This window comes from Mercenaria mercenaria, chromosome 5 (genome assembly GCF_021730395.1).
Source record: "Mercenaria mercenaria strain notata chromosome 5, MADL_Memer_1, whole genome shotgun sequence".
NCBI lineage: Eukaryota > Metazoa > Mollusca > Bivalvia > Venerida > Veneridae > Mercenaria > Mercenaria mercenaria.
In genome coordinates, this window is record NC_069365.1 from 44,627,906 (window position 1) to 44,699,994 (window position 72,089).

Consider the following 72,089-nt stretch of genomic DNA (forward strand, 5'->3'; position numbering starts at 1 on the left):
GATTTACTCATTTTCTTTCAACAAAGTTAGTAAATGTCAAATAAGTCAGCCCGATATAGGACCGTTGCTGGCGTTTTCTGCCAACGCACAATTAAAACCAAACCCTGAATACTATAAATTAAAACTTGCAATAAATTTTACGGTTCCCAAACACTCATCATTGATATCGTGTGTTCTTTTTGTGAAGAAATAAAAATAATCTATTATTTCAATAAACTGAAGTGGTCAGGGGACAAACACAAGTAGCCATAAATACTGAAACCTACAATTTATCGCATGACCCACCCTTTATTCTGTCTTTATTGAAAACATTTCGGCAAGTTGCTCGTTTCTTTTGTTTTTGCTCAAAAATGTCTTTCATTTTTAGTTGTATTTTCTCATTTATTTGTCTAGTTTTTGGATTTCATTTCGCCGGTGGAGCAAAAGGTATTTTGTTAGAATTTGTAGCCCAATGCAAAATAGTTTAATCTTAAATTAAAAGCGATTCCCAAAGCATATTTGAATGAAGACAATTAGGTAAAAAACAAAAACGTGCACGTTCAACTTAACGCGGATATGTCCGTGTAAGTCACATATTCCTGTATAACCTATGATAAATTTTGACATTTTTGTTTATAATAAATATTATACTACAAATATTATAAAACTAGTACTACTAGACGACTACGGAAGCCTGGAGACGACGTATGAACACATAATAGTCACTCATGCGCAATGCATACCTGCTCGTGCGCACGGTATATTTAAACACTGATTATTCTTTAGATATCATTTTGAACTTTGGTTCTTAAACATTACTCATATCAGATAGAATGACGTGCGCAGGAGATATTCTAATCATGAAAATAAGATCGTATGTTCTTCTCATTGAATGAAAAAAAGTATTTTCACTTGTCAGTTCCTGGTTTTCTGTTAAGACCATCTTTGAAACATTAATATTTAGTCAGTTTGTGGTAGGTTTTGATTTTTTTAAGTTCACCAATTAATACTAGTCTTCGATATTTTATTTTTAAATTTGCCTTTCCTAGGAATGACTTTAATTAACACCTAATGTGAAACTATGCATTATTCTATGTCAGAAATTAACATTGCGCTGAATAAGCCAGCTACTCAACTTGGGGCGTACTGGCCAGCTGATAAGGCAGTGGATGGCTGTATCCTCAGAGATAACCCAGAGTTACAGCAGTGTTGCGCTGCTTCAGATGGTGGATTACTAGGTGGCAGTGATAATTTTTGGCAAGTAGATCTGCAACAAGCTTACATCATTGGTTTAATTGTGGTGTATGGTCGGGCAAGTACATGTAAGTAATTTAAAAGTCGATTAAGCAACATAAAACTATGCACTGATTATCAAATTGTATTTAAATAACTTCCGCATTACTAATTGAAATAGAAATACTTCAAAAGATGATAAGCGTATATTTACGTTACATTTCCGAAAACGAAAGTGAATGATTTCAACCGGCGTAATTAGTAATAAAAACAGCAAGATTTCTTTTGGGTCTGTCCTAACAATATGTTGATACAATTTATGAAACCACATAAAATAAGTGTGAGCAAATACGGCAAATTGTGAAACCCTAGAATTTGTGTAAACGTGTCAAAAGCTATTTTCATATTTCTGCTTTGCAGCTTAAAAAATTGTCGCGTAACTTTGTAAAAATGCAGTTAAAAAGATTGATGGCATAATACTGCTTTCCATGTGTGGGAACGAGTCGTCTTTTGTCTAAATAGCAATGCGATTTGAAATTGCTATATGCGATACGTGTTTGAGACCAAACAGTGGGCTAAAGTAGCGTACGCGTGACAAGTGTCATAATGTTCAAGTTCAAACTTATGAAAATAAGAAACCCGGATCTTTGTGTTGTAAGATGGGTAGTGGCTGTATTCTATCTTTACAGTTATCAGCTACAGATCCCGAAATTTAATTGATATTTTCGATTTTATGGAACCCATCTTGCGAGATCTTCGTACCCCGGACTACCATAGAAATGAAGCCAAAACTTAATCCAAGCCGGCAGCCTGCGTGGAAACAGTGTACGCCACAGAATTGAAAAGAATAGACCTAGTATTTGCATTTTATTCCTCGAAATTTTAATTTTTCTTAATATGTATGGACAAAACAGTACGAAAATTTATTGTCTCTTTTACAGCGCAAGGCTCAGAGCAGTTGTCGGATTTTATAATTTATGGTCAGTTAGCAAATGGCGGCACAAAAGAATTGATCTATAACAACACGGGTATTCTGTATGAGGACGGCATTTTTCGGATAAATGTGAACCCGGAAAAGAACGTGTCTCTTATTCGGATCGAGCGGCCAACAGCAAACACTATTATAGCTGTCTGCGAAGTGCAGATTTATGAAGGTAATGCACTTTTTTATTTGTATTTCACCTTTTAGATAAAAGGAACTGCATGAATTCGAAAATTTTAAGGTTTCAAATGGTAACATTGTGCAATTTATTACAACTTGTTATGCTACATTACGCCTCCACCTCAGATAATTCATATGGGGAAGTTGGCAGTTACTTGCGGAGAACAGGTTTGTACTGGTACAGAATCCAGGAATACTGGTTAGGTTAATTGCCTGCCGTTACATGACTGAACGGTGTTAAACCCAAAACAAACAAACAAACAAACACTTCAGACATGTTTTAATCCAGTGAGGGATTTAAAAAGAGACCAACATATTTTCATATAATTTCATTACGGAGAGCATCGATTCACTTAATCATGAAGTGGTATAAATTCAATAGACATAATAAGTGCCACTTACTACGGACTACAATGACTTTCCATTTGAAAAGTAAACAAATCATGTTTCTATGTAATAAACGGTCTAAAGTTAGTTATAAACGACATGGATAGCAAATCGTGTTCTTCCTTAATGCAAACTGAAAGTTCAGGTTTTACTTTTTTCGCTTCTTTAATTACTTTTGTCCGGCACAATAGCTTTCCATGTCAGCTGCTGTTGTTTATTTCTAACTGCTAGGCATCGATAGTCAAAAGTAGGGATAGTGTCGATTCATCCAGTTCATCCATTTTATCAAAATGATGAAAATATTAGCCTCTAGGAATTGAATCACCCGCCACTGTGCATTTTGGACTCGGTAATCACATTGCAGCACTGATAAAACATGTGTACATCCAGGGAACATGAGTGGTGAAAATAAGAGGCAAAGAAAGGGGAAGTAAACAAGGTGCACTTCATTTTACGTGAGAGAGGGGTGTTGTCCCTTTAATCTGTCAATTTAAGGAAACGGGGCGTTTTTCACTACGCTACGTTCCATTTTCATTTAAATGTCAATAGATGATCTAAAACCGAAATGTATAGCCCGGTCACTTGACCGCAGATTTTTTTGCTTTATTGCGCTAAGTGTATTAAGACATAGTTGCAGTAATGTATGTATACAAAGCTGTGTCGTGATATATCGTAAAATAAACACTGATCCGTTTACAAAAGTAAACACTTCATAGGGCCATGAATGTAATATAATTTACATTCAACAACACTTGACAATGGTACACCTGATTTATTATACAGTTCAATAGGTTAACGTTAATATTTTATAAAAAAAAGAAAGACTGAAGATAGCAGCAGACTTGAAAAAAGTAATGTTCTTATAAAACAAAAAAATATTAATATACGTTCAGGCACCGTGTTCACAAAACATTTTCAGTCTCAACTGAGTTTGATAATGATTTATTTGTCACTTATCTCTAAATAGCATGTCCAAAACTAAATTTCAAGTTAATAACTATTTTCAAGTGGCTATTCAATATTGATGGTCACTCTCAGTTTAAATATAACCTTGAAGTTTTAGTAAAATTGATATTAAATTTCAAACTCAAGCTCAGCTGATACCGAAAAAATGTTTCGTGAACACGGGGCCAGGCCATTGTAATTATAATACAGAAAGATGATAGTTGTCCTTCAATGTTTACTGTGGCATTAGAGTTCTATGGCAGCAGAAATTCCCAACGTTCAGTTTATGGCTCGTTAGTGTATTATACTTGAATAAAATACTAAATGCTGTCGGATCGCTATTTTATTTCGAAGTAATGTATCATCGTGTTATTTTGTTTAAGCGCGATGTTTTGAAAATTGCAATTGTATTTACAGCATGTGATGATGGGTTTTACGGGACAAATTGCACGTCAAAATGCGGAAGGTGTATGAGCAACATGCCTTGTGATAAGGTGTCGGGAAACTGCCCTTCTGACTGCCAGGCAGGATGGATGGGTGTCAAATGTGATCAGAGTAAGGTTTTAAGGACATTGTAACCAACTGTACACCGAGCACAAAAATATGTCAACATCTTTTTTAAAATTTTAACAGTGATTTACAACATTTGAAAGTGTCCGATGTAATGGTCGTATTTTAGACAAATACAATTAAAATAGAGAAATAAAGTTGTTATAGATAGGTCAACATTTTCAGTATCAAATATTATGATACGAGGACACATACAGTAAGTTTAAGAATATGCTAAGCAACAGCGGGGTGTCTTGCTTTTGCAATACATATTCAAAGAAAACTCATGCTATATAGCACACCAGAATTGTTGTTTTTGTAAATTTATGTGTTATTGCAATCATAATCTTACATGTATACACGCATACAATAAAGCGGATATGACTCGCAGTTCCTCTAAAACAAGTAACAAAAAATGCTTGAATGATCCATTATAGAAAATTGTTTTGTTAGGTTTATTATGAACGGGTTATTCAGACCATTTCAGTACTTTGTTATTGTACCGACTTTGCGATGCAGCTAGAAGAACCAGTGGTTTATAACTATACAAAGTTTAATTTGCCTGTTTACTTTCTCTGCTTTCGAATGATCTTCTTATAGATATGGTTCTTTTTAAATCATAAATAATTTTACAAGAGAAAGTAAGGTATATTTTATGCAGGTTGTTCTGATCTTTAAACCCCAAATAAATTAATCCTATATAGTTATGGGTTTCGGAAACGTTTTCAATTACAAAGTATTAACATATTTCATAAAAAGTGCGATATTATTATATTATTTATCCCACCGCCAAAGGCGAAGGGGATATTAGAAATGCTCTCCGTCCGTGCGTGCGTCCGTCCGTCCGTGCGTCCGCATCGATCTTTGTCCGGATCATAACTCCAAAAGTACTGGAGGGATTTTCTTCAAACTTCATACACTGATAGAACACATTGGGAGGAAGTGCAGTGTGCAAGAACAATAACTCTACCTTGCTTATTTTTTGAGTTGCTCCCCTTTATCATATTTTCTTAAAAAATTTTGTCCGGAACATAACTCCGAAAGTTCTGGAGGGATTTTCTTCAAACTTCATACACTGACAGAACACATTGAGAGGAAGTGCAGTGTGCAAGAACAATAACTCTATCTTGCCTATTTTTTTAGTTGCTCCCCTTTATCATATGTTCTTAAAAAAAATTGTCCGGAGCATATCTTCTTTATGCATGAAGGGATTTTGATATATCTTGGCACAAATGTTTACCACCACGAGGCAGAGTGTCGTGCGCAAGAACCAGGTCCCTAGGTCTAAGGTCAAGGTCACACTTAGAGGTCAAAGGATACAAGAATGAAAACCTTATCCGGAGCATTTCTTCTTCATGCATAGAGGGATTTTGATATAACTTGGCACAAATGTTCACCACCACGAGACGGAGTGTCATGCGCAAGATCCATGTCACTAGGTATAAGGTCAAGGTCACACTTAGAGGCCAAAGGTCAGATTCAAGAATGACTTTGTCCGAAGCATTTCTTCTTCATGCATGGAGGGATTTTGATGTAACTTGGCACAATTATACACCATCATGAGACAAAGGTTGCATGCGCAGTTCCCTTCTTTAGAATTACTTCCCTTTGTTGATACTTTAAATAGCTTTTATTTAACTTTTTCATTACTAGTCGTAGGGAAAAATCGAGACCACTTTTCTGTAGTACAACATGCATGCTATATCCAATTTTGAGCTGTATTTTGACCAATCTCTACCTGATAAAGATTTTTGTGTGGACTTGCAATTTTTTTTTTTTTTTTTTTTTTTTTTAAGATTAACTTCTCTTAGTTGTTACTATAAATAACTTATATTGTAACATTTTTATAATTGACCGTAGGGAAAAGACCACTTTTCTGTGGTACAACAAAGATGTTACTCTCCAGTTTTAGGTGTATTTTATAATATATAAGGTATCTCTACCTGGTAAGGAGTTTTTTGTGGACATAAAAAAAAACAAAAGACTTACAGTGATTACTAAAAATGACATTCCATTTGCAAATACAGGTGCTAGAGTAAAGAAATTTGCTGTGACGGGTATATATGACCACAACTAAACGGTTCTTCAAAGTGTTCCCCAAATCAATACTTTCAGACACTAACTTGCCAGGAATTTTAGCCGTCAGTTATGATATGCCCGGCGGGGGGATTAGCCATGTGTAACATGGCTCTTGTTACTAGTTATTTTTAATTTTGGGGACAGTTCGCAGTTCGTCAAATTTTGACCTAAATGTAACATTTATAGGAGAAAACATTGCTCTCAATAAACCTGCGTCACAGTCAAGCACAGAAGCAGATTGGGTGGCTGAGCGGTCAGTGGATGGATGCACCAATCAGACTGCAGAATCTCAATGTTGTAGCAAAACTCTTGCGCAACCGCAGAATTTCCTTGAGATTAACTTAGGAGACACGCATACAGTTGGAAGTGTCATTGTTCATGGTCCGGAAGACGAAGGCCAGTACCGTTGTTTTATTTCCTTGTATTTGTTTATCTTTACGAGCTAAAACTTCAAAGTCGATTGTGAATATAATGCTATAATGCGGCATGTGGAAGAAAAGTACAATCCTGATCTGTTCCTACTTGTATATACAAAAATTTAGTGATAATTCAGCAATTGTATATGCTCGGAATGTCTAATTAAATGCAATGTGAAAAATACAGTAGGAAATTGTAAATAATGGTTCTTTTGAAAAAAAGCCTCTTCTCGATGCCTATCCACGTCCGTTTCTTGGCTATTCGTTAGCGCAGTTTCTCAAAACTTACCAAATAACATTATAGGCTAGAAGGGCTAGTTCTCTGAGAGTAAAGTCCATATTCTGATGTCATGTTTTGTTTTCAAATAAAGCATAGAGGCTTATAAAGACTGAAAACAAATTATCCAGTCCGTTATCTTATATGTGACATAGCAACTGTACAGTATTGTATAGTGTCAAGAATGTCCTTCATTGCATCTTCTGACGTTTCAGATGAGTTGTCTGGGTTTACAGTTTATTACGGAAATGTCTTGAGGCAGTTGTTGTACAGTAATATTGGCAAGCCGTACGGTGACGGTGTATTTGAAATAATGGTACAACCACCGCTTAATATTTCAAAACTGACGATCCAGCGTGACAATAGCACAGATAATGTATCCCTTACCATTTGTGAAGTTGAGGTCTATGAAGGTAATATACATGTTTAAAATATAAATATGTTACCCTAGGAACATAGAAACAAAGAGTAGAGCGGATACACTGTGAAAATAAAATAAAAGGTTTGGGTAGATTTCCCGGAAGCACAAATAACCAAAACGCAGCCAGAGAGCCATAGATTGCAAAGTAGGTCCGCAACAGAAAGAAGCTGTAGTGGAAGATATACAGGCTTCACCAATGTTAGCAAAAGTGCAACGTTTGAACCGGATTTCATAGGCTAATTGTTTTCACTAAATACGCACTATTCTTGTCAATTCTCAGTATAGCTTTTTGCATATTGGCTTGATTAACCCCACTGTTTTGCCAGATTTAACAACAAAGTGCAGGATTAAGTTATTAACTTTCTATATTTTTGTGGCATATTTTTGTTTCGTACAATACAAAGTGTTCTCTTCAAATACAGATTTTCAATGAAACTGTTACATTTGGCTTCTGCTTCAATCGTTGTTGTTTTTTTTATTTCACAGTGTGTCCATCTGGTTTCTATGGTGACCTTTGTGAGCAATCCTGTGGTCACTGTCTGGATGATGATATTTGTTATGGCAACACCGGAAAATGTCCTCGCGACTGCGCAGCTGGTTGGCATGGAGACACGTGCGATATCGGTAAAATATATTGTTTGTAGTTTTCATTCTTGTGTCTTTGAAAAGGTGTTTTTTATAACCCAGAAGGAATTCATTTCCACTCATAAGTGTGTGTACTTTCTATAACAAGGGTTAGGATCACTAAAGTCCATAACTTTCATCTAAAGTTCTTTCTCAAATACGACTTGTTGCAACATTAGTCTATGCTATACAAATTAAAGAAAACATCATTCATTAACTTAAACTCAAGTTATGTCTTTGAAGGAACTACTTTTGTTCGGCACATGTCCTTGGAATGAGGCAAAGATCTCACTCGCCTATATATAAATAAATAAACCTAGCTTATTTACAGTCGTCCTTAACAATTCAATATCATGCGCGTTTTCTAGTTTGCACAGCTGGTACCTTTGGCGAGAACTGTGACCAAGCCTGTGGTTACTGTCTCAATAACGCTTCTTGTAATATCATAAACGGAAGTTGTCCGGATGGATGTGATCCAGGTTACAAGGGCGATGGTTGCGATATGGGTAAAGATCTATCTTTGTATACTTTTAACATGTTGAGCTTTAAGGTTTTACGATCTATGCAATTATGATAATCACAGATGTATTTGGTAATTTGCACATAGTTTTATGAACCTATTCAAGATAATTATATTTTATAGATTAGTGAAAAGGAGGCCTATAAAAGGAAGTTTACATATTTAGAATGTTTATTTTCTTTTTTACGTAAGCCTTTAAAATAGACGTTTGTGTTAATGGAATACAAACTCTTGAGGCAAAAGTTCTGGACTTACTGGATAAATGTTTTAGAAAATTGTTTTATATAGAATATATAATAATGCTACGTTTCACAGGCTTACATTTCTGGTTCATTGCGTTTTCTGTATTTGAAACGATGAATTGATATTTATCCTACCCTCATACAAGATATAGCACAAAATCGGCCTGCCTAATAAACTTTGCTTTATCTAGTCAGTGTCAAGATATCACTTTTGCGGGAACTTTTGAAATCACATATTTTATCAAAATTTTGCATTGAAACCGTCACCATTGTATTGGAAATGGTTAAACTTAATGAATAGTCAAATTATAGGTTTTTATCAAGAAACAAAAATGTTATTGCTATTTTTCACTTTTACAGCACTTTAGCCGGAAATTTTAAAACATTTTGAAACCGAATTTTTCATAGAAACCGTTATCACTGTATTGGAAATGTTCTAACTAAGAAAACAAGTAATATCAAAAGTTTTTATCCAGAAACATAAAAGTTATTGCAATTTTTCGATTTTATCCACAAATAGAATTGCACTTGCAAACGTCATACATGACGCCAAGTCTGCACGCTGATGCTCTATCCAACGACTTTTCCCCCTTTTTTCTGAACAGGTAGGATAAATATAATATTAGATTACTGTCTGAAAATTTTTAATTTATTAGGCTCGTCTACGAAAAAATATAAGGCTCGGTACAGCCTCGCCTAATATATTTTCTTCAACTCGCCTAATAAATTTAAATTTATCAGACAGTAACCTAATATTCTCTATAACCATTTTGTTTTGAAGAATGTACGAACGGTACTTACGGGTCCAGCTGCAGTGAAACATGCGGATATTGTTTCAATGGTACAGATTGTGACGTCACATCCGGTAACTGTTCTTCGTGTGCGGCAGGATATCAAGGAGCCATGTGCAAAACAGGTTGTGTTTCATATTATTTGCAGTTGCGATGAAATCCCTTGACAGAAATATGCATTGGTCTGAAGTTGCATTACATTAATTCTTGTACGTGAATGTACAAGGTATTTTTAATTTATATTTATATTGGGTTTCGTTTTGATACTGGTAGATTACTATTTAATCCTTATCATGCTGGACATAATTGATTCTCCTTTTACGACCAGTGTATATCATTTTCATTCTGCACATCCGTCAGTCTGATTAAGATCAGCTCTGTTCGCCATTCAGGTAAGCACCCCTTTTAACAGTTAATGGTACTGTTTAAATTGAAAGATGGAAAAGATCATTAAAGAATCTTAGTATGGTAAGGGTAGATATCCGGTATACAAACCTAACAGATACATAAATTATTACATAGTTTATTCCCGAAAGAAAACATACAAGCCACGCCATGAGAAAACCAACATAGTGTGTTTGCGCCCAGCATGGATCTAGACCAGCCTGTGTATCCACTCAGTCTGGTCAGGATCCATGCTGTTCGCTTTCAAGGCCTATTGCAACTACAGAAACTGTTATCGAACATAGACATAGTGGCTTTGCAACCAGCATGGATCCAGACCAGCCTGCGCATCCGCGCAGTCTGGTCAGGATCCATGCTGGTCACTTACGGTTTCTCTAATTGCAATAGGCTTTGTAAGTGAACAGCATGGATCCTGACCAGACTGCGCTGATGCGCAGGCTGGTCTGGATTCATGCTGGTAGCAAACGCACTATTTTGGTTTTCTTATGGTGCTGCTCAAATATGTTTCAGATTGTGAGCCACCGAATTTTGGTCCAGACTGTCTACACGTATGTAACTGCCTTAACAACGACACATGTGACAAAACTACGGGAGAATGTCCGAATGGTTGTGCAGCCGGATGGGAAGGATTAAGCTGCAGTTCTGGTTTGTATTTTTGATTCAAATGTTATCCGTGGATCTTAATCTTAATCAACGAAGGTTAACTAATTTCCTACTTCACCCAGATACCTACGTTTTTCAACTTTTTATCTCTCCGAAATGAGGAACGCCATACATCGTTATATCATATCTTATTTGAGATTTGATTAAATAGTTACATTGAACTACAATTAATTTCCAGACATCCCACCGGTGCAAAAAAAAAAACAGCCACGTGCAAAAATTCAAGATATTTTCCCCGCCCAAAGCTTTGTTAAAAACTAATTTATTTATCGACTAGTTTGGGCAAAGTGATTCACTAAAGTTACAATAGTATTTCATTGTTGCCATAATTTTATACATATTTTAGGTTCCTTATATTACTATCACCAAGTCTATTAATTCTTTTACTGGTTCGTATATGTCTAAACATTTCCAGAATGTCAGAATTTTACGTTCGGACTAAACTGCTCGGGAATGTGCGGAAAGTGTTTGAACAATGAGATTTGTGACATAATTTCCGGAATATGCGCATCTGGATGTGCACCTGGATGGTTAAATGACACATGTGATGTCTGTAAGTTACAGCTGCTAAAATATGTTTTAAAAATGCATATTGGTGTCTTACTTCGTTGAAACTTTGTCAAGCAACTTACTTAATGAAAATTAGAAAAAAAGTGTTTGAATAAGGTAGTGGACCCGTAACTGCAATCGGCAATTTCCGGGCGATTACGTTATCTCCGTATGTGATTTCGGCATCCTTCGGACAAAGACAGAAAATTCCATATTCATAACAATGGGAGAATGCCAATAACAATAATCGAACGAAAAATGGCCTTTACAGTTCCACTACCTTAATATAATACTCGTTAACACTATACATTAAACTGAATATTAAGTGGAAAAAAAATCTGACTGAAAAGTAAAACCGATGTTATAAAAAAGGATTTGGGTCAGAGAGCTTGTAAATCCATTTGCTAGTCCTTGTATATCATATTCTTCTAATCTACATTTAAAAAGAGACCGGGAGGTCTATGTAGCTGGGTGGTTAATGTCGTTGACTTCAAATCTCTTGATACCCATCGATGTGGGTTCGAGCCTCACTCGGGGCGTTGAAGTCTTCATGTGAGGAAACCATCCAGCTGGCTTACGAAAGGTCGGTGGTTCTTCCCAGGTGCCCGCTCGTGACGAAATAATGCACGGAGGGGCACCTAGGGTCTTCCTTCACAATCAAAGCTGGAAAGTCGCCATATGACCTATAATTGTGTCGGTGCGACGTTAAATCCAACAAAAAATAAATTAATTAAAAAGAGTAGTAGTGGCGCCAGCGGTACACGAGCCCCCGCACTATTTGGACACTATTCCAATTTGCGCTATCTATTTCAGCTTGTGATGACGGATTTTATGGCGAAAATTGTACACAGACCTGCGGTAATTGCCTCAACAACGTCACGTGTCATTTTGAGACAGGAGAGTGTCAGGGTGGGTGCAAGGCAGGATGGCACGGAAATTACTGCAAAATGGGTAATGACACAGACCTATGTCTCGAAAACTCCATTCTAAAAGACCTGATTTCAATATATTAGAAAACGAGTTTTCTCTAATAACCTGGATTGAATTAATTGTGTTTTCTGTACTTACCTGTTAAACTTAATCCACGAATCAAAAATCAAATGTTCTTTAAACTATACATAAATATCATTCAATCATGCGTACAGTTCCATTGTCATATGAACATTCTAAACAAACAAGTGGATTATACTTACATAGTTTCTTTTTCTTCTTTAGGGGACTAAGATAATTATATACAAATAATTTAAGTGTCATTTACGTTACAATTTTAGAATGCAGCAATGGTACATTCGGAGAGAACTGTAAAGGTCGCTGCTACTGTGCTAGCATGGAGGCTTGCGATAAAGAAACGGGAATTTGTCCTGCTGATTGTGATATTGGATTTTCTGGAGACTTCTGCCATATTGGTAAACAAATTGTTCGAGTTCTACCATATTTGACGAGTATCTTGCATATAACATGATACATATTTGAATGTTTTACACATGCAGTAGATCTGGTTTGTGAATAAATGCAATGTAACGTGTTTTATAACTATTCTGCTAAAATGGTGAATGTGGGTACCGTCACAGTCTTGTTTCCAAAAACATATTCTCCTTATTCTCCTTTTTGCTTCAGAAAATAATGCTTTTAAAATCTAGGTAAAGGTCATTTAGGAAAATAGATCTTTTAGACTTATGTTTTCTCCAAAAGAGTCTAGACCAAACGGCAGTCAATTAAAAGTATGTAAAACTAAAGGTCCTTCGCAGCCCATGATCTATGTAACAGAGGGGTCGAACCCAAAGATGTAAGTCACAAGTGATTTTAGGTAAGCAGTCCGCTGAGGAGGTCCCTACCTCTTATTTGATCCAGTGTCACTTAAAGATCACTGAAACATGATAAAACGCCTTAACCCTTGTCATGCTGGACACGATTGATTCTGCCTTAAATTTCGACTAGTGTAGATTATGATCAGCCTGCACATTCGTGCAGTCTGATCATGATCTGCACTGTTCGCCATTCAGTCAGTATCTTTTAGGTAAACACCCCTTTTAACAGTTAATGGTACTGTCTAAATCGAAAGATGTACAAGTTCATTATAGAAATTTAGCAGCACCAAGGGTTAATGAGTTAATAGTCTATATATAATTACTGATATCGTTAACGGTTTCTGACGTCTAAACAATTACACGCAATAAGCTACATTTTAAATACCGTAAGTTTTAGCAGAACTGTCAGTCTTAACTTTGAATGTACATATACATTGGTATTAGAACTATTTTTGAGAAATGACAAAGCTTACTGTTTCAATGAAATATGCTCGAATCAGTTGATTCTCTGACATCATCATATCATAAAGTTGCACAGCATTTTTGTTGCTTTAAACAGACATGAATAGAGCTATAAATAAAAAGGCTAGACAATCAACAACTCTCTTCAGCGGAGGATTTGACTGGACGGCCGACCGTGCTGTGGACGGTAACTTTGAACAATCAGATCCTGGTAGGACCTGCAGTGCAACCATGACCTCGCCTCCTACAACTATTATACCGTGGTGGTATGTTGATATGGGTACTGTAACGAGGATTGATTCTGTAGCAGTCTATGGCAAAGCAGGTAGTCCGAAGAAATTGACCTGTCTGTCTGTCTGTCTGTCTTTCCAGTTCATTAAACCATCCCTCAGTTTACCTCATAACCAATTTTTCCATCAATTCATCCACATACCCCGTTCCATCCGTCTATTCATTTGTATGATAGACATGTAAAATCTTAAGTATGAACATTTTGTAATTCCAGAGTGGAGTTGTTCAACAATGCTCTAGTTGTTTGTTCAGAGACTATATCTGTCATTTTAGTAAGCGCAATGTTTAAAGTACGGAGCACCTTAAGTGACATACTCAATATATTGTTACGTTGCTAATGCGATACCTTAATGCGTTAAATGGGAATATAATGTATTGATTCGTTAAATATCGTAATTTTCTTATGATCTGCCATAACGAGAACTAAGTCATTTTAAAAAAAAAGTATATCACTTTAGTATGGAAGCATACATGGAAGCCTGTTAGATATAATTTTACAGGGGGTCCATAAACGCTTCCATACTACATGAAGTCCGAAAAGATATATCTAATATTGACTCAAACATTTTTTTCAATCATTTGATTGCATTTCCATAACATGTTAGAATTTTTGCACGTTTAACTGCCTTCTTTCCAGTTAAATACATTACTTTCTGACATGGCATAATTGAGAAGCGCCATGAGAAAACCAACATAGTGCGTGGATCCAGACCAGCCTGCGCACCCGCGCAGTCTAGTCAGGATCCATGTTGTTCGCTTTCAAAGACTATTGCAATCAGAGAAACTGTTAGCGAACAGGATGGATCCTGACCAGACTACGCGGATGTGCATGCTGTTCTGGATCCATGCTGGTCGCAAACTCACAATGTTGGTTTTCTTATTGCGCGGCTCATTTCCTATTCCGTAACAAAATATAGTACTTTGGAGAATTTTCAGAAATGTGCGTCTTTCGTCTAGATATTTTTGCATATTGATCAATTTTTAATTACTGCGTGAACTTATGTCTAATATCCTGCTTTACGTGTAAAATGTTTTATGCCTGAACCGAAAACAAAACTGGCTTTTTAGACTTTATCTACTAATCATTACTACTCTATGATGGCAGCTTTTTCTTGATTTTTTTTTCAGAGACATCAGCCGAGCTTGAAGGGTTTAGTTTGTATTTGAGTAACTCTACTAACATCACTGACATTGCTCCGTCATATAACAGCACTGACGTACCATACGGTGATGGTGTATTCAACATCAGCTTTGGAGAGAGCGTTATGGCACGATTCATTTACATCACTTTAGAGGATCTTCGCATCCTTAGTCTTTGTGAAGTCCGGGTGTTTGGAGGTAGGACTTTATAAATGATATAGGGCTTGATAGCACATTTGTATCAAATTAAATCTGGTGGTAAGAGTCTTTATAGGGAGAAGAGAAATTTATCTCAATAAAGATGTTCTGTTCAAGTAAGTTTATTATATACGAATATGGGCCGTTCCATACAAAACCTGGATAATTTGCAAAACGATCAAAATTGATCTGGAAATTTGAAAACACGTTTTCCTAAATATTTTAAGAGTTACATGGCTTAAAATGTCAAAGAACGAGTTTAAAGTCGTGACGTAAGGAAATATCGTCACAGCATTTTTACATCAATCTGATTAAAATCATCTCCTCAATAGATCTGACAGTTACCCGTTGGAGGTTTTAGTTCTTTTGTCTTAACTTTTTCCAAAACAGATTAGCACCAGTGGGCAGCGCCATTTTGACGGTCGAGCCTACGTAAATTCTGTAATGAGCGATTTCATTGGCTGAACTATAAATGCGATTTTCTAATACGGTGCGAAAGCAGTAGAGGAGAAGATCGAGATTTTAATTAGATTGCACTTTAGATAGCCGTACATGGCATGTATATTTTACGTCCGCAAAGCTTACACCATACATTTGAAGATTGGGCGAATGTGTAAAATTATTTTGCTGAAAAACGATTAAGTTCACAGAGAGCCTTTTGGTTTTCATTTAATTCTGATAGTGCGTGTGTCATTCCTACAGGTGTTCACACGGAGTTGTACAAAATGTTGCCATCGTATTTAGGGGCATAGCATATTCGATTTACAAGATTTCAAATGTTACTCATATAGATAGAGGGTGTTTGGAAGTTAACATAATGTCAAACTGAACGTGCAAAGCCAAATCAAGAGAAAAGAATTTGGATTCCTGAACCTACGTTGTTTCCACGTTACAGTACATGTATATCCATATGTATGTAACTGTGGACATCAGATTAATATGCTTACTGACAAGCAGCATAAAGATCAAATGTTTAAACACTTAGGTTACATACATGTCTTTTTTCAGAATGCCAAGATGGAAGTTTTGGATCTCAGTGTGAGAGTATGTGTTATTGCGCAGACAACAAACCATGTGACAAAATGTCAGGTATTTGTCCAGATGGTGGTTGTTTACCGGGATGGATTGGAGACCAGTGTAATGAAAGTATGTTACATGTACAATATGCAAATTATTCACTGATATGATACGGTGTTTACTCTTTACATTCTGAGGCCCACATGGAAGATTAAGAAACAAAATATGTAGCCTCATTAAATAAAGTATTTACTAACTTATGAAGATGTATACAGTCTTTAGCTAATGATTTAACATTAATCTTAAAATGCAATGGATCATACAAGATTTACTATTGTTATTGTTATTGCAAATGCTTTTGACATCATATACACATGTCCCTCTTTCCTCTCTGAATAATAATCAAGCAAAATATCCTTAACTATATATATATATATGAACTGCACTGTGAGTTATACTGCAAACTCCAAATTACATACAAAAGGTTTATTATAATAGTAGCTCGATCTGAGATGCTGTATTCGGCTGGAGTGGATTTTTGCCAGATTGGTTGCGCGCCTCGTGAGATCCGACCTTACAAAATCCACGAGAGCCGAATACAAAATTCTGGATCTAGCTAATGTTATAATGACCCCTTTATCATATACCTCTACCTTTTTGTTTGTTGTTTTGTTATTGAACGAAATCTTCAATGTTTATCAATATTAAATGGAACTAAGTGAAATTTTTATTTGCGCTATTTATAGAACTGTGTCAGGTTATGCATATTAATGAAAGTAGTCCCGCAGCATACAATACGGAAAGTACAATAAAGAATTTAATAGGTGCAATACGGTTTTTTTTTCTCTGTTTATATCTAATTGTGAAATACCGGTCGATTTCTTTACATAATTTATATAGCTATATAATAAAAGAGTTTATCCAAAAGTATATGCAAGATGCAAAAGTATATGCAAAGAGGCAAGAGAACATGTAAGGTGCAAAAGTACACGCAAGTGTAATACAAAAAAGATGTGCAAGATGCAAGAGTATATGCAAGATGCATGAGCGCTATATGTGTTATGGTGAAATTCAATTTGCTTCTTTAGAATTTATCGAAATAAAAACTGATATATTGTTCAGCATGTCAACATGGCACATATGGTGCAGCTTGTATGGAAATGTGTGGCGCATGCGCAGACAACATGACCTGCAATTACATGACTGGTGTTTGTGAAAATGGTTGTTCAGATGGCTGGTTAGGCACGATGTGCAACATTTGTAAGTATTTTCTCAGAATGCCTTATGCAGAATATTAAAGTTGTGTCCATATATTCAAGAAGTAGAAACAGTATTTGTCTTTGCCGTGGAAGTATTTGATAATAAAGGCTTTGTCCATAATGCAATCATACCAAAACTATGGAAGGCCGTTGCGGGCGAATGCAATTAATTTGATCCAAATAAACTATAGTTCAACAAATAATTTAACATTTATATATAATGCCAAGAAAGCTGTTAAATACATACAATGGACCTGTTGACAATGTAACGGGGAAATGTCACAAACCAAATTGCGAGTACAACTGTAAATCATAGTATTTATTATTATACATAACATGCGGCATGATCTTTGGCGTTCATGTTAATAATAGCGACGTATTTAAATATGACTGTAACATTGGTCAACAACCTATGCTAAATATCTAAAAATAGTCATGTAACTGAAAATGTTCATATAAATCTCCTTTTTGGGTAATGGATTTAATCCTTGTCTAGTTTTGTATTACATATTATTTAATCTGGCATATATCGTTGGCTTTGTATTGACTTTGAATCCTTGGCATCATGATCATTTAATGGCCTACTTTCGATGCATGCTCTATGTTAGTGTTTGGGTGCTTGGGTCGAAATTCCTTTATCACAATTGTTGATATAAGGACATTTGAAATGTTTTATTGAATCTGCTAATCATGGTAAAGGAGTATTAATTTTGTTTAAGCAGTTTGACCTTTGATGCAAGCAATTATTAAAAGTTGGAATTTGATACAAGAGACTGTTTTGGAATACAAATATGTATAGATGACGTAACTAATATAATAGTAATTAACGTTATTACATTCACATATACATATTGAAATGTGTCGTTTACAGCTTGTGAGCCTGGAAAATTTGGAACGGATTGTAATAATACATGTGGGCAATGTAAGAATGGTGCCCCATGTGACCACGTGACAGGAACATGCAGTGGATGTGCCGCTGGTTACCATGGCAGTATGTGCGATACAGGTAAGAGGAATTAAACTTTGCTTAATAAATGCACTACACATTATATTTTAACACAGTTTGTCTTAGGTAAATGAATTATATACTGTAGACAGGGACGCTTATTTACTTGAGCAATTTACCACAAACCATCATAAACAATATAGTAGAAGAGTTCTTAGTCTGTACAGACGGAGAAAAAAGTTAGTGTAAGATTTCCAACGCTGGACTGTTAACATCGTAATAGTCACATTTTTCTTCTGTTTTTATACCCCCTCCCTTTCAATCTTTTGACGACTCTAGATAAATTCAACACAATTTTTTTAAGTAATACATTTAGAGAAATGGCAGTCACTTCACTGACTCTGGACAAAAGATAAACGTATCACTAGATTTCTTAGTTAGACCAATTCCTGTACCCTTGTCTTGAACAAAAACTTGAGAAAATATTGTTTCCATTTTTACTGACAGTCAAGACATTGGACCTCATTAGTGCTTCTGTTGAAATTGTGAGGCTTCGTTTCTGAATTTTCTCGTTTTTATCTACGATGTGACGTGCACTTATTTGCACGTAATTTTGCAAATATTAATGTACAAACATGAAACACAGAAAAAAAGGCAAATAGTCCTATAACATATCTGCAACATATTTATGCTCATAAACAGGTACATTTAGCAGGTATATATTTAGCCATTTACTGGAAATGTGAAGGATTCTACAAAAATTTGATAATACGAATAGTTATATAGCTAGTGTATCAAATTGTCCTAATTAACTGATTTTACATTGTATCTGTTATACTAGGGTGTACTAATGGAACTTTTGGGGAAGATTGTGCAGGGACATGTGGAAACTGCGTCAATAACACAGAATGTGACGTCATAACCGGAAACTGTGACAGCGGCTGCGCAGACGGTTATCTGGAGCCATTATGTGCAAGTGGTAGGTATTGATGGTGTTATATTGGATACGTTATCATGACATATATTATAATAATTTATGAAAAAATAACATAAACAATTACATTTCTAAATGTAAATGACTGTCAAGTTTTAAACGCCAATGGACGTCTTGCACCTTTGGGAGTCAGGTGAGCAGGCACGTAAAAAGTACAACATAATATTTGTCTATTTAAATAGACAGTAAAAATCGCATATGGGAAATACATAATTTGCCAATTGGCATTACGGATTCACTACCTTAATTTTAGTTTTCAGTGGCAACCACTGACAAATTGAAATACTTTTCGAATCTCGAACAACTTGACATAAGTGTAGAGGCGGGCCCCTGAAAAAATATATAGACAAGTTTACATGTGGTCGTATACAACTTGCACAATGGTTAGGTAATGAAAAGTCCTTCCAAACTGTAACAATGCCAACATTTAAGGTTGAGACGCGTTCACATGTTTATGTACTTTGATTTGTATATTTGCACATCGAACTTCGTAAAATTTCTTAAAAAGCAGCATTTACCGTTTTATGATAAAACAGCATTAAAATAAAATTTCATGGATTTACAACAAGTTATACCACGACCGACCTTTTTTCAATGGTTTTATCTTTACAATGACAATATTTAGATTGAGGTTAATATTTACGATATTAAATACAATATCTTTAGGAAAACGAAATATTGTAAGCAACGTAAGTTTTTTGTTGTTGTTGTTGTTGTTGTTTAATGTATTGGAAACGTAATGACAGACGGACATTCACGTAGTCACCGTATGATATTTCGACATTTTCCGTCTTCTATGGAAAGGCTTGACTGTTAGAATTAAGTTTCATCCGAAGAAAGCCGAATGGCCTAACAAGAATACGTAATCACGCGGAAATTGCCGAGTGTCATTATAGGTCCACTACAATATCCCTTACCCTGCTAAATTTCTATAATGAACTTGTCCATCTTTCAATTTTGACAGTACCATTACAAGTCAATTAAAAGGGTGCATACCAAAAGGATACTGACTGAATGGCGAACACTGTAGATCATAATCAGACTGCACTGATGTGCAGGCTGATCATGATCTACACTGGTCGCAATGACAGAACCAGTCGTGCCCAGCATGATAAGGGTTAAGTTTACACAAGTATCGTCGCTTATATTGTAGTGGAAGCTCAAGTTGGAGACGACTCTGAAAGCGATACAAACGTTGGTGCTATCGTAGGAGGGGTGATTGGCGGAGTGGCAGCTGTCATTCTTATTGCAGTAGTGTACAAACTCTGTACTAAACGCGGGTTTGTTCTTTATGTTTATTTTAAAATGTTCCGTAACACTCTTAAAGTCAGTACGGCCCAGTACCTGCTACCTTTGCTACAGTTCTGCAAAAGGTCATGCCTGAGCTGGTTTATAGTCTAGTTCTATAGGTTCAGTTTTAGTACTCCCTGCTGGAGGTAAAAATAACTACAACATGCGTGCAAGGTAACCAGCACTGTATAATAATAATGATACACACAAGTTTAAACGAATTGAAAACAGGTAATTAAATTGCTTACATGCAGTAGTACTCCTTCGTTGCAAAAATGGCCTTTTAGAGACAATAAAGAACTGTTTTGATTCGATTTTACAGAAAGTTGTCGCGCCAAGACAAAGCTATGGCATATTACCCGTCAATGGTAAATGCAGAAGCTAAAACAGCAGCCTCGGCAACAAACCAAGGATTTGGTTCAACAGGTATGTTAATTTATATCATTTTTATCGAGAGTTCTCCGCCCCGCGTTGCACTAAACTTCCTAGATAATGAAAAGTTCGCAGAAGCAGATGAACATATAAAGTAGTCCGTGATGCTAGTTCGAAAGCAGTCATCTGAACAAATTATAATATTACTTATCATATACCTTACTATAAATAGTATCAAAGTTGCACAAAACGAAATTAGCACTCCTAAGACAGTATTGGCACTCGTGACACGTCCTCGTGCACGTGTAAGCTTAGTCGTGCTAGTAACCACTCCTGCCATTGCCGTTTAATGTAGGGATAATACACGTTTTTTGTGTATTAAAGTCTGCAGAAGCCCGTGGGAATGTTTTTGACCGAGACCGAAGGTCGAGGTCACATATTCCAAGGGCTTCTGCAGACGTTAATACACAAAACAAACGTGTATTGTCGCTATTCTTGCATAAAAACACTACACTACGACTAAATGTATTGTTTTTATATGTGATGACTCTACAATTCCGGTATATTTTTTAATTCTTGGAAACGGTAAACATGTTTTAAATATCCATAACCAGGGCCAGGAAATCAACAACACTACCAAAACCAGATACAGAAGGTTTTTAAACGAATTTTTTATCTGTCGTTATTACAAACATGAAATTACCAATGATTGTTCATATAACTTAAAAATTTGGTAAACAGGAGTACAATTTCAAGAATAATAACTTTACGTTCGAGTTATTTTTAGTACGGACACATTTCGAGTACGGATGAGTACGAATGTAGTGACAAGCTTTCAAACTTTTTATATATTAAATTCTTCGAGATTTTAAACAAAAACATACCGACTGATACTTACCAAAATCATAAATATGATTCCTAAAAACAAAGAATCGCACAAGTTGACACGCGATTCTTAAACATTCACGGTTATCTACAAAAACTGAAACGACGCTGAGTTCTAAAGGGAAGAAGCGAGTATGAACATTGTTTGGGGCAGTGCATTTGGCGTTGATAACTGAACAAAATATTCTATGGTTTAGTTTGCATCTTTTATGCTACTAAACAAAGGTTATTATGGAAGAAACAAGACGCAGATACCAGATGTCAGTCTGCGGAGAAATACACATGCGTCCCTGGAAAAGCATATTAAAAAATAAAAATCGTGAATTAACAGCACGTGAATTGCCTTATTTGCACACGATTTTCCTCCCGTTAATACATGGGCGGATCCAATGAAAAAAGTAGTTTTATGCAAGAATAGATACATATTAACTCGCAGTACAGTGAAAAGTGGTTGATGTAATTTTTGAAAAAAAAATGGACTTTAATTTTTTCAGGTTCCGTGACGTATTACAACTTTGACAGCAGCACTAGATTATAAAAGAAAGGTTTACGCATGCGCAGTATGAGGCAAATGGACACATTATTATTTATATGGAAAACGAACATTGAACGAACACAATATAAATGGAACAAAAACTTTTGAATGTACGAACGATTTTCTGTTTATGTTCAACATTGATGTTACCTTCTTTTTCAGGGACAGTGTGAGCCGTTTTAAGGAATTATGCGTGAATTGGCTTGTATCATGTTTCCTGTCTCCGAACAACCAAGCCGTTTTAAATATACAGTCGAACTTCGTTGGCTCGACCTCGACAGGACCAGCAAAATTTGTTCGAGTTATTGGTAGTTCGAGCCATCGGACAAAATTCATTAAACATGAATATTGCCGGGGCCTGACATTGAGTACGAGCGAAGGGAGATGTACGAATTATCCGAGTTCGAGCGAACGAAGTTTGACTATATTGGGAAAGTCGGAAATATTATCTGGTATTTTCCAAAATGACGAATGAATTTTGTAAAGGTGTAATGCATTCGGATATATGAATGTTTTAACGTTTAGTCAAATATTATGCAATAATATAAGTATACCCTCATGAAAAAAAATGTACCGTAAAACACATTGAATTCTCTCGAACTTTATTTCGAGAATTTGCCATGAATTGTTGCATCTAAACTGTTCGTAAAATGTTAAATTCGCGAGTTCTGGAATGAGAAACCGAAAATATATATATATGTTATTTGGATACCGTACTGATACGACGATTTAAATATTCGCGCAAACTTCCACTTTGCCAGAAGTGAAACTCGCGAATATTAACTAAATAAAGTTATCGCGAAAAAAAACAGCTTAGCAGCGGCTGCATTCCTTTACCTCATAATGTGAAGTACATTTTTATTAAAGGTCGTTAAGTTAGTGTTTATACATGAAAATAATAAATTTGTAAAACAGGAAACCACAGACAAGAAATGTTATTTAATCAGTATATGTTTGAATTTATTTACTACGTATGTTCATGTTTAACTGTATAAATGACAGCGATTTTATTTACCAAGTATTTTTTCCATTCTTTTCGGTTAGGTTTATATTTTGAGAGAAAAAAAAACAGCTAAAACAAACACCGAATCATAGTGGGATAGGGTTTTTATATTGTACGGAACAGTACGGTACATCATGTATTGGACAGGTAGATTGTTGGTAAAAATGTTGTTCATTTACCAAATATTTCTGTGGTTAAGTAATGTACTGCTTAACCATATTTTTTTAAAAAATATGACACTGCTATGCCTGCGGCTTCAAGTGAGTACATATTGCCAATAATGAAACGTGTTATTTAATGCAAAAATACAAATGGTTATACGAATATCATGCCATGAATTCCCAGTCCAATATTACCACTTTAGATTTTCGCAGTAGCGAACTATGGCAAGTCTATATCTGCATGTAGTTCTCGTGTGGCTATCGGTGTGTAACATTATCGTATTCGCATTAACCGTTAATTATAGGCTATAGCATTTATTTTTATCCATCGGTATTCAAGAAATTAGAAGTATTAAAGACCTACCAATACCTAGTGGTCTAAGGGCTATATTCATAGTCGTTACTCAAACGCACACTTGACTCAAACTTGGGTAAGTATCACTCAAGTGGACCTCGAGTAGACCTTGCGGGAGTGTGAGTGGAGTTCTAAAGTCATATTCATAAATTCCACTCAATCTTAACTTTCGGAAGGACAGCTCGAGTAATGGTTTCATTGTACACAACGGATTTCGAGGATTATAACGGTTTAAATGACAATAACATCAAAGATATGCAAAAGTGCTGATAGTTTCGTAGTTGGAAGTTGTCATTTTATTGCTCGTCTGTATGTTTATCCGTCCGTCCTTTCGTCTATTTGTTTTATAATACGTCCTTCCGTCCGTTCATCAGCAAGTCTACTCATCTGCATTAGTAGAATTTAATTTATACTTAGAAATATAGAGTTTAATTTTCGCTGAAATTGAAGTTTATTTAAACAAAACAAACTGAATTCTTAACTGTGTCATTATTTGTTGGTGTTTCCAGAATGCCAGCCCGCGTATTTTTCAATTACTAAAAACATAATTTAGCCGCACCATACGAAAACCAACACAGTGCGTTTGCGACCAGCATGGATCCAGACCAACCTGCGTTTCGGCGCAGTCTGGTCATGATCCATACTGTTCGCTAATAGTTTCTAATAGTTTCTCTAACTACAATAAGCTTTGAAAGCGAACAGCATGGATCTTGACCAGATTGCAAACGCACTATGTTGGTTTTCTCATGGCGCGGCTCATATCTTTTTATTAAATAAATGTTTCCGTTATCATTTAAACAATGAGATTTAATAATGATAGGTTCTTCATGACGTTTAATTTGACGGATTGTTTATATTTTTTCAGTATGAATTAACAGATATCTAGGCTTGTGAAATGTAAATATTTGTTACTATGACGTGTGTTTGTGGGAGTGACTGATTAGCCCGGTTAGTCTAGGTTTCGTAGCTGTAGATTTGATTTCCTATATCCATTTTTATTAATAAAACAGTCTTTTAATTTGTTTGGTCTTTTTGCGTTTTTGTCGTCCTCAACACCATGTATTAAAAAAGAACATAATATATATTTCCAAAATACCTTGCACAAATATGAACTTCCACTTTAACATGACACTGTTATCTTACCTTCAAATTAATTAAATATTGTAAATTAATCATCTAAACTTACATTATGAGACCTTGAGAAACACTCAAGGGTCCCCAGGACCTCCCTCAACAGTCACTCACTCTTGGGAGTTGACTCGACTGTCACTCACCTCTATGAATACAAATGGAATCTTTCCTGAGTAAAGACGTGACCGTTAGGCAATTTATTTGAGTGTACTCAATGAGTGGTGTTGGAGTATTGTCTATGAATATAGCCCTAACTTTTCCTCCCATTGCAAGTGAACATGGTGCAATAATTCTGGTAATACTGGTATAATTCAACTATTCCACAAGATAATAGGTGGGTAATCTATGCCCTGTTTACACAACTTCATCTGCAAACTTATTCAGCCATTCTCTTCTCAGAATAGTATTATAACTATCTTACACTATAGAAACAAAGTGTGGTCTAAACTCATCTTAATAAATGAAGTATCGGACATACTACTACATTAATTGAATGATATATTTAGGCATTAAATACATTGTCTTAGCCTTATATCTGTTACTGTCAAATTGTAACTAGGTACTTGTTATTTCTCATTTCTCTATACAAAATGTGATAGTTACCATCTGACATGGAATTACAACAATCTGACTAAAGTACTTGATTTTCTGAACGAAGATCTGAGAATGACCCATGCACATTCGTCTTCTGTATATTTTTGATTTCCAATATTGCAATTTTATATTTTCGCAAAACTATTTTTATTTGAACCAATCAGAGGACTTGTTTCAACAAGCATTCGGCTGAACCATCGAAACAGCGTCAAAGAGTAAGAAAGATATGAAGTTAGTCCGGGGCTCGAACCCGGAACCCCTCGCTTACAGGGCAAGTGCCCTACCGACTGAGCTAACTGGCTAACTGACCTTTTAAGTGACCAAGTCCGTACCATGACCATGCTTTCTTTCAAAACACAAGGGAGTAGTCGCGATGTGGTCGTCATGAGAATTGTAAATATGAATATAGATTTTTAAAACTTACAAAATGTTGTAAGTAAGCCTTCTGATTGGCTAGTGGAAAGGTCGACAGAATGAGACTATCAATAGCACGTCTTCAGATCCTAAGCGTAGCGTAATAGGAGATGTACTTAAGCCAGATTGGTAAACACAAATGATTACAGTTATTTTGTGACGTGTCTTTAAGTTAACTTGACAATAGCCACTACTGACCTTGACATTCTATAGGGAAAAAATACATGTATATATAACTCTCAAAATATACTAAGCATTTAGAATTGAAGCTCAAAAGGGAACTGGCACTATTAGTGACAAAATCCCCCGAAGTGTGCCCAAGAATGCGACAGTTGTCTGCGCAAAATATGCCAGAATAGTGTAGGTATGACTCATTTTGGGGACCAGATAAGAAGGCTCTCTAAAGGTAACCTTGACCTTGGGGCTAGCGTCTGGGTCTTGAGCATGACACACCAACTCATCGTAGGGAAAAATTGTGACAGGTATTTTTTTTGATGAATTGCAGAGTAATTGACTGGACAAGAAACATACAATGTTAACATTTGTCTTCTAATTGTGACTTTGACTTTAAAGCTAGGGGTCTTGGGCTTGTGTCTGACACGTCATTTCAATATAGGGAGCATTTATGCCATGTAATTTTAAATCTCTTCATGGATGGAAGACAAGAAACAAACCAGGTAAACCGTTGAACTCTAAATATGACCCTGACCTCAGAGCTAGTGGTCTGGTTGTTATGCGTGACACGTTATGAGGAATATTTATGCCAAGTAATTTCGGAATTCTTTGATGAATGATAGAGTTACGAACAGAACATGAAACAGACCCTATTAACCTTTGACTTGACTTCTAAGTGTAAACTTGATCTTTGAGCTAGAGGCCTAGGTCTTGCACGTAACACATTGCCTCATTATGGAACACATTTATGCCAAGTTGTTACACAATCCCTTCATGGATAACAGAGTTATACACCGGACACGAAAAAGATCCTATTAACTTATTACTTCTAAGTATGACTTTGGAGAAAGGGATCTGGATCTTGTACATGACACTGTCTGATTATGATTAATATTTATGCCAGTATAATAGGGTTATTATAACAGTAGCTTGATCTGGGATGCAGTATTCGGCTCGAGTGGATTTTGCCAGATCGGATCTCACGAAGCGCGCAAGCGCCGAGTGTGATCCGACCTTGCAAAATCCACTCGAGCCGAATACAAAGTCACAGATCTAACTACTGTTATAATGACCTTTTTGTTATATACCTTTACCATTTTGATTCTTGTTTTGTTCTTGAATGAAATCTTCAATGTTTATCGATATTAAATTGAACTTAGTGAAGTTTTTATGTGCTTTATTTATAGGAATGTGTCGGATCATGCATATTAATGAAAATAGTCTGGCAGCATACAATACGGAAGGTACAATACGAAATTTTTGTCTGTCTATTCATATTTAATTGTGAAATACAAGCCGATCTTTTACAGAATTTATATAGGTATATAACAAATTTCAAAATCCCTTCATGGACCGGACACATAAACAGACCCTGTTCATATTTGAACTCAAAGTCTGACCTTGACCTTGGAGCTAGGGGTATATAGATCTTGCCCATGACACGTCGTCTGATTATGATAAACATTAATGCTAAGTAATTTCAAAACCTCTTGATGAATGGCAAAGTTACGAACAGGACACGAAACAGACCGAATTAACGTTTGACTTCTGTGACATTGACCTTGTAGCTAGGGGTTTGAGTATTACACGTGAAACATCAACTCATTAAGGGTAATATTCATGCCAAATTATTTCAAAATTCCTTCATGGATGACAGAGTTACAGCCCGGACAAGATTTTAGCAAGTTACGGCTGGATGGCAGGCCGGACGGACGGACAAAGCGATCTTAATAGTCAAAGAAAATAGTGTAGTGTAAATAAAAAAAGTTATTTGCTGAAACATCGTTAAAAGATGTAAAGATGCTATTGATAAATAAAAACCTAAAATTATCAACTGCTTTTGTAAAATTCTTGAAGCAGATATCTACTTAATAACTTAATAATAACATAATATATTAACAAAACCTCGGAAGCACCGCGGACAAGGCAAATTGCAGACTCGATTTGATTGAGACCGCATTAGCTCTAGTTGGTTTAATTTGCACAATAGTCAGCAGTGTACATGTATTTAGATAATTTACAACCATGCTTTGCACGGAATGTCACGGATCAGAGTGATAGACTGGCTATATTCATCACTACAACCCGGTAAACTGTAGGGAATCTAAAGTGGTAGTATATTCATGACATGATGTAAAAATAATATTTCCAAGTCTGTTAATTGTATTTTGGTTAATATTTTTAATACGGATTTTGCATTCAGTATCATCAATATTCAGAAATACAAGTCAATGAAATAAATACTGTTACAAAATATACACTTTTCATTGACCTAACGCTTAAATCGGATGCAAAGGACGAATGACCGATATGTAAAATAACAACATTACTAACATTACTCAAATAAGGTAGTTAGTCCTGCACGTTTGAAACACCGGAAGTTATTGTGTAACGTCCTTTATCCGTAAAACATAGAATAAAGCATGGACCCGGCATACGGAAACAAAAATCATTTTATGAATAATTGGCATCCCGTGAGATCATTTACTAAAACACGGCAACATTGGTATCTTTCATAATGTAAAAGTTTATCATGTTATATAATTCTAAATAATGTCTTAAAATCAGCTAGAAATGTGCGAATGTCTCTGATCATGGGAAAATATCTCAAAAAGAAGCAATCGACCCTATACATTCAATTGTACTTCACCAAATTATAGACCATGCATTTATCTACAACTGTGAGAATGTTCATTAAAATCTACATCGCAGAATAAGTTCTTTTCGTGAAAATGTCATCAAAATTGTAATTTTACTATAATCACTTATTATAAAAACTTGTTTGAGATCAAAATGTTCTAATCAGTGTAGCAAAAGTCAAACTCACGACCCTATCTTTTTTTATTTTGACGATTTTTTTAAGTATGCTTTTAAGTTTTAAAAAATCTGGTTTTAATAAAATTCTACATTGTAGAAAAAAAATTCACAACATGCAGGACTACCTTTACCTGGATAAACACGCCCTGAAGAAGTAGGGTGCGAATGGTCCAACAACGGAACCATAATGTATATAAAGACAAAGCAGGAATTGTACAAAATGTACAGATTCATGACTATAATTAATGGTTGTAAATGAGAGCTTTGCTTTAACCTTTTCCCTGCTAAATTTCTAAAATGGACTGGTCCATAATTCAATTTGAGCAGTACCACTTATCATTCAAACAGGTCTTCATTGAAAATTTACTGACTGAATAGCGACCAGTGCAGACCAAGATCAGCCTGCACGGAAATGCAGGCTGGTCTTGGTCTGCACTGGTCGTAAAGGCAAAATCACCAGCAGGTAAAATATGTAATGTCAATAATTCGTAGGGGTTTATTTTGCAGTACAAAGAAGGGCAGCAGTACTGGCAGCCTTTTCGCCGGGTACTCGTGAGGTTACAAGCATGTTAAAACATCTCTTAGCCAAAACATTTCTCTTCTGTACCTAAACTACAATTTGAACTTCATGCACATGTAACTATCATGACATAATCTCCTTTCATGAACATTTTAATCTTTATGTATAATAAGGAGCTAGATTTATGATCGAATGGTTGACGTAGTGGAAGAGCCGTGAAGCCGTTACATAAATTTGATATTATACTATTGTAACGAATATGATACTAGTATATAGTAGGTACAAAAATGAAGTAGCTAGCATGCGTTTAATATTTCTATTCGACTCTTTTCATAAATTCAGTATTACAAAACACTCATATCATATTCTCATTTATGCCGTGACACGCATCTCCTTATATAAAATCATCGGGGCATAGTTTGAACTTATTGACTGGTCTATATAAAACAATAAATTTAGCTTATATTGGTATTGAATGGTTTGTGGACTATGACTTTTGACTATTGTCCGAAAATTTGGACTTCGGCCAAATAGGACGTTGATCCATTCAATGATTGTTTTTTTTACATGACATCAGAAATAAGGTTTTGATTTAGCCTAGTAAAAATTAGTGCTTAACTATAGACCGCTGAATAGCACAGACTATGGACCGGCAATTTGACCACTACAGATCAAGTTTAAGCAACCTTAACCTAGATATAATAAAACTTCAGACAGTAAATACCAGCTTGTACTCTACTGTTTGTTTAACCTTTTCTGTAATAAGATTTTACATAACTTCTCTAAATACGAGGCAAAACCACTGATCAAAAGAATTCTAAGGCTGGTAAATGAACTTTTAGATTATGAAAAGACCTTGATTAGCATTCAATATGTCGTCAAAAAAAACACAAATAAACAACGATTTCGGTTGGGATATTCTGTTGTTCCCAGCCGGATTTGCTTTTTTTCTTTGGCATAAAAAGTTTTTAAATTCAATTTTGACTCCTTTTTAAAACATCCAGGATACCTAGTTGCTAGAGGGCATGAGGAATGTTGAGGGCACATTTTTTACCTATCATTAACAGACTAAGTGGACCTGATTCTGGCACAGTTTTGAATGGTTGCGTTCTTTGCTACTAAAGAATCTTCCGGAACGCCACAGACAGCAGACAAATAAAGGACGCTATGGGTGTAAGGTGGATTAGGGACGGCACAGACAACTGACAAATAAAGGACGCTACTGACAACAGACAAATTACACATGCAAGGGACGATGCTGCTGTCAAGCTGATAAGGGACGCAACAGACAACAGACAGATGAAAAAAAAATACTAAGGGTCTGAGAAATCACTCTTAGGTCTTATCTAAAAAATAAGAAAAGAAGCTAATACATAAGGAACATTTCTATTTATTTTTAAATTAGCTCATTTTTAATATTCATATTCGACAATTTTATTACCATACAATATGATATAGCAGCACTTAGATACCATCAACGAAACAACATGAAATTGGTCAAAGTCCTTAACGAAACAGCAGAACAACGAGGAGACGTTCGTTCAATCAGTAACCAGAAACATTGTTGTGAAACCAGTTTATATCTTGATTACATTTTTCCAATCTAGAACAAGCCTTTTCTACAATTCAAGAAAAAGTCTCGTAACGTTTTTTCCCCATTCTTGAACAAACCTCGTGGCCGCATGTTTTTTGATTCTGGCATTGTTGAATAAATCTCGTCGCGTTTTTTCATCATCTGGAATAAATTGCGTGGCATTTTCCCCACTCTGTAATAAGTCTAGTGTCATTATATTCCCTTTTTGGTACAAGTCTCGGTGCATTTTCTTTCATTCTAGAACAAGTCTCATAGCACTTTTTATGGTGAAGCACAGTTCAAGCACTTTAATTAATCAAGGGCTGACTAATTATTTCAAAAAGTCAACGTCATCAATGCTACAACAACCAATGGAAAGTTGATTCTGGCCACGTCACTTGCAGCTGAAGGTATCAAAGAGGCGGATAACGTATGTGACGTACTAACGTTGTATGGTACAGCGACGTTGCAATAGGATACCGTACAGCAAGATACACATTCCTGTAATAGTAAAAATATACACATTAATTGTATTCATCAAGTTGGATAAAGTTTAACATTTAAGCATTTGTCTGCAACCCATTATCTAAAAACTATGTACTTAATGTTCGATAAAAGTCGACTGTAGTTTGGTGTACTATTCCTTCTAGTAAACTAGTTATACTTCGAGCCTCGTATCAAAATTATGCATTTTCCCGTTCCTTTTAATGATTTTCTAAAAGTCTTAATTATGGTATTAGTATACTAGTAACATTTTGTTATTGGTACAAAGTGTTACCTTCTCATAGATGCAATGTATGATAGATATGTGAAATGTATATGCATTTTTTCACTGTTTACTGTTCGTCATACATGTATTGCACTGTTGTCCTCAATGGGTTACTGGCTGACCGGTTTATATTGTACCGATTATGATATAATCATATTAGATGTGATAAAAGCATGTCATAAAATAATAGATTAAAAAGTATTTGATTTACAGGTTTATGTATGTATTGTACATATGAACAAATGCTGGATTTGTGAAAAAGACTGTATGGAATTTGTAAGTTTATATTTGTTTATAAGAATGCGATTAGGAATCAACTGAAGGTTGTCTATTGATTACCCCTTTTTGTGCCTTTTATTTCGTTTCGACAAGGCATGAATAGAAGGGTGATATCCATACATATGTTGTTAATACCAAATTTTAACAAGATTGTGCCATATTGTCTATATATAGTTAAGTATATGTGCCCATAATACTTGAAATTGATAATGATTGCACAGAAACAAATTCTAGGTCATTAAATATCGGTTTGCTGAAATTCTCGCTTATCTTATCTTTAAAACTAAGTTTACTTGTCTGTATCTTGTCATGTTAATGCTCTTGTATATATTATATTTGGTATTGAATTTACTTATTTGTATTGATTATAATAATTGTTTGAATACTTTTGCCACGATGCTCTCCTATCTGTGGAGGTAATAAAGAATCTATCTATCTATCTATCTATCTTTGCAGTTATGATTCATTTTAACGTAACCGCTTTCCTATGAAATAGAACTATTCCGGAATGACACAATGTGTGATACGTTAGGGCTACAAAAAGCGGTTCATTGTTCAACACCTTGTCAATTATCTGACTAATCCGTAGCACGAGTTGCCATGCTTTTTCTGACGGTATATTATGAAACTTAAAACTTACAATTTCTCCTTCATTGGAGGTACCCTTGCAGCCTACGTGATCGTTGCTACATTGTTCTGGCAAGGCGCAGAACTTGTCAACCTGTAGACTTTCTCCGGTTCTGTCGTTTATACGGTGTACTGTCTTACATACAGTGTGTCCTGAAGAAAATATGAAAAATATAAGACATTTTAATTTATAGTGCATATTTCTTGCAAAGATATCATTCGAGGTTTTTTACTGCAAAATTAAATTGCTAAAATAACTAAAACAATGTTATGTTAATGTCTTATACATTTTGAACGCTTGTAAACATTTTGTTGTTGTTTTTTCAGTTTTATATGACTTTATTCTAGAAAGTTGAGAAAATTATTATTATCTTGAATAAAAATCATTCAAGATTTCTCCTTAATCCTGAGAAGATATTTACTACAATAGTATATTATTACTTAATGCGTTTTATGAGTTATGAGAAATTATGGACGGGCAAGAGACACTTACTGAGTGGACAGGGGATGTCGGGCGCCCAGTTATTGCATTCTTCGTTGTCCTTTTTCAGAGGGCACGTGTAACATGTCAGCGCTGAAAAATAATAAAACATTTCTATATCATATCTATTATATAATTTATGTTGCTGTTTAAGCTTTAAAAGGTACCTACATTTGTAATTTATCGCGAGTGTCCTCTTTAAATGCATTTTATATTTTATTTCCGTGTACTGGGTATATAGACGGAAATCGTATTCCTATTCAATGTTTCTGTGGTGCCAAGATGGGTCCCTCTTCATTAATTCCAAAGTTTACACCATACTGAAGAGCATTATCTTCTGTACTTAATAAATAGTCTTGTGAAATACTGCCAAATGAAGCTATTTGGATGTAAAATTACACACTGGACGTATGTTATTGTGCATTATGAATTCTGGATTGAGTAAAAGAAACGTACCTTCAAAATTACCATACTCTATCTGGATGTGCATGCTGGAAGATTTTGCTGTCATGGAAACGAAAAACACCAACACAACACCCGGTACGAAGTATTCCATTGTATCCGACCTTAAATATGAAACAACACTGTTTTAAGATATACGTACAGTCTTTAAAAATAAAGTACATGATATTTAATTTCTTCGTATTTGAATTCATGTACAGAACTGGAAAACAATATTCAACCGAAGTTATAAATTAATATAAAAATATACATGTGTCACCATATATACCAACTACCCGAAATAGGATACCAAATAACGGCATTTCACAGCCAGTCACGTGGGCACATGCACGTGCAAATGTCTTACCAAACGTGTTATATGTTATATTGGAAGTACGCTTTCTTTTAGAAAAAAAAAATCGTCGCAGAACTAGAAATAATCAAATTGGCAATGATAGCAGAAAATCTGTTTGATAATTATTAATGACTTGAATTAATTGCAAAACAAATAAATAATAAGACACTGCTCTAAATTAGGACACGAGATGAGAGCACAACATGCTGTCGTGTATTTTAAGGGTGAACATCTTTTTTTTTTTAAAAACTTACCTTAGATAGAAGTATATCCAAATATGATTAAAATCCAGTCACAAATGTATAAGTTAATGTGTAGATGTCGGCGTAAACAATATGTCGCGATTCGAAAGCTGCTCAGAAACAATGTGGCTTTTTATTTATTTATTTTCTTCTTATATACAGCGTTTCGTTATCGTGTAATCAGTGTAAAAAGTAACACTCTAAACACATTATTATCTAATTATCAAATAAATCGGCATGTACAAAGGTCAAGGTGATGATAGTATCGGGACACTTAATGAATGGTATTTCTCAGGTAGGGTATAATTGTCGGCAATGCTTATTGTCGGCATAAGCGCTAACTGACTGATCATATTGTTACACGTGATTGTTTGATGATAACACGCGATTGTTTGCTGATAACACGTGAATGTTTGTTATTCACGCGACCGCTAACTAAGTCACTGCTGATACGGGTTCGTTGATTTCATGAAAGAAAAGCGTAGTGATAAAGTACTAATAAAGTTAAAGAGGCATTAATAACGTCGCAATAAAGTAATTATAATAAAATTACTATATATATTGTTGTACAGCAGCGTTTATGTATTGGTATTGGTATTGGTTTATATTGTATTTGTGCTAAAAGCTTATGTTTAATGCAATAAAATGATATTGTATTGTATTGTGTTTAAAGAAATTATATGGCGCAGAGTCAAACGATGGTGACTCGTATGTGAATGGGGATACATCTAATTTAAAAAAAAAAAAAAAAAAAAACTAAAAAACTTTTTAAAAAAAGCAACATAGATCCAGATTGGAGTTTCTTTAGGCAAGAAACTTAGCTTGGCGTTATTTTTCTTTTCACAAAAAAAAAAAAAAAAAAAAAAAAAAAAAAAAAAAAACAAGCGCAAGAAATTAGATCGACAAAAGCCAAAGCAACGATTTTCGAGAAAAAATCATAATATAACATACGATTTTTATAAAATGGGCTATTCAGACGTTACTAACGAATACACAATACAAACATGTATTTTCACTATTCTTTCATAAAAAACATGACACGACGACTAAATGTATTGTTTTCATGTATGATGACTTTACGATTCCATTATCAATTTTATTTTGTTGTTCTTGGAAACGGCAAAGAGCTATAAAAGTAAACTTCTTTGGAAACGGCAAGGAGCTATAAAAATAAACTTCTTTGGAAAAGGTAAACATGTTTTAAATATCCATAACCGGGGCCCACAAATCAGCAACACTGGCAAAAGCCATTTTTAAACATTTTGTTTTATTTCTCGTTAGGATAAACATGAAATTACCCATACTTTGCATATTACTTTGGTAAACAGGAACACAATTTCAAGAATAATAACATTACACTTGAGGTATTTTGAGTACGTACACATTTCGAGTACGAATGAGAATAACTTTCAAGGTTTATATGAATTCTGCTAGAAATTAAATCAAAACATACTGACTGACACTTTCCAAAATCATTGATATAATACACGCGAATTCAATACATTCACGATTATCGACAAAAATTGAATCGACGCTGAGTTTCTAAAAGGGAGTAAACAAGGGGAGAAGCGAGTACCCTTCTTGCATGCCGGACAGGATTTTCCAGTGCTTTTCCGGTGCTATAAAAACTCATCTTACACCCCTCACGTGCTATAATTTATGAATGAATGCGTAAATTCATAGGCTACTATAAAAATAGCGCCTTATAGAAAAACCTTCGTTTTTCTTTATACATCCTACAAATTGAAGAATAAGGCATGCAAGAAAAAGAATCTATCACTAATTGAAAGTACGGATGGAAATATCTGGCTCTCGGGAGACTGTTTTGTGGTAACAGTTACCCTCGAGCCAGATATTCCCATCCGCACCTTCAACCAGTGAAAGATTCTTATAAATTACATTGTTGGAGGCAGTGCCTTTGGGGTTCGTAACCGATATAGCTAAGTGTACTCGTACTATTGATTTGATTGCATCTTTTGTGCTAAAAAAAGTGATTATTATGGAAAAAACAAGACGCAGATGTCAGATGTCAATCTGCGCAGAAATACATAAAAGTCCCTGGTAAAGCATTTCAAAAATAAAAATCATGTATTTAACATATTAAGTACGTGAATTGCCTTGTTTGCACACGATTTTGGAGGATCCGTTGAAAAAAAAAGTAGTTTTTATGCAAGAATGCTTTAAAGAAAGTCCCCAGTTGAGTGTGAAGATGTGACGTCAAAAACGTTGTGGAAGTAGCAGGAGACAGTCGATATCGGAGGAGACAACAGCTATATAGTAAACCTACCGATATTGATGATGTTTATAAATGACTACATGTCACCTCAGTTAAAAGCGGGACTTTTCATAAAAAGATTTTTTTCAAAAGAAATAGAACAAGTTCTTTTTTACTAAAAGAATAATTAATCCGGCAATATACATTAATCCGAAAATACAACAGAATCGAATAATCATTTTATGAATTGATACGTTTCACGGCCATAGCACTTTTTTCAATTCACAAAATACAAATTAACTTGACGAACAAATATTAGAGTTAACATTATAAAAGATAAAAGGTTAGTTAAATCTAAGGATACATTTGTCGGAGGCTTAGAGCACCCCTAATGTAGCCATAGAGTAAAGTTTTGTCCATTTATAAATACTGTTACCTTTTTGTGTGAAATGAATTATTATATTATATTACATTATATATTATACCCCGGGACAAAATCCTCTCTTCGATTTGTTAGAAATATTATACATTGTAGTGAACAAGTCAGATAATACACCAATATCTTTAAAAAAATGACATAATGTTACTTTTGAATTAAATTAATCATTCATTTAGATAAATACTATAAATAAAATTTTAAGATTTCAAAAGCATTGAATCACGCAAATATATAATGTTATTCATTTTACTAACTCCTACCGTAATTCAAAAGTTGAAATAAATATAGAAGTGTTTTTAGAAAACGACTGAGCACAGTTAAAAAGAATACAGAGATGTAGATTTTTATTTTTTTTATTTTAAAATGATTAAATATCATGCAAATATCAATCTAATTTTTTAAGATATTGGCAAATTAACCAATATTGGGTTAAATGTTTCGTTCAGTATAGATTAAAATTATAAATATAAAAGAAAGAAGGTAAAAACAAACAATATAAGAATAAAATCGTAGCTCTTTCTTTTAAGCACTGGATGTGTCATTAAATGCAATATTTGATTTTAACTTCAGATACAATGAATATAATAGTTGATGGATGCGCATCCGAGGGAAATCATCCAACCATATGGAGTGTGGATCCGACATGGAATCCAGAAGCCGATACGAAGTCCGCCAGCTCTGTTTAGTTCATATCCACTGCTTTTTCGCTTAACGAATCTTCCAATGCTCCAAAATTTAAATGGAACGGAAGTATGGGCCCACAGACTGCCGGCAGAATACGGCAGGCTGGTTTAGGATCGAATGTCTGGTCGTGCACACCATCAATTTATTTGGTTTTAAATGGCAGGTATATTTGCTTTGCTCTTTTGATGACGATGGCGCATGTTCACGCGGCATTATATCGAGGGTTGAGCGCAATACTGCCGTGACTCCTATTAAATAAAGAAGGAGTTACGGCAGTATTGCGCATCGAGAGAAAAAAACAACGCTTTCACCTAAGGTTTCATATAAATGGTTTTATACAAAATAAGTTGCTTTCAATGAACGTATATAATTATGACACTTTTACACATTTTATGTAGAAAATAGAAGGTAAAAATGACAAAATACTAGTAATGGCGTTATAAGCATTACATTTGTAAGTCAAAATGAAAATAGCATGGGATGAATCAAATGTTGAAACTGGATAAGATTTTTGCACCTAAGGATTCTTATTTTAAGTATTTGTGGTAAAATGTTTACATGCCCTTCTTATTCCTAATATATTGAAAAATCTGACTGCTATTTATTATTGGCTCATATATAATAGTATCATAAATCAGTTTACAATTCGCTGGAATTAAAAAAAAACCCAGCTAAATGGTAAAGTGTCCACTTTGAATAGAGGTCGGTAGTTCTATCCACGGTCGCGTCATACAAAAGACGTGAAAAATAGGACTGATACTTACCTTGATTGGCACTTAATATGGAGGTAAAATAATTGACTTGGATACTATTCTGTTTGGAAACTCATACCTATCTGATCAGGATAACATGGCTATATTTACTCATGTACAGGCGTATATTTCCGAAAGTAAGAGATTTGGTTAGCAACCCTGAGACATTCCCATTTCTTCCCACTTTCTCTCTTCTATTCTACCTTTGACTTGTTCTAATCTCTACATTTATGTGAAGACTTTCCTTCTACCATATACATTGTCCCCTTTCCATTTTTTACATTCACAGCGATTTTTTTTTTTCATATTTTTTTTCTTATCTTAAGACTATATTCCTAGCCCAATTACAGATTAAAGCTCGATATGCCCATACAATTATATTTTGTCCGCAAAGGAGAAGAATTCTATAAGACTTGTCTTTCATTCTTATCCTTTCCTGTTTTGTCTTCACTACAGTATGTTATGTGTTTAAATATATGCACTCTTTTTTGGGAATAAATATGTTTAAACTAAAATAAGCCAAGGTAAGTACATGTTTATTTGTTACTGGATACCTAGTTTGTCGTACAAGAGAAATGTAGCTCATGTTGTCTGTTGATTGCGACGTTAAAGAAAAGAGATGAGCCATAGGCTAATCTTATACGAGATACAGCACCAGTTGAAATTAATGTAGTACACATCCTACAACACAGTGACAGAAAAACAAGGGAACACATGTACATTACCTTAACCTTTAGCCTGCTGGCGACAAATGGTTCTGCCTTTGCGACATCAACCTGCACATTCGTGCACTGTTCGCTATTCTGTCAGTAAATTTTCAGTCAACACCCCCTTGAATAATAAGTGGTACTGCCCAAATTGAATGATGGAACAGTCCATTTTAGAAATATAGCAGGGTAAGTGTAAAGACGCCTCTCAAAAATGTTTCTAAATCAATTTTCAGTTCCAGGTGGAATTATGAATCGAGAAATATTCAGTTCACGACGTTGCCAAATTAGAAACCAATATACTTGTATAAAAACAACAATTCACGTGTTGTTAATACATTGATTTTTATTTTTGAAATGCTTTGCCTGGGGTGTATATGTATTTCTGTGCAGATTGACATCTGTAATTTGCGTCTAGTTTCTTCCATAATAACCTCTTTTTGTAGCATAAAAATGCAATCTAATCTATAGTTTATTTTGCTGTATCAGTTACCAACCCCAAACGCACTGCCTCCAACAAGGTACTCTCCTTATTTACACCTTTTTTTTTAATACAGCGTCGATTCAAATTTTGTCGATAACCGTGAATGTATAAAAATCGCGTGTAACTTGTGCGATTGTTTGTTTTTAGGAATCATATTATTGTCCGTAAGTATTGACCTGGCACTCATTAATCTTAGCCAATATTATCACTATATGTATATACGCAATAGTTTAAGGTGGTATCACGTTTTGAATTTCCGGTGAATGATAGAAAACAAAGAATATTCACTTCTTTCCAAAAATCGTTATGTAATGATTCAAGCAAATAGTTTCCTTTGTCCACCAGAAAGGAACAATTCTTATATCATAATATTGATGTTTGGTACCTTTATTACAGACAAGGAACTAAAACAATAGAAATTCTCACTTGACTTCAGTGAGCTTAACAAAGCAAGTTCAAGCACAAATATTAGTGTGGAATGTAAAGTAAGTTACACACTACAATGTCCTACCAAGATACTTACAAAAACAATGTATATGCAGAATGGAGAGATAAAAATATTTTTGACATCTCGTGAAAACTAATGACAAATTTGACAGGTGTATGACCTAATTAAAAATTTTCTGTTATTTCTACCTTCCAGTTTGATTTTCTTAAACATGGAACTTCTATATTGTAGCTTTCAACTCGTAAATTAAAACAATAAAAAAATATGTTGTTACCTTACTGTCGTTTTGTCTATCCAAATCACGTAAGAATTCCTATTGTTTCAGTCATTTGTCACTAATTAGAGCAACTCACAGTGTTGTAATCATAAAAAGCACATCCCTTATTTTTACATAGATATTGAGGATTTATCAAATGAGTACATGTATTGGAAACACAATTTAAATACCGATTGTGTATTGTAATAATGCAAAAATATCTCAGCCGTGACGTGTCCTTAAACGCTATTTAGGTTTGGACACCAAAAATTAATTTTAGGAAATATACGGAATATTCATAAGTGACAGGTCAATACTTACGGACAATAATTATTTTGTAAGTATCAGTCGGTATGTTTTTATCTAGTTTCTCGCAGAAGTCATATAAATCTTCAAAGCTTGTCACTACGTTCGTACTAGTTCGTACTAGTCCGTACTCCAAATGTGTTCGTACTCAAAATAATTCGAATGTAAAGTTATTATTCTTGAAAGACCAAATGTTTAAGTAAAATGCAAAATTATGGGTAATGTCATGTTATTAATAACGAGAAATAAATAAATCCTTGAAAACCTTCAGTACATGTTTTTGGCAGTGTTGTTGATTCCTGGACCTCGGTTATGGATATTCAAAACATGTTTACCGTTTCAAAGAACAACAGAATGGTAATTAAACAATGCACCGGAATCGTAAAGTCATCACATATGAAAACAATGCATGTAGACGTCGTGTGATGCTTTTTTTCTATGCAAAAATAGCGACAATACACGTTTGTTTTGTGTAGTACCGTCTGTAGAAGACCTGGGGATACGTTTGTGACCTCGACCGAACGTTTTTATATGCTTGCGGTTTCAAGTGTTTACATATTGACTATATATAGTAAAATGTTACTGAACTTCGCCTCAAATAAGCCACGCTTAACATGATAGTAAAAATGTTTATACGAAAATACGTTAAAATATCAATGCTAGGCATATTAATTGTAACTTTTGGCTATTCTTCAATATGGTTTTTGTTTTTAAAATCAAAAATATACAAAAAATTGGAAATACGAGGCAATGAAATAAATACTATTACAAAAGAAACACTTCTGACTGTAACGCCGAAACTGGATATAAAAAACGGAAATGTAAAAAATAAGTCGAAAAAAGAAAACAGATATGTAACGAATATTACTCTGAAACCGGATGTACGTCGCATGCTTAATGCAAATGTAACGCATATGAAAGTTCCGTCAGTAAGACATATGGATTTTCTGCTTGGACACAAATCAACTTGCGATGTGGAAAATTTAACATTATTTATTATGATTCATTCTGCGCCTGCACACTTCGAACACCGGAAAGTAATACGCGAGACGTGGGCAAATGAACTCAGACTTTCCTCTCTGACTACGGTCCGAGCTGTATTTTTGTTAGGACAACCGAAAGACTTGAAATTGCAATGGAAATTAGAACAAGAATTTTGGGATTTTGCTGATATTATACAAGGCAGTTTTGAGGATAATTACTACAATTTATCTTTAAACAGTTTATTTGGACTAAAATGGGTAAAAGAAAACTGTGCTAACGCAAAGTTAATAGTAAAATGCGATGACGACATTGTTGTTGATCTAAACAAGTTTCTGCATTTCGTTAAAAAGCACTCGATTATGGAAAAAACAAAACAAGTGGCGTGCTATGTAATTACATCTTCGATAAGTCGAGAGAAAAAACACAAATATTACGTCGATAAAAATATGTTTAAAGGTATGGATTATTTTCCATGGTACTGTGAGGGGAAGTTTGTAATGATGACAAGAGATCTAGTTCAAGATTTGTTAGAATCGGCCTCTGTAACACCTGTGTTTTTTATTGAAGATGTGTACATGTATGGTTTAGTCATGTCAAATATTCCACATCTGAACTATATAACATTTTCTCGTGAAATAGAAACTGAAACTGAAACTGCTATAAAATGTTTACGTAGTAAAAAGAAATGTGAGTTTTTCGTAGCTTGGGCACGGAGTGCAGATGAAGTGAAGTATTTATGGTCTCTGTTGTAACTTAAAGATAAGGCAACTGATATGGTGACGTCATGTGGATAGATTTTTAAAAAATATTTTGATGGTTATAAAATTGGAAGATGCTTTTGAAATAAAAAGCTCAAATCAACCTTTGGTGAAAACGTTATCAGAGATATTCAATAAAATGATTCTAAAATATTGTCAGAATGTATAATCAAACACTTCAAATGAAGAAAACCTTTTTGAGTTTTGAAAAAAACAACAAAAAACAATCACCTCTTGAGTTCTTCACATAACTGACGAATTAGAACTAAGTCTAACCTTAATTCCAGGTATACATTTACCTTATTCCCAGTAAGTTCCCCGTACTTTCTCGAACTGGTGGTTTCAGATCTTACAGAGGAAACTCCGTTCAAATCATCTGAGGTAACAAACCCACTACTGCCTGAACCCCTGATCATACATCTTGTATCTTCATTAAAACATTTTATGTAAAGATAAGAATGAAGATACCAATCGTGTCATCCATTATTGGTAAAACACCAGAAGAAACACACGATCTTTTAGACCTTCTTTATTTTTATTGTAATAACTGGTGACTTTAAGTAAACACGTCGAAAACGAAAATTATGGTATGGACTATTAGCCACTGAGCATTGGACATATCATATCTTATTGCAAGACTGGAACAGGACACGGTAAACAGGGGTAATATTGATTCTGTATATGGTCAGTGGTGTTCCATGTTGAAAAGTGAAATGTACGATAGCATTCCTCACAAAAGAGTTAGTCTAAATAGTTCTTTCAGAAAAAATAGAAGGGGGAAACCCTGGTGGAACAGTAACTTGTCAGAAATCTGGAATGACTTATGTTTAGCAGAGCGTAAATGGTTAAAATGTAATAATAGAAGCGACAAAGTCTTATATAAAGCTAATTATGTATATATACGTAAGATGTTTGACAGAGAGGTTCAGCGCTGTAAACGCTTATATTGGTGTAATATGCAAAATGATCTTTTAAGTGAGTGTGATGTTGACCAGAGTAAGTTCTGGCAGTCAATCGGTAAAATTGGTGTTGGACATACGAAAAGTAATAAGATACCGGAAGAGATAGTACTTCCAAATGGTGAAGTTTCTAAGTCTTTGAATGATGTACTTACTAGGTGGAAGAGTGATTTTAGCTCCTTGTTTCGTAAAGATGTCCAGGATGATTATCTAGCACCGAGCTCCAACCAATACGGTAATAGTAATGACCTGTCTGGATTTAATGGTAGCATTTCTATTCTAGAAGTGAGAAATGCTATTTTTAAATCCAAGAATGGCAAAGCGGTTGGTGTTGATGATATTCCTGCTGAAGTTTTGAAGAATGATACGGTTACCTTTTTTCTACATGTTCTGTATAATCTTTGTTTTGATAATGGCATAGTTCCATCTATTTGGGGTAAATGCGTTATAAACCCAATTCCAAAATCCACTACAGCTGATGCCCGTGACCCACTATCCTATAGAGGCATAGCTCTTGCTTCGGCTGTGTACAAAACTTACTGTCGCATTCTTAATGATAGACTTAGCTTGTGGGCAGAGCAAGAAAATTTATTGGCTGATGAACAGAATGGGTTTAGGAAAAAACGTAGCACTATTGAACACATTTCATCCCTGGTTGATATTATTGACACTCGTAAGAAACAAAAGCTGTCTACTTTCACATCGTTTATTGATTTTAGTAAAGCGTATGATTTTATAAATCGTTCAAAGCTCTGGACTCGTCTACAGTCTAATGGTATCACAGGCAAAATGTTAGTGGCTCTACGCTCTTTATATTCATCAGTTTTTTCTTGTGTAAAAATAAATAGACACAAAACAGATTGGTTTTCTGTAAACTCCGGTTTAAGACAGGGCTGTATTTTATCGCCCTTCCTATTTAATATGTATATCAATGACCTAGCATTGTATTTAAAATCATTTAACATTGGTATTGATATAGATAACGACAAGATTTGCATTTTGTTGTATGCAGATGATATTGTTTTGATTGCCGATAATGAACAGAATTTGCAGTTACTGTTAAATGCCTTAAATGACTGGTGTTCCCAGAATGATATGTTTATAAATGTAGAAAAGAGCAATATTGTGCACTTTCGCCCACAGTCTTTTATTAGATCTGAATATGTATTTACATGTGGCAATTATATTTTGAAGTACACTGATAGGTACAAATATTTAGGTTTAGTTCTTCATGAACACTTAGATTTTCAAATTACAGCTAAGGTGGTCGCCCAGAGTGCTAGTCGTGCCTTAGGCCTTATGATTGCTAAATGCAAGCATATAGGGGGTGTACCTTATAATGTGTATACAAAAATGTACGATGCAGTTGTTTGGCCTGTTATAGCGTATGGGGCTTCTATTTGGGGAACTAAATCCTTTGAATGCATCGAAGCGGTACAAAACAGGGCAATGAGGTTTTTCTTAGGCGTTGGTAGGTATACGCCAGTAGCAGCGTTATACGGAGAAATGGGTTGGTCACCTCCATATGTACGACAATGGAAAGTAATTGCTAATTATTGGGCTCGAATATCTTGTACAAATAGTTCTAGGCTGAATAAACGGATAGCACTCTGGGCGAGCTCCAGAACTGATAGAATTAAAAATTGGTACTTTATTGTTAGAAAGCAATTGATAGATATTGGTCTTGAAACGTATACTGATATTGGCAGGCCTTTACCTAAAGGGTTACTTGTTAAGTCAGTTGAGCAGTGTTTGTTAGACCAGTTTAAAAATGAGTGGTTGTTGAAAAGCAATTCTGTCACTGGCCCCTCGCGAAGGGGAGGTAATAAGCTTAGAACATATTGTACCTTTAAACAAGAGTATGGGGTGGAGAAATATTGTACTATTCTTTTGCCTTTAAAACATCGTTCAGCCTTTTGTAAATTTAGATGTGGTGTGGCACCAATCAGACTTGAGACCGGAAGATATGAAGATTTATCTGTAGATCAGCGCTTGTGCCCATTTTGTCAGATTTTAGAAGATGAGAGACATGTTATTCTAGAATGTTCACTATATGAAGACTTAAGATTGATTATGTTTGAAAAAGCGAATGAAGTAGTTCCAGGTTTTCAAGCCCTACATTATGAAGAAAAACTTGTTGCACTTTTTACAAATAAATCGTTGATAAGAATTAGTGCCAAAACCTGCTTTTCAATTTTACAGAGACGAATTTTTTTTATGTGTAAATGAGCCACAATTTAGATATTGTGTTTTAAGTGTTTATATGTATAAACAGTAGAAGTTCATGTATAATAACAAACATATTTAGTACAAAAAAAAAATAATCACACATTATACAAGATGAACTGCAAAAAGGATATTCTGCTCCCCATAAATCTCAAACGTGTGTAAATAACATAGTTTTTCTTTTAAAATAATGGTATAGATTTTACATAATTTAGTAGATATTAGTAATGCAATACTGTCTTACTTAATTATTTGTTTTATAAGAGTGCATGCAGGCTGTGCTAATCAGTTCATTTTAGGCCTGGTCTAACATGATAAAAGTCTTAAGACGTTTCTTAATATGGCAATAGTCTTCGTCTTTTTTTTTTCAACTCAGTGTTTAAATGTACTGTACCTTTTTATGGCAGTTTTTAACCATGAAACCAATGGTAGGATTAACACAGCTTGCCTGACTTTTAATAATGTAAGATCACTGATCTTATAGTGTTGCAACGTGGGACGGGGTTTTGAGGTGTGTTGCCATGGGGTTATGCTTCTGTTGATGGAAGGGCATAGCAAAAACAGTTGCTTTCATCGATAGTCGCTGGACTGTGTGGTCGGGTGTCATTGGGGGTTGCTTGACGTTGCAACGTATTAAGATACTCTGCCAGTGCTATTGTTGTATAGTTAAAATGTGATATGATATTTGTATAGTCTCTTATAATTCATTTATATGAACGGCCATTTACATGTAGTTTTACTGGTTTTTATATGTATATTTATGTAAATGTAAATGGAAGAGACTCGAATAAACTAATAAACTAAACTATCATGGCCAAGTAATCGAAGTACTTAATGATTTTAATTATCTTGTTATAATATTTAATTATACTGGTAAATTTGTATTAAATGAGGAGCATTTGATTGGTAAAGGTTTAAAGGCCATGAATGTGCTTTTGTGTAAATGTAAGGAATTTGATCTTTCGTCCTAAAACATTATGTCAGCTATTTGATGCTTTTGAATTATCGATATTGAATTATTCATGCGAAATTTGGGGCTATTCTAAGTCAAAAGAAATTGAAAGAATACATCTAAAATTTTGCAAAACGTTATTGAAAGTGAGACCAAATACAGGTAATGTCAGTGTCTATTGTAAGCTGGAAAGATATCCTTTATACATTGTATGTATATAGATATGTAAGAATAAATAAAGTATTGATAATTTAATATTAAAAACAGTGTATACTTTATCATTGGATGATATCAATAATGGTCTTACAAACTGTGTTTCAAACGTCAGAAAGCTTTTAAACGATTATGGGTTTTCATGGGTATTTGCCTATTTGGTATTCTAGCGGTATAAATAAGCAAAATGATTTTTGCGTCGCATTATTCAAGTCAGATCAAAGCAATTAAATCTTACACACCGAAGGAATCGAATTCATAGCAGTCTTCTTCGAAGACTTGTTTTCAAATCCTACGTATATTTTGCTCATATGTAGTTCACATGTATCTATTTACTATTATTTCGAAATGAATTCTATTTAAACCGAAATGAAAGGGTCTAAAGAAGTAGAGTAGGGATTGTATAGAAAAAGGATTATCAGGAACTGGACAATTTCATTACTTCAATAAAATATTTAATCACGAAATGACTCGACGATGGTAATAAACATGCAAAACAGCCTGAGAAATGACAGTAACAGTGTTTTAGATATGTAGCCAATTGGGAATTTTCTCTATTTACTACGGATAGTCTTTAGACCAGACAAAGAATAATTCCATATGATTGAATACAAGTGCCTAGTTGAAAACTGACAGTGGTAGACCAAAAAGACAATTTGCTTATTTTATCAATAGACTATATATAATCGGGTACGACGGCAGCAATTAGGAAGACGCAAAACAGTTATAATTAATTAGAAATTATTATATGAGACGCAAAACAGAAGTGCGTTACTGTGAAAACAAAACAGTATACTTATTAAATATTATGTGCAAGGAAAAGCCAAAATATCACAGCATTATAGTATATAATGCAAATGACATTGTATTGTTTTATAGGGAATCGATCTTACCGATTTTACCGATCGAATCCCACTACGGTAACATACGAGGGTATCCAAACAACACATACTATCCAAATAAAAAAATATGGAGTTCCGGTTTAGACCATGGGCGTGCGACGACCCCGATGAAATTCGGGATATCACGGTCTTCGTTAATGTTAATAAGCGTCCGTCAGATCAGTAGGCGAAACGCAATATCCGCACAATAAGATGTCTGCGACTCGAAAGAATATTCAAAGTAAGCTGTTAATTTTGTTGCGTCAGAAGCTAATCAGCCGGTAACGGGACTACACTGATATAATTTGTGATACAAACATGCTTCATTCAATACTGAGTAGCATTTTTAAACGGCGACATTTTGAACATTTTTATATTTAGAGTGAGAGTGGATACACGTTACACTGGCGCCGACATTTTGAAAATTTGAGGAAACAAAAACATTCTCCAACGAGTTCTTCAGCTCGAGGAATGAGAGAATAGATTCACCTTTGTGTCGCTTTTCAGATCGTATTTAATTCCTTTCCGGTACTTTAGTTTCTTTGAACTTCTTTGTTACTAAGCCTATATTGAATTTTTAAAATTAAGAAATCCGTGATTTTACTTGCAGGCATGACTGATTAATGGAATTATTTTACTTTTATATAGAATATGGACGGCACTCCATTACAGCATGTGCATGGTTGGACCTGTTGACATTTTTAGAAACGTGAGTAACTAAATTTCCATTGTATAATAATAATGTAAACAAACACCCCACCCATAAAATTTTAAAAAAACATACAAATTCCTTATTTTTTACATTTTTATTTATTCATCAATTTGAAATGGGCCTTTTAGATTATTATTTCTTAAGGCTCACTGCATGTATACACAGTAATTAAGTTGAGCTTATGATTCTGCCGATAAGCTGTGCTCGGCCTAAATATAGCATTATAATTTATAGGGAATCGGATCGGCTTATAGAAAAAAATATTGATTTTAAACAGGCTGGTAACATTGCCCGATCGGGCTTTCGACATAAAAACTAACATATTTTGAAAAATAGTAAAGATATTTCTTTCAAACTTGGTTCATCTGTTTCATATGACACAAATTAAAATAAAATATACTTGGTTGCCTTCAGTTTTGGTAGAATATTTCCCCTTTTCAGATTTTTATGACGCATAATTTTGAAGTCCAAAAATTATGTGTTAAAGCATTACATTATGCTATGGTGTTTGTTTCGTATATTCCATACTCATTTGACACCGTGCAAATTGTCAACAGTCGAGATAGCGTTGATAAGCGCAACTTGGCGCAGACATGCAATTCGGCTCGATCTTTCTTTGGATATATGTAATACTGCTTACATGTCGTACTGATACAACCACATTTTAAAATAAATTCGTATTGATACATCCACATTTTAAAATAAAGTCATATCTGATCCCTAACAAGTTCGTAATTACAAAAATACAGCCCTTATCTGGAGTTCTGAAGCATGCTCGATTAGTTGGTCAGAATTATGAAGGAATTGAATTCAAACTGTTCCATAAATGCAAGAGATTAAGAGTTAGTCAGAACCATAATCATGCAGAAGATGTAATTACTTTCACAAATCACAGGGCTCAAATTTTGGACTCGCTAAGTGCAAGTCAATTTCATGGAATGCAAGTTAAGATAAACATTTCACACAATTTATTTTGTAAATAAAAAAAATAGTCAAAATTGTTGCAGTTTTTGTTAATGTTTGTAGATTCGCTTTCATTTGAAACACAACATCTTTTTTGGTTAGCCATTTTTTGTTGAATGGATTAAATTACTGATTATAAAGAAATGTAGAGGTCTATCTTATAATTAAATCTAGAACGCAGGCTATCTTACTAATTCGTACATATATACAGTTGAATCGCTATTTATAATATTAGGTACGAAAATTTGCCTTGCCGTAGTTTCAGCCAGTAGTTAAGTTACGCCATCAATGATGCGTCCTGAATTACTTTGAAGGTCATTTTGAGTTATAACGCATAAAATTGTACACCAAGGAAAACCGTGCAAACAATATTGATGTTCTAGCATGATCTTTTAGGATATTCTAACATTCTTAATTGAAAGTCTAAATTTGCAAGTAGATTTCAGATTAAGCAACAAGAAAAAAAGCTACATGCTAAAATTTGCAGTACGTTGATCAAAAAAGTTAAATTTGAGCTCTGCAAATGCAAACTGAAGCCGCTCACATTACTTTTTGGTCCGATGCATTCAGTTCCTGTTCTCCTAGGAATCCCCAGTCGAGCATGTTCCAAAGAATATGATGAAGTATTTTGAGGGTATGAGCTAGACCAGTTGTTTTATGGTTCAAAATTCAGCTTTAAGTTCGGGCATGTGAAATTGCTGTCAGACTTGGAAAGTTTTCTATCTGGTTGCCAGCATGGTTAGTTGAAATCTGAATTTTGTACACTGCACACATACTCAAATACGTTTAAAATTATACGTTTATGAATCATGACCGTCAGATACCAATAAACAATTGTAGCATTTTGTCGGCTCCTGTGTTCATACTAAACTGAGGAAGGCAGAACAGATTCTTCTAGCTGCTTTACCAGTCTGTTTTTGCCTTTTCATGATATCGAGCAAAGTGAAGGTCATAGACCACCAAGTCAAAAAGGTACATGGAATTCACTGGGTTAAAGTAATGTTCATACCTGTCAAGACACACGCATTGCGTGTATGCCACACGCATTTCAGCCTTAGATCACGCTCACACTCCTACTATTCAAGGTCACACGCATGTTAAAGAAATAAAGCAATCAATTGTTTTTTTCGTAGAAAATTATTGAATCAAACATGCAAGGTGACGTTGACACAGTGTTTTTATACCGTATAATACAGCTTTTACATTCACCGGTGCAACCTGTTATTTCTACCGCATGAATAAACATCACAAAAAGTAAACAGAGGGAGACTATTCAAAACCAGATCTATTGTGTGTTAAAAGTCTAAATTTTCTATGTGAGGGCGTTTCCGGCATTTTAGGATCATCGCCCTCCAGACCCTCATGAGGGAAACCTTCCCTTCGAACTCCGATCACACTCGTTGCCTTTGTGGAGCCTTGACAGCTATGAATGTTTGGCTGTTCTGGCTGGTCAGTCGTGTAAACAAACCTACTCATACAGTGACTTTTCTTTTTTCAAAACTGAAATTTTTAACCGCATTTACTTCGTTTCATTATACATTTTGACAAAATTTGCTACTGTTTTATTTTCATTAAAAAAAAGTTTTATTTAACAAATTTATCCCGCCATGCCAATGATATAATTGGGGTCATCTTATTGGCATGAAAATTGATAAACTACAAAAAGGATGTTAGCTCTTAGACCTTTGAAATTTCAAAACAGCTGGTTGTCCATGTTTTCTTAATTTGCTCACCTTTCACTATTTTCAGTCATCTTGGTCTATTATACAGAGTATTGTTGTACTGCTCCAAAGTGCTTGTTGACAGACTGAAACCACTTGCTTGCGGCTCATAAGGTATTTCTATCTTTCTGTTTCTTTATTATATAGTTACAGCTGTGCACCATGGGAAGCAGTTTCAATCATTCAAAAGGCATGATATACTGTATACAAATTAGTATTTGTGTGAACAGATTTTTGTGGTTGAGTCGGTGCATAGAATCAAATACCAAGGAACATTAGGCGTAAAAAAAATTGTCTGTTTCCTGTATCCTGACCTACCATAAATTTTTGGCCCGACCCTAAATGGACGGTCCGTCCGTCTTTGTCTTTGAGAACATTTTTTTCAACTTTTTGACAAAAAGTTGCAAAACTGCACTTTTTATGCTTTAAACATGGACAGTGATGTTATAAATCAACTTAGTGATACTCTAGAGGTATAACCCCCCTATTTGTATTCATTTTTTGACACAAAAATAATTTCCAAAAAGTCTCCCTAAAAATAAATTTAAAAATTCCAAGGAAAAAGTTTTTCTGACCTACCTACCCTAATTTTTTTTAGCATGTTACCGGAAACAAATTTTTTTTTAGTCCTTAGTAAAGACTCCATTTCATTTTCTTGATGATAAAGCATTTCTGGACAAAACCATAAATTTAATACTTGTATGCAACAATTTAAACAATTATTAGCTCGATCACCTGTCACAGGGGTGACAACATGAGTGATGTCCGTCATGTGCCAACAATTGTTAAAATCTTCTTCAGAACCACTGGGCAGATTTACACCAAACTTCACAGATGATCATGGGGTAGTTCCTCTTTCAAATGCCCAAAGAATTTAATTCCATATAGAACTCACCGAAAGAAAAACTTTGAAAATGATTTCTTGTCAGAAATTGTTAGCCGGCAGGGCTTTTCATCCTTATATGACAGAGGCCTATATTCGGCCACTTCCCAATCCAAAAATATTGCATTTTTTCCCCAAACATCCCAAAATGCAAGGTAACATTTCCCAAAAATCCATAAACAAATGTTTAATTTTATTTTACATTTTAGTGTTATCGCAGGAAGCGCTTCTCAGATATTGATTTTTTAGCTCACCTGTCACAAAGTGACAAGGTGAGCTTTTGTGATAGCGCGGCATCCGTCGTCCGTCCGTGAGTCGGTAAACTTTTGCTTGTGACCACTCTATAAGTCACATTTTTCATGGGATCTTTATGAAAGTTGGTTGGGGTCTCTTTTTATCAATTTACAATATTTGATTTCTGTTTTACAGGTTCACTTCTTGAGAGCAGGCAGCTACAAAACGGAAGGTCAACAAATCCAGTAAACTTGAAAAGCAAGAAAGAAACACCAGAAAATATAAAAAGACAGAAGAACAAGGGAACTTTAATAAAAAAAATTTTTTAAGGATAGGAATTCAGGATTTATTTAGAAACTAAATATATTTTGAGAACAGCAGTGTTTGACTAAGCTCTGTTACTTTAAGAGATAATGTGATTATCACATTGGTTTTGTTATTGTCGAGCCCGCTTGCGGAAGCGAAGACATAGTTGTTTAAATGTCTGTTCGGTGTATGTGCGTGCGTGCGTCCGTCCGGATTTGTTTGTCCGGCCCATAATTTGGACATGCATGGAGCAATCTTGTTTATATATGGTATGAATGTTAACCTCAGTGAGACGGAGTGTCATGCGCAAGCCCCAGGTTCCTATTTCAAAGGTCAAGATCACACTTACAGGTCAAAGGTCAAATTCAAAAATGACTTTGTCCGGAGCATTTCTTCTTCATACATGGAGGGATTTTGATGTAACTTGGCACAATTGTTCACCATCATGAGATGGAGTGTCCTGCGCAAGAACTAGGACCCTAGGTCTAAGGTCAAGGTCACACTTAGAGGTCAAAGGATACAAGAATGACAACTTTGTCTGGAGCATTTCTTCTTCACGCATGGAGGGACTTTGATGTAACTTAGCACAAATGTTCACCACCATGAGACGGAGTGTCATGCGGAAGAACCAGGTCTAAGGTCAAGGTCACACTTACAGGTCAAAAGTCAGATACAAGAATGACTTTGTCTGGAGCATTTCTTTTTGATGCATAGAGGGATTTTGATGTAACTTAGCACAATTGTTCATCATCATGCGACTGAGTTATGCATAAGATTTTGTTATTTTAAAGCCAGCCCAATGCCAAAGGAAACAACCAACGTTCTCACACGAATAAATGCTATGATATAATTGTTGTCGTCACGACCTTCCTATATGGGACAGGTTTGCAGGGGTCCATAAAAATAAGCAGATTTATTATGCACAAATGCAACATAAATCCAATTACACCTTGAAATGTTTAAGCCTTTGATTTGATTAATATAGCAAAATACACAATGCGTGATGTATTTTAGTTAAGTTTATGTCATACTTTGTTTCTACAGGTTTTGATAGTCCTTTATATATGCTTTATATCGATAAAGTATAGGTACATTTCCATCACTTTTTTACCTGTCAAGCCGGATAAAGTATAGGTACATTTCCATCACTTATTTACCTGTCAAGCCGCATAAAGTATAGGTACATTTCCATCTCTTTTTTACCTGTCAAGCCGGATAAAGTATAGGTATATTTCCATCTCTTTTTTACCCTGTCAAGCCGGATAAAGTATAGGTACATTTCCATCACTTTTTTACCTGTCAAGCCGGATAAAGTATAGGTACATTTCCATCACTTTTTTACCTGTCAAGCCGCATAAAGTATAGGTACATTTCCATCACTTTTTTACCTGTCAAGCCGGATAAAGTATAGGTACATTTCCATCACTTTTTTACCTGTCAAGCCGGATAAAGTATAGGTACATTTCCATCTCTTTTTTACCTGTCAAGCCGGATAAAGTATAGGTACATTTCCATCACTTTTTTACCTGTCAAGCCGGATAAAGTATAGGTACATTTCCATCACTTTTTTACCTGTCAAGCCGGATAAAGTATAGGTACATTTCCATCTCTTTTTTACCTGTCAAGCCGGATAAACACTGGTAACTCTGAAGCCTTGCATAACAAACCATTAAAATCAGGTATCAGATTTAGCTCTTCCATTTTTCTCGTGAGTTGAACTGCTTATGCATTCATTTAATAGAGAGGCGTGTTCTCTTGTTAGCATTATAAATATCGCAGAATATGAATCTGAAAAAGTGCTTGTACATTTTTCCGTTTGCTATCTGACATTTCTTGATGTCCAAAAAGAACAATCACCTGTATCGCTTTTTCTCAGCGCCCTCCATAGCGTTAATGCAGAATGACTTTGGACACAAATTAACTATTGTTCCAAGGAACCGTAATAAAGCTGTTTTCTTCCGTGATTCTTCAAGGACTGATGGATCACAGAAGTTATCACCTAATCAAAAGTGCGAAATGCATCTGATTTTTTTTCTCAAAAATGACTTGCGTCATTCATTTTAAAAAGCTGAAGTAACAACGTATTTGATTTTGTGTATGATATAAGTGAAGATAGTAAATGTGTTAAACAGGAAACCACATAAAAGAAACTTGATTTAGTATCAATTGATTTGCTAAATTAAGGTCTATACAACAGCGATATGATTTAACTTGTCTTGTTGCCAGAATTCACCTTTTTTTTAAATGCCTGCGGCTTCTAGTGTACATTTTGTATATAAAGAACATTTTGAACTGTACTTCAAATTAACCAGACTCAAGGCGATAGTGAAAATGGTTTTACTAAAACACTGCAAAATAGTATATCTATGTCTATTATTTTCTAGTTACCTTTTTACTTATTCTTTAATATGGATTTTGAATTCAACGAGGTACAGAAATTTGAAACTACAAGACAGTGAAATAAATACTGCAGTTACAAAGCGTACACATCTGGATGTATCACTGAAACAAGATACAAAAGACAGACATATCTCTCTCAGACCGGATATACGCCGCATGCTTAATGCAAATGTAACGTACATGAAAGTTCCGCCAGTAAGCCATATGGATTTTCTGCTCGGACACAAATCAACTTGCGACGTGGAAAATTTAACCCTATTTATAATGATTCATTCTGCGCCTGCACACTTCGAACACCGGAAAGTAATACGCGAGACATGGGCAAATGAGCGCAGACTTTCCTCTTTGACTACAGTCCGAACTGTATTTTTGTTAGGACAACCGAAAGACTCGAAATTGCAACGGCTTTTAGAACAAGAATTTTGGGATTTTGGTGATATTATACAAGGCAATTTTGAGGATAATTACCGCAATCTGTCTTTAAACAGTCTTTTTGGACTAACATGGGTAAATGAAAATTGTGCTAACGCAAAGTTAATAGTAAAATGCGATGATGACATTGTTGTTGATATGAACAAGTTTCTACAATTTGTTAAAAAGCAATTAATTATGGAAAAACCAAAACAAGTGGCGTGCTTAGTAATTTCGTCTTCGGTAATTCGAGACAAAAAACACAAATATTATGTCGATGAAAATATGTTTAGAGGTATGAAGGTTTATCCAAATTACTGTGAGGGAAAGTTTGTAATGATGACAAGAGATCTAGTTCAAGATTTGTTAGACTGGGCCTCTATAACACCTGTGTTTTGGCTTGAAGATGTGTACATGTATGGTTTAGTCATGCCAAATATTCCACATCTGAACTATATACAATTTTATCAGGAAATAGAAACTGATACTGAAACTGCTAAAAAGTGTTTACAAAGTGGAAAGAAATGCGAGTTTTTCGTAGCTTGGGCACGGAGTGCAAATGAAGTGAAATATTTATGGTCTCTTTTGTAACTGAACGATAAGACAACTGATTGGTGACGTACTGTGGAAGGAAAAATGAAAAATGGAGGTTTTAATGGTAAAAGAATTGGATGATGGTTTTCTTAAAAAACTTAAAATCAACCTGTGGTGAAAACGTTTTCAGAAACATTAAGTAACTGAGTCTACAGTATTATCAAAATGTGTGATCAAATTCTGCAAACGCGGGAAACCTGGCTGAATTTGGAAAGAAATCACCCTTTGGGTTGTTTACATAACTGATTAATCAGAACGGACTAAGTCTTATATATTGGCTGTAGCAAACGTTGTTTTAGACATTCCTTATGCTGTTTTGCATGGCCATTAGCACCATCGAGACATTTTATATTCAATTATTTATCATAATCATAAAATTGTTCACCATCCGTACTCAACTTCTTCTGGCCCTTTCATTTTAAAGTAGTATTTGCATGTATATATATACAATTATATACAAATATTTTGTGTTTTATATATAAAAGCCTGACGATGAAAATATTCAATGTCATACACATATTGAATGCTTCCCCGAAAAATAGTCAAAAGTTTTAACAATCAAATCATTCAATAAGTGCTTTGTCATATCATATCAAAAGCTGATTTTCACATTTTTGATTTATCAACCAAGTAACATTGAGTTTAATACTAAACGTTCATATAGCAGAAACTATGTACCGGCTGTTCATATAAGGCGTCTTGTAGTAAAAACATTATATTACATAGAAGTAACATCACTTTAACATGTGAAATTAGTCTTTTTAGTGACCGACTCACATGTTGTAATGTTTATATAGAGCGCCACAGTTACCAGTGGGTTTTTTAATATAACCATTTATTTGAGATTTTTAAAACAAAATTGACTTTAAATAAACATTTTAAAGACTGAACCCAAAAACTCTATACTTCTAATAATGATAATAATAATAATAATAATAATAATAATGACTTTATTTAAAGAGGATAACATATTTGGCTATGAGAAATGTCTCATTTTAAAAAGTAAATTATTAAAAACATGTTTGTTCATACGTTTGAAATCGATTTCAAAGTGAAATTACGTTTTCTAAATGAGTGCAATAAATTTTAGATGACGTCAATAACACTTATACCTGCGCAAGTGACAATGCTCATAAGAGGGACTACCATATTTGATAGGATTTTAAGTGTCATGTTTGTGCGTTGGCGGGAGAAGGAGCTTAGTCCGGGTAGAAGATGTTTTCCTTGGTTAATGTCTTGGAGTGTTAAATCACAGTATCGAGCAATAAAGGGATTAACATTTATTCAGTGCAATTCTGTGTCATTAAAGTAAACACTTCTATACAGTTTTGTTTTGTGGAATTTTGAATATAAATGATAGAATTTTGTGCAAAGCGGCCCCTAACTGCGTTTGCATCATAACCTAAGTATGACATCATCAACCCATTCCCTTATAGTCAGTGAATTGGCATTGCGTGCATATAAAAATAGGCAAAAATATTCAAGCGCAGATGGCATTGGACACAATTACAACGCATTCCGGTGTATCCGATTTCGTAATTGTTCGGTTCAATTTTTTTAATTTAATTATATTTATACGGGATTTGGACGCTAGACAGTCGTATTAACTCAGCATTTAATAATAGTATACTATTAATTTTAACTTTCATTTCCTTCTGTTGGCTAAATGTACGCAAAATAACCCATATGTTTTGAATATTGATGAATGATATTAAACGAACTACATTTTATTAAAAGTTATATACTGCCAAGATCTAACACGATGTTCTTGCCGTAACGAACACATCTTAGATTGTTTCATTTTGTCTGCTTATACGAACGGGAAGAAAATTACTTTTACATTCTTTTTCCCAAAAAAAATTAAACGCAAATTTAACTAATCATGTGACCTTCCAAATGTTTGACTAACTTATTTTTTCTTTTAATAATGCCTGCATTCGTACGTAGAAAATGTTAAAATCACTTAAGATATTACAAAATTTAATGTTTAAGTAATTTATAATTTCTGACTTTCTAAATCCACTTTTGCTCGGTTTAATTATATGAAAATGATAAAAGTAAATAAATAACACAGACGCCTTAATTCAAACACAATGCAATAAAATTTATCCCTGACACACGCATGCACAATATGATTACTTTTGTGGTAGAGCCTGCGCACTTATACCTAAAGTGTGCCTTATATACAAGATCATTCTTGTATACCATTGAAATAGTACAGTAACTGTTTCATACCTATACATATAATATGTAATGAAATAGCTGAATGTTTAATATTTGTATGTGTTTCCTGTAAAGGCAGAAAGGTTTAAACGTCCCAGTTTCTGTTCAAACATACTTTATATCAGTCACACAGTTATATTGCTCTGCATATTTTACAACACATCAGAATACTGGGTTATACGACTTTTCACAAGTTGACCTATGCATCAGAATAAAATATGATACTGTTTTTTTTTCTCTGATATTTGATTTACCTTTATTGTTTCTAGTCAATAAACTTGTACAGAAGTCTAACTAAATTTAAATTAAATCGATAAGTTAAAAAAAGTCGTCCATAAGTGTTAATAAACGTCTGTGTTAATGACACGACTTGTAACGCTACACCTAGACATGCGTTTTTGTCCGTAGGCAACAGAAATAGGAAATAGAACTATTTATCAATGGTTCAAATCAGGAAATACGTGGTTTAAAATAAACGTCAAATATCTCAACTCGTATTTTAATGATTATACGAGGGCCATGCAAAAAGTTCTGTCATTTGGTTTGGATTTCTTAATTAAAGGCTACGTTTTATCAAAATTATTTTTATCACAAACCTTCAAAGTATTCACCCTTTACTGAACCTTTTTACCCAATCGCGAAAAGCAAATAGTCTTATTTTGGTATCTGTTTGAGACACTGATAACTGGCGCTGCCAAGAGAACCTCTTGACTTATGTTTCTTTCATGAAAGCATTTTCTTAAGCCTTGCAAATTGAAAGAAAATCATAGGGATACAGGTCAGGTGAATAAGGTGTACGGTTTACAACTTCCACCTTTTCAGAAGCCAAAATAGATTTAACAACCTCGCACTCGCGAGAGGAGGCGTTGTCGTGTTTAAGATGGACTCCTAACCATCCTTTACTTAAACGTTTCCTATTGTAAATCTTTTTCAATTTCTTCAGTACAGAGTTCTTGTAGAATCATCCAATGACTGTATTACCAGATTGACAAGGCACTTGGACGACTAGCCCACTAGAATTGAAGAAAACTGCGGACAACATCTGTTTCGAACTTATGGTTCTCTTGGCAATACAGGAGCGTTTTGTTTTATCTTTTCGCTTCCATTGCTTATTCGCCCTTCTCTGTGGCTCAAACATGTGCACCCAGGTTTCGTCACCTGTTAGCAAGTTAGAAATAACCCGACTATCACAGCCTTTTTTATGTTTTCAAAGTTCTCGGTTGTTTCTTTAGCTCCTGAGCAAATGAGGTACCCACCTAGCACAAACCTTTCTCAGGTCCAAACGCTTTTTCAGAATTGTTTGCACACTGCCTTCTTATATGCCAGTACATCTGGCTATATCTTTCACCGACATTCGCGCATTCTGTTCGACCACAGTGTTTACAGCAGTGATGTTTGCCTTGGTAACATAAGTTTTAGGCCTACCAGAACGGGTTCCATCTTTAAAAGCTTTAACCCACCTAAAACTGTGCGCATTGAAATGGCCTTAGGTCCTTATATACCACACAATTCATCAAATATCTGCTTTCAAGTGTAATTCGGCATTTAATATAGCTACAAATTTCAGTCTTTTCGTCCATTTTGGCATGTAGATTGGTCAGTGTATATGACTGCATATATTTCAATTTGAAATAACTAAGCAATTTGCACGAAATAAACGGATATCGTTAGCTATTGGACACACCATTCAATTGCAGCGTTTTTTTAAAAAAAAAACCTGGGATAGAACTATGGAAGCCAATCAGTGACAGAACTGTTGCAGGGCCCTCATATATCTGTATTTATGTGATTTAAAGGTATATTATAACGCTTTAGAGGACTCTAAAATATTCATGAGTTTCTATTGTTTTTATTACATTTCTAAAGTATTTATTGGAAAGGGTTTTAAATCTCAGACAGATAAAATGAAACTGATATTAGTCCTCTTAGCAACAAAAGCTAAGTAAGCCACATCTTTTTGAGCTTGGCTAGCCCGGTCTCTATGTCCAAAGTTTATAGCAGCGGGCCTTTATTCGCAACGCCGCACCAAAATTATATGAAATCAACAATATGGCCAGGGGTATCTAATTTACGTGTAACTTTATTTGTTTTATATTATTTTTTTGTCTTTCATGAACAGTTTGCATGTCATTTTAACCACTCTGGATTCAACTTCCAAGTAAAATTATTAATAATGTCATATAAGGTGATATCATAACACTGGACATCATGCACTACTGGAACGGTGTTGCTCATAAAAGGTATCCAGTATTTGCCAGTTGAAATTAGATATCTTGATCTGGCTTATCTCGAAATTCCGGCTCGTCCTGTCCCGAAAACACGCGCACAAAATATCTTTTTACACGAGTCGAATTCCAGTTATCACTATGTATTCGAGATATCGTGTTTCAACTGTGTTTCTGATGAAAACAATCCTTTTTTCAAAAATGATGAAATAAATGAAAAATAAATAAATAAAATGTAAAATCTGTGTCTGGTCATTTGTTGATAGGAATAAAAGGAAATCAAACAGAATTTATATGTATAAAGAAGACCTCAGCCCTCACATAAATGTCGTGTCACATTTTTCAAATCATCAGCTACGTGATAAACTAAATACTTTTCTGATTTAATCTTGCACAAATAAACAGTATAATCAGTAACAAGATAATATTACCATTTCAAGCTAGATTTGTCAATAAAATGCACTGATTGTTTTGATATGAATTGGTTTATCAACAACTTCCTTTCACAAATGTGTAGTTCATGTTTTTCAATGGCTTGTTAAAATATTACGGCGGATTATGTACGAAACTATAAATGTTTTACACTGTTAGAGACTAAACCTGAACATGAAATATGAATAGTTAAATCAGAAATTGTTCCAAAATAAGGATACATCAATTAAGATTAAATACAGAAGCATAGACATGCCTAAAGAACAAATATGAGCCAATCACAATAAAATGTAATAAAAATCGACATATCTAATTGATTTATTTTACTATTTCCAAAACGAACATCGTTGCATTATGGTTTTGTGTGTGACGTTGCCAAAGGCGCGTTACGGTTTCGTGGATAAAACTAATATCCTTTGGTAAAATAACACTGAAAAGACATAAAATATAAATATATGATGCCATTGGTCTCAAGATAGATGCCGAGCGATTTAGGTAAGATATTATGCGATCGAAATAAGATTTCGTGCACAGGAGATACTATGTTCAACAAGATGGTTATAATGTTTTTAGAAAGATCACTTAAAGTGGATAAAATAAGTCCCACAGATAAAGAAAACAGTGTTAATGATTTTAGCTAAATTTTTCAATAACAGAATGTTTTGCCTAGACATACAGAGAAAATAAGCCATATTTATAGATATTATGCTTTTTTAATGTATCAATACAGCAACCACAAATTTCACCTAAATAACGATTGCGGTTGATAATTTATTCTCGAACTAGCTATTTAACAAGAAGAAAATTCTCAGTGTCTTCTTTATACATGTACTTAAAGTAAAATGTAAACCTGCTCTTGGTGGAGACAACTTCAACAATTTTGGTAGGAAGTCATCTGCCAACTTGAATAACTTTCTTTCAAACTATTTGTTCGATTTCAGAATAATTTCACAGTCATTTTTTTTTCTTTTTGTGTTTCCCTATACAGAACTTCTTAATGCATGTTGATATGCTGAAAACGTATGGCAGTCCTGGCCGTCATTTATTTTATATATTTCTATTGTCAAAACAATGCAACGCAAATGATTCTTATGGGAACTTTATACTGAGACTGTTTATACTATCTGATTTGCATAAAATGGCAGTGAGATCTGTAATGACCTAGAATTCTGAACCCTATTCTTTAAAGAAAAGATTATCTGGAACGCTTTGCATATTATCTTGAGTTAATTGAGCTCGTCAAAACTAAACTCGAATCTCGAGCGCACGGCATGTTCTAAACATACCGAAATAGTTTTACATTGCAATTTGAGCAAAACATTGCATCTGATATTCACTCGTTGAAAGACAAGAAAATTTCATTATGAATGCACAGTCTTTAAATACAATGCTACGCCAATAGAGCAAGTATTACCTTAATTACTGAAGTATTTATTTGGTACAAAGACGATATTGCTTTGAAGAGAGATAAATTTACTGAGAAATTCATCTTATAGGAATAAAAATGTATGACGTTCTTAAAAATGTTCCCCGTCAGAGGTACAATTGAAAGAGGTTCTACTGTACCTTGGTAAATGTGCTACAAGGTTTAAATATATTTGAGCCGTGCCGTGAGAAATTCAACATAATGGGTTTGCGACCAGCATGGATCCAGACAAGCCTGCGCATCCGCGCAGTCTGGTCAGAATCCATGCTTTTCGCTTTTAAAGCCTATTGGAATTAGAGAAACTGTTAGCGAACAGCATGGATCCTGACCAGACTGCGCGGATGCGCAGGCTGGTCTGGATCCATGCTGGTCGCAAACCCACTATGTTGGTTTTCCCATGGCACGGCTCATTTGACCTTTTACAATATCAAATAGTGTATTATTAGGTTAATATGTCTGTTAGAGAACACAAATGATCTCTATATGATCCGGTATAACAATTAACTATGTCTGCTACTTTGTTCTTGGTTTACAGGCGTTTTTTTTACAGTATGTATGTTATTTGACGACGGGAAGTGAATTTAACCAGTGTATCAGTACTTGCTCTCCGCAAGAACCTACCAACTTCACCACATGAGGCAGCGGTGAACGACGAATCATTTCAGACACAATGTCTATCAAATCGTCATGGAGAACATACACTTTGTCCGGAGATAAAACTTACAGCCTCAAATTCCGTAGATCTGCGCTCTCCCTTTTGAGCTAAGTTGTCGGGCTCTAAACAATAAACTAAATTAAAACATTCAAAAGAAAGTAGCACACGAATGGGAAAAATGCTTTAACAAATGATGGAGAAATTCACATATCTATGCACGTATCTTTGTTATCATTAAAATATGCATCATATATGATAATGTTTTACTGGCCGATTTATTTCAGCCTACTTCAAACAAATATGTGCACATGGAATGAGCAGTTTTAAACTTGCCTTGAACGGTGTTTATTGGATTAAATGCTAAAAGTTTCAATGGTAGGTTATTAGAATGTTTTTCTTATCTTATGCATTTACTTCCAGGTACGCGTTGTTAATTAGATCGTAATGCATTCACATTTCCTTTTCAGTCGGCAAAAGAGATTCGTGAAAAGCCATAAAATACCATTTAACTATTTAAATGATAAGTGTCTTGTGGTACTGTCATACTGAACATATATATGCCGTCCGATGTCACTAATTACATAAAGTAGAATTGTTTCTTAGTTTATTTTATTCTACGCTTATGCTACGTTTGATATTGAACGTTTAACATCGGTTGCACTGATCTTTCCAGAGACATGGCTTCATTGGGAACGAAAGACCAAACGTTTACATCATCAATAACTTCTATTGGATCTGAAGAAGACATAACAATTTTCTGTCTTCCTTGTGACAGAGAGGGACCTAGGTTTCCTGCACATGGCTACTGCATACAATGCAAAGAACATCTATGCGAATCTTGTTTCAAACACCACAAGAAACATAAACTGTCAAGACATCATACACTCCTGGATAAAGACAGCATGCCACAAAGCCAACGCCTTTCTTCATCAACTATCCATACAAGGATACCTGATGATCTTACAAAACCTTGCCATAAACACGAGAAAGAGATTATTAAGTTCTACTGCCACGATCATAAATTGCTACTCTGCAGTGTATGTATTACCCTTGAACACCCTGTTACGGCTTGTAATGTTAACTACATTCCTGAAATTTCTGGACAGATTATCAACAGCAAAAATTATACAGACACGCTGAAAACCATGGATACTATTTCTAATCAAAGTCAAAAAATATCACAGTGTGTGCAGAAACTGACAGCAAAATCTAATACTTCATTAGCAAATGTATTAGCAGAAATCCAGACATTCAGAGAGAAAATAAACCAAAGACTAGATGAACTGGAAAGAAAGGCTGAAGATGCTGCCAAGTCCATCCAAAAAGATAACAATATGAGAATGAAGACGCTCCAAACAGCATGCGATGACGTTACCAAATCTCTGAAGACGTCAATGGACTCCATCAAAGATCTTAACACATCCAAACAATCGGACAAACTATTTGTGAAATTGAAAGAAGCTGAACAAATCATCAAAACCAAGAAGAACACCATTGAGAAGTTAGCTGTGTTTGACATAGAGGAATACAGCTTTCAACCAAATAAAGCAATTCCCTTTCTGCTTGAAAAGGAACAGTCTTTAGGGTCATTGTTACAGAAAACGTTGAAACATGAATACTTTCCACCAACCGTTGATTTAAAATCCAGAAAGATTTCATACCAAGATGAAATCTGTGTTAAGACATCAAAAGACAAAAAGATTTGCTGGGTGACAGGTATGACTCTTCTTAATCCTGCTCTTCTTATTATCACTGACCACGACAACAATTCAGTGAAAATGATTGATACCCGCAGCAAATCTGTTGCAGGTCAAATACAGCTAGATGTTAATCCTTGGGATGTCACCTCTGTTACCAGTAATAAACTTGCTGTCACATTGCCAAACACACAAACAATTCAGTTCATATCAGCCTTCTCGGACAAACTCGCAAAGAAAAATACTTTGAAGGTTGATGGACAATGCCAAGGCATAAGTTGTTACCAAGGTAAAATTGTAGTGACCTTTAGTGATCCTGCAAAACTTCAGATCCTTGATGTTGATGGCAATGTGTTGACAAGCGTCTTAGGTCAGAACATGTTCCGGTACCCTGAGTATGTCACAGCTAGCAGTAATGGTATTTACACATCTGACTGGGAACTGAAAACTGTTACAAGATTAAACTGGCAAGGTGATGTGATTGGTGGCTATGGTGGTCTTGGTGAGCCTAGCGGTATTGCTTTAACAGACGATGGAACGGTTGTTGTGGGTGACAATAACAAACATGTTATAAAAGAGATAACATGTGACTGTTTTCAAGAAAAAATCATTTTAAGAGATATGAAATGTGCACGGGCAGTCTGCTGGTGCACTGAACAAAATGTCTTATACTTTAGTAGTGAGTCTGTTAATAAAAACAATTTCCTTCAAATCTACAGGATCTCTTAATATACTGTTTAGACTGACTGCGAACAGTAGCAAATACAAATCAAAATATTTAATTGCCCATGGGAAGGATACTTTGTATATATGTTTTGATTATGATTGTTATTGTGAATGCTCATGTCACACTACTGTACAAATTTCTCGTCTTGTATTACTCTTTCTTACATGCTAGTTTTGAATAACCTCCCTGTAAAGAAATTGATGAAGTTTATGTTTTTATCTTTAGCAACCCAATCCAATCAAAATATGTATCTTCGTAATGAACTTTTAACCTTTAGCTTGCTGGCGGCAAATTATTCTGTCTTTGCGACCGGTGCAGACCAAGATCAGCCTGCACGGACACGCAGGCTGATCATGGTCTGCACAGTTCGCTATTCAATGAATTTTCAGTGAACATCCCTTTGAATAATAAGTGGTATTGCCCAAATTGAATGATGCACCAGTCTATTTTAGAAATTTAGCAGGCTAAATGTTAATGTGGCAGTCCATCTATAAAGGTAGAGAGAAATTACGGAGGCGGTGGGCAATGACTACTACATTAAGGGTTATGTATCATTTAATTAATTAAAAGTATGCAAAGTAATTTTCAATGTTATCTTTAGCATTAACTTGAAAGAATTTAAAACGGTATAAATATATACAATCATTGCGCGTGGTAATAAATACATTGCAAAGCATTTAGGTAGATGTATCTCAATACTTTCTACGTGCAAATGAAGCCTTTTGAAATTTAGAATATTGAGTTGTTTCCCTTATAATTATGCATGTATTTGTCACTTTCGAATAGCATGATTATGTCTGCTGTATCATACGCTACTTTTTCAACAGTTATCAAGCCGGGCTGATAATCGGTTATGAAAAAGCTTAATAAAACAATCGCAATATAAATATTGCTGAACACACAGGTGTTTTAATGAATATAAATAGATAGTAATCCTTTATCATTGATCAAAGAGCAGGCGAAGTGGTCCAGATGTACAACGAAACCAGAGATCGTTCGAGCCCCCGCTCCTCAAACTGAAATTACTTCATTGGGATAAAAGTCCTTACATCTGGCACGCTAAAAAACGATAAAACTTCTTAAATAGGAGAGTCTTCTGTATCTTGCACCATCCTCCAGCTAAAGAATACTAACAATCGCCCATAACCGGTGGCGACCATAAATAAGCGTACATACACACACGTGAAGCCTAAACCAATAGTGAAAATGATGCTAATTAAAGTCATGTTTTCTTTGTCAGCAATGAGGGAAGTGGCGATTTGACATAGAAACCGACGGTTAATATGAGTTATACAGCCTTAATAGAGTTTCTGCCTTTGCAGAAATAAGCTATATACAGTACAGTTAGCGATGTATGACCAAAAAAAAAAAAACAAAAAACAAAAAAAAAAAAAAAAAAAACAAAAAAAAAAACGAATTTTATAATTCGAAACTTGTCTATATAATTCCGAAAATCTATAATCTTCTCATAATTTACTCTATTCTTTTTTTGTTGTTGTTGTTGCGTTGCGATGTATGAACATATCTCTTTGTATTTTTTTGCATCTGCAAGGGAAAATATTGCAAAAATGTGAACGTGCAACCTAATTGTACATGTTTTTGCAAAACTCTTTATGCAAATATAGGTCATACTAACATTCGTTATTTGCGGTTATCTTTGAAAAAAAAATATAGTGCAAAATTATATTGACAAGGAAGTGTTAGTTATCAGCGTATCAGATATACAGAACACTTTGAACCAAACGTTAATACAAGCGGACACAGCAACAACATATACCGTACATAGTTATCAAACAACTGATAATGTGCACTGAAGAAGTAATTAACCAGTTGTGCCGCGCCATGAGAAAACCAACATAGTGGCTTAGCGACCAGCATGGATCCAGACCAGCCTGCGCATCAACGCAGGGAGGATCCATGCTGTTCGCTTTCAAAGCCTATTACAATTAGAGAAACTGTTAGTGAACAACATGGATCCTGCCCAGACTGCGCGGATGGATGCGCAGGCTGGTCTGGATCCATGCTGGTCACAAAGCCACTATGTTGGTTTTCTCATGGTGCGGCTCAAATTAAGGTTGCATAATAGGTTCAATAAAATCTTATTCGCGGATATCTTCAAAGTTTTGTTAAAAAGTATATAAAAACCTATACTCTTTAAAATTCCTTAACAGTTACAACAAAACTCATCAATGCATAGAGGCAATAATGCGACCTACCAGCCATACGTTTGAAACCAGAAAAACAGCTCGTTGTTCCCCCAGATTAGCCAAAGGTTTGATTCCAATTTATAAACGGTTCCTTGATCTAAAGAGGAGGGACACAGTTTTGAAAAAAAGATGATTTGTTGTTTTTTTTCTCCCCTTTCTAATTTTGTTAGATGTGGCCGCTGCACACCTCAGTGCAGATAATAGAAACAGAGATGATCTCACTAAAAATAGTAGCATTGCCATAATTTACAGACAGCAAATGAAGGTTGTTTTTTTTATATGTTTCATAATTCGCCAAATTCTTGCAGGTTTTATTAAATTAGACTTCTTATTATTAAGATATGTACCCTTTGCCTATTAAAAGCTTTCCAAAGACAATGTAAAACATATCTTAGTACTATCACACTGGCCATAGCTTTCGCAGAAGCGGTGGTTCAAACGCCGCGGCGGTGGAGGATTCGTCGCAGATGCGGTGGAGAAATATAGCCGGCTGACTACATTACCCCGACATTGGTATTTTTCTAATGTGTTTATTCACGTTTGACTGAAAACAACCAGTGAGACAGGAACCCACATGTGTACTCTTCAAGCCAAAATCGCTTGTTCAGTGCAATTCTTTGTCATTAATGTAAACACTTCTGTACAGTTTATTTCCATCAAATATGGTAAAATCTTGTACAAAACGACCCCTGAGCACGTTTGCCTCAAATCGTAAGTATGACACTTTCAAACAACAACTATTTTTCCGTATTCGGTGAATTTTCATTGCAGGCATACAAAATAATCGACCAAAAATGATTTCGACGCAGTATGCGGTTGGTACACGCAGTGTGCGGTGGGTACAATTGCAACGCATTACGGTGTATCTTGTTTCTTTAATGTTCGCAATGGAATTTTCACTTAAGTAAACAGCATTTTCCCCGGGATTTTGATTTGGTTAGTGCCAGGAAATCACTTTGACATTGGACAGCAATAGAAACTTAACGTTTAGAATAAATATAATATTGATTTGCACATCCGTATGTACAAAATATCAACTGACAATATTTATTGTTTGAATAAATGCTGACCACATGCGATTTTTGCATCGTATAATATACCAACTTGACTAATGTTCAATACATTGACTAATACGTAGTATACCATAACAAAATGCCACTGAGCAGCTGCGTTATAGGAGTTAAGACTTTTTACAAGTAGGCTGATTTACCTCTACTTCTACAATATCTTTTTATTTTCAAAGTTTACCACAGGACTAAAACATGACAAGGAAAAAGTTTAGATTGTTAACGTAGTGACAAAATGGAATTTTGTGATCGCCCTTCGTCGGTCCACAATTTCTTGTGAACAGGATAGAGACCACATTTTGCAATAGATTTTAATCCCTGAACAGGCTCGGATCCAGAAATATTTGACGTGTGGGCACCAGAGTAGAACGAAGACGTCACCGCCGAAGCGCGTAGCGAGGTTTTGGAGGGAGTGCCTTTGCACATGTTAGTGTGCAGGGTCAGGGGGGTCTCCCCCCTGGATTTTTTTTTAAATACAGGTTTGAAATGGTGGCGATTGGTGCATGTTTTCGTGGCTGTACTTCCTTCATTTTAGTGGGGGTCAGGGGGCTCTCCCCTAGAAATTTTTGAAATACAGGCATGAAATGGTGGCCTCTGGTGCATTTTAGGTTTAAATTTTGAGTTAATGGAGGTGTTATTCCCCTCTTGATGGGGGTTCAGGGGGGCTCTTCCCCTGGACAATTTTGAAATACAGGTGTGAAATGGTGGCTTATTGTGCATTGCTGGGTCTAAATTTTGAGAAAAAAATATTCCTTTGCCAAAATAATAGGGTGAATCTTTTATGAGTATAGGTCACTTCTCAGCCAACTACAACTAGGGGAGGGCGTTACGAGCCCCCTTGGCTCGGCCCTGGACCCGGGCCTGTCTGAAAGAGCCAAAATGTGTTAATTTTTACCTTGTGAACATGATAGAAGTGACATTTTAGATTCGACTTTATCCACATTTACACACAACTTAATTCACAATAAGATCTCGGTTCCTTTAGAAAACCAGCTCGATTCCATCACTGGTTCTAGAGATACTACCCCTGAAAGGGGCAAATTTTCTATTCTGGCCTTTTCATCCATATGAGGTTTCATTTATGCTTTGATTTGAAACAAATATATAGAATGTTTATCATTATGATCTCTAAGTCAAGTTCGAAACTGGGTCATGTCGGGTCAAAAACTAGGTCACCAGGTCAAATCAAAGGAAAAGCTTATTAACATCTTAGAGGCCATATTCATGATGTTATCTTCAGTAACGTTTATCTTAATGATTCCAAGGCCAAGTGTAACAGGTGAGCGATATAAGGTCATCATGCCACTCCTGTTTGTTTCGACGTGTAAAAATAAACGGAGAAACAGAGTGCAACCAAGCTAGCAACAGACAAGCAGAAAGCAATGATACAACAAATAAAAGACAAAAACTTCATTCTCTAAAAACTGTCACAACGCCAATCAAACACAAGAGACCTTTAACTCCTTGTTCTAGTACCAAGAAGACGACAAAGAAACAACTGATTTCAGTTATTTTTATTATAACAACTGAAGAGAAATTACAGCTGGGAACATCCATAATTAAAATATGTTAAAAAATGATGGAAAAACTATAAAAATGACAAATGGTTGCAGTGTTGGAGAATACACCCCGAGCGTCACCGACGTCGATATTTTGTGGCCAAAAACAAAATAGGGCCAGCGGAAACCCTGTCAATGTGTACATTAGATAAGTTAGTATACTATATGATGTAAAAGTTGCATGTGGTCAGCATTTAATCAAACAATCGATATTGTTGTCAGTTGATATTTTGTATATAATTATGGAAAATGAAGTTAAGAAATCCTTCATGCGTTCATATGAATAATCATAATTGAATTGTATTTGGTACGAAAGAACACTATTTCTTGGAAGTAGATTTAGTGGCATAATTATGGTTCAAAATAAATGTGCAATCAACACTATATTATTACTCAACATTCAATTTCTATAGCTGTCTAATGTCAAAGTGATTTCATGGACCTAACCCAATCAAAATCCCGGGAAAAGTGCTGTTTACTTTAACTTAAATGTCCATAACGAACATCAACGAAACAAAATACACCGTAATGCGTTGCACTTGTACCAACCGCATACTGCGTTGGAACAATTTTTGGCCGATTATGGCATATGCCTACGATGGAAATTCACCGATTACGAAGAAATAGTTGTTGCTTGACCTTACAAACGATTTGATGCAAACGTGCTCAAAGGTCGCTTTGTATAAGGTTTTACCATTTTCGATGGGAATTCTACAAAAACGGCAGTCCCTCGTCAAACTGTATAGAAGTGTTTACATTTATGACAAAGAATTGCACTGAACAAGTGTTTGTGACTGGATGAGTACACATGTGAGCTCCTGTCTCACTGGTCGTTTTCAGTCAAAAGTGAAAAACTCATTAGAAAACTTACCGATGACAGCGTAAATGAAGTCATTCGGCCATATTTCTCCATCGCTTCTGCGACGAATCCTCCACCGCCGCGGCGTTGGAACCACCGCTTCTGCGAAAGCTATGGCCAGTGTGACTATACACTTTGTTAGGAAACTAGAAATGTGAAATACATAGAGAGCGGTGTTAAGGTGTCGGCCGCTCGGCCACATGGGTCACGAGCACGCTTTCTAATCTGACACAAGTACCGGTTAACCCAGGAAGCGGACTCGAGATTGGTTCAAATTATCACAATCTAGCTTAAATAAATTTAGTATAAACGAAATAGATCTACATCTTTGAATGAATTTATCCTTAGAAGATTACGATTTTTTTGCTAGTAATAACGGTCAAAATAATTGCTATCTTGTGTAAAAGTGTCTCAACTTTCTTCTAATCTTCGGTTTGGAATCAAATGCTGAATTATCCTGATAGTCAGACTGCTATTATGACTGGCCAGTAACAAAACTTTTCTGGTATAACTATAAACTTTGATACTGATTTATCAGATGTACTTTATATGAGCCGCGCCATGAGTAAACCAACATAGTGCGTTTGCGACCAGCATGGATCCAGCGCAGCCTGCGCACCCGCGCAGTCTGGTCAGGATCCATGCTGTTCGCTTTCAAAGCCTATTGCAATTAGAGAAACTGTCAGCGAAAAGCATGGATCCTTACCAGACAGCGCGGATGCCCAGGTTGTTCTGGATTCATGCTGGTCGCAAACGCACTAAGTTGATTTTCTAATGGTGCGGCTCATACTATGTGTGCTACCTGGGGATATTAGAAGTAAAGTCGTGTCAGTTTTTAATGAAATATGTATACCTATGTAACTGTTTCAAAATGGAATCAAGCATTTTCATAGTATGTTATAACATAGGGCCTATTGCATTCCCGATTTACTCAGACATGTATATACAGTAGAATACCGTTACCTCGATATTCAAGGGACTGTAAAAATTGCATCGACGTATCCGAAGTTCGACGTAACGATATCGACTGTCTGGGACTACTTTGTACTTGTGTCGGACGTCTATATTGTTATTATATCCAATGCGTATTCCAGAGGGTTTGAAAGGGGAAAGAAATAATATAAAACGTAAATACGATTTTATTTTTAT

At 35.0% G+C, this 72,089-nt stretch overlaps 3 protein-coding genes and 1 long non-coding RNA gene across 4 annotated transcripts; 3 read left to right on the top strand and 1 right to left on the bottom strand.

Moving 5' to 3' along the window:
• The first annotated feature begins 307 nt into the window (after nt 1-307).
• LOC123558955 (multiple epidermal growth factor-like domains protein 10) lies at nt 308-23,771 on the top strand. Its single transcript, XM_045350786.2, has 22 exons — nt 308-426; nt 1,080-1,301; nt 2,154-2,366; nt 4,124-4,261; nt 6,521-6,730; nt 7,243-7,440; nt 7,935-8,072; nt 8,441-8,578; nt 9,616-9,750; nt 10,541-10,675; nt 11,109-11,246; nt 12,056-12,193; nt 12,514-12,648; nt 13,610-13,837; nt 14,932-15,141; nt 16,150-16,287; nt 17,281-17,418; nt 18,289-18,423; nt 19,205-19,342; nt 20,511-20,637; nt 20,970-21,073; nt 22,399-23,771. Exons 1-22 carry the CDS (start codon nt 351-353, stop codon nt 22,440-22,442), a joined length of 3,276 nt encoding a protein of 1,091 aa, XP_045206721.2. The 5' UTR covers nt 308-350; the 3' UTR covers nt 22,443-23,771.
• A 6,862-nt stretch (nt 23,772-30,633) lies between these two features.
• On the bottom strand, nt 30,634-33,905 carry LOC123558359 (ly6/PLAUR domain-containing protein 6-like). The gene is made up of 4 exons (XM_045350240.2): nt 33,794-33,905; nt 33,350-33,430; nt 32,870-33,009; nt 30,634-31,682 (listed from the first exon to the last, which is right to left on the bottom strand). Exons 1-4 carry the CDS (start codon nt 33,891-33,893, stop codon nt 31,518-31,520), a joined length of 486 nt encoding a protein of 161 aa, XP_045206175.2. The 5' UTR covers nt 33,894-33,905; the 3' UTR covers nt 30,634-31,517.
• Nucleotides 33,906-47,672: 13,767 nt separating this feature from the next.
• On the top strand, nt 47,673-52,575 carry LOC128557005 (uncharacterized). Its single transcript, XR_008370983.1, has 3 exons — nt 47,673-48,348; nt 51,064-51,149; nt 52,348-52,575. It is a non-coding gene; the product is annotated as an uncharacterized LOC128557005 (long non-coding RNA).
• A 10,522-nt stretch (nt 52,576-63,097) lies between these two features.
• Nucleotides 63,098-66,214, top strand: LOC123558956 (uncharacterized). Its single transcript, XM_045350787.2, has 2 exons — nt 63,098-63,199; nt 63,498-66,214. The coding sequence occupies exon 2, from the start codon at nt 63,502-63,504 to the stop codon at nt 65,248-65,250; it is 1,749 nt and encodes a 582-aa protein (XP_045206722.2). The 5' UTR covers nt 63,098-63,199; nt 63,498-63,501; the 3' UTR covers nt 65,251-66,214.
• The last annotated feature ends 5,875 nt before the right edge of the window (nt 66,215-72,089 follow it).

What these genes read in the sequence shown, in the direction of transcription:
- LOC123558955 (XM_045350786.2), top strand. Translation starts at nt 351, where the DNA reads ATGTCTTTCATTTTTAGTTGTATTTTCTCATTTATTTGTCTAGTTTTT. An exon ending in TGGAGACACGTGCGATATCG is followed by an intron (nt 8,073 to 8,440) that starts GTAAAATATATT and finishes CGCGTTTTCTAG; the next exon opens with TTTGCACAGCTGGTACCTTT. An exon ending in AAACTCTGTACTAAACGCGG is followed by an intron (nt 20,638 to 20,969) that starts GTTTGTTCTTTA and finishes TCGATTTTACAG; the next exon opens with AAAGTTGTCGCGCCAAGACA.
- LOC123558359 (XM_045350240.2), bottom strand. Translation starts at nt 33,893, where the DNA reads ATGGAATACTTCGTACCGGGTGTTGTGTTGGTGTTTTTCGTTTCCATG. An exon ending in AGAGTATGGTAATTTTGAAG is followed by an intron (nt 33,431 to 33,793) that starts GTACGTTTCTTT and finishes ATTATTTTTCAG; the next exon opens with CGCTGACATGTTACACGTGC. An exon ending in CGACATCCCCTGTCCACTCA is followed by an intron (nt 33,010 to 33,349) that starts GTAAGTGTCTCT and finishes TATTTTCTTCAG; the next exon opens with GACACACTGTATGTAAGACA.
- LOC123558956 (XM_045350787.2), top strand. Translation starts at nt 63,502, where the DNA reads ATGGCTTCATTGGGAACGAAAGACCAAACGTTTACATCATCAATAACT.